Source organism: Lagenorhynchus albirostris, chromosome X (assembly GCF_949774975.1).
Source record: "Lagenorhynchus albirostris chromosome X, mLagAlb1.1, whole genome shotgun sequence".
Lineage (NCBI taxonomy): Eukaryota > Metazoa > Chordata > Mammalia > Artiodactyla > Delphinidae > Lagenorhynchus > Lagenorhynchus albirostris.
The window spans coordinates 105,965,198-106,036,436 of record NC_083116.1 but is presented as its reverse complement, the minus strand read 5'-3'; the positions used below and the strand labels follow the sequence as shown (position 1 = coordinate 106,036,436).

The 71,239-nt window shown below is 45.1% G+C and overlaps 4 protein-coding genes and 2 pseudogenes across 4 annotated transcripts; 5 read left to right on the top strand and 1 right to left on the bottom strand.

The window, feature by feature from the left end:
- The first annotated feature begins 2,005 nt into the window (after nt 1–2,005).
- Nucleotides 2,006–3,046, top strand: LOC132513718 (melanoma-associated antigen B1-like). The gene has a single exon (XM_060138267.1). The coding sequence runs from the start codon at nt 2,006–2,008 to the stop codon at nt 3,044–3,046; it is 1,041 nt and encodes a 346-aa protein (XP_059994250.1).
- Nucleotides 3,047–19,704: 16,658 nt separating this feature from the next.
- Nucleotides 19,705–20,793, top strand: LOC132513760 (melanoma-associated antigen B4-like; annotated as a pseudogene).
- A 17,344-nt stretch (nt 20,794–38,137) lies between these two features.
- LOC132513502 (melanoma-associated antigen B3-like) lies at nt 38,138–39,169 on the top strand. Its single transcript, XM_060137921.1, has one exon. The coding sequence runs from the start codon at nt 38,138–38,140 to the stop codon at nt 39,167–39,169; it is 1,032 nt and encodes a 343-aa protein (XP_059993904.1).
- Nucleotides 39,170–41,910: 2,741 nt separating this feature from the next.
- On the top strand, nt 41,911–46,710 carry LOC132513983 (melanoma-associated antigen B4-like; annotated as a pseudogene).
- A 1,954-nt stretch (nt 46,711–48,664) lies between these two features.
- On the bottom strand, nt 48,665–49,130 carry LOC132513982 (ubiquitin-conjugating enzyme E2 D3-like). The gene is given in 2 exon segments (XM_060138617.1): nt 48,665–48,778; nt 48,780–49,130. Coding segments are annotated over 2 exon segments (465 nt in total).
- Nucleotides 49,131–58,309: 9,179 nt separating this feature from the next.
- Nucleotides 58,310–59,344, top strand: LOC132513690 (melanoma-associated antigen B4-like). The gene has a single exon (XM_060138222.1). It carries the CDS (start codon nt 58,310–58,312, stop codon nt 59,342–59,344), a length of 1,035 nt encoding a protein of 344 aa, XP_059994205.1.
- Nucleotides 59,345–71,239: the final 11,895 nt, after the last annotated feature.

The window sequence follows — 71,239 nt, the reverse complement described above, 5'->3', positions numbered from 1 at the left end:
AAAGAAGTGAACTACATAGAATCTCATCCCTACTCTCAGACCTGGGAGGGAGACTCAGGCATGGTGACCTGATGAATATCACTCACGTTTTCCCGGACCATGGCAGGGAGGTGAGGAACCTCCTTGATGGGAGTATGGGCTCAGGTGAGCAGCCGGAGGATTTCCAGGTAATGCCAGGAACCAAGGAGAGGACCCTGAGAATTGAGGGGACCACCTACACCACAATAGTGAGGCCCACAGAATCTCTTCCTGCCTGTCAGCATTGCAAGTCCACACACAGTTGTAGCTAGAGAGACAAGAAAATTTTCTTTCTAGCGGGTCTCGGGGAGTTGGGGGCCTTAGTGTGAGGGGATAGACGTCAAGTCAAGACACAGAGGATGTCCAAGTCCTGCTGTGCGTCAGGGTGAGGACACTGAGGGATGATGTAGATGCAGACCCACCCAAAGCAGTGGGGGCCCACAAACTCCCACCCCCCTCAGCCCTGGGAAACCCCAGGGAGAGGTAGCCTGATGTGTCACCCCTCACTTCGGGCCCCAGGGACCCAGGCAGATGTGGGCCTTGATCTGAGGCCAGAAGACTCAGGTGGGCTGAGGGAGGAGCGTAGATGCCGTCTGAGTGAGGGCGAAAGAGGCCAACGATGCCGCAACAGTGGGGTCCCGTGGAGTCCAGCCCCTGCTACCAACCCAGGGAGGGCATGGACGGGGGTGACTGGCAGTGGCTCACCCTTTCTTTCATGTTGGGGATGTCAGGAAGGTGAGAATCTTAATGTAATGCAAGCGCACTCAGATCAGCGGAGGGAGGATTTCCGGGATTTGCCAGGACTCACGGAGAAGATGCTGAGGACTGTGGGGGGAAGTCCACCCCGTGCCAGCGGGGACCGCGCAGAGTCCCTCTGCACTGTCGTTCCTAGAGGCGCCCCCGGGCACAGATGTGGGGCACAAGTGCCCATCAGTTCCCCACTCGGAACTCACAGGGAGGTCAGCATCTTGGTGTGATGGGTCAGCAGAGGGAGGGACCGTAGACCCTCCCCTGAGTGAGAAATGGGGACCGTGAGGGAGGACCACACGTTATAGGGCCTCAGCCTGCCTGCTGCAGCTTTCAGCCTCTGGAGACTAGGGGCGCTGTGGCCAGGTAAGGCCATCGTCACTTCCACTGTTCGGTCTCAGGGAGCTGTGGGCCGTACTGTGAGGAAATGTCCTCAAGTCAAGAGAGAAAGGAGCCCCCAGATCCTCCCAGGAGACCCAGTGGGGACTGTGAATGACGACTGAAGGTAGCACACCCCCCTTCCACCGAATCAAAGGCATAATAAAGAGTCCTGCCCAGGCCTCTGCTCAGCCCTTGAAGGCCCGGAGCATGGTTGTCAGGAGGAGGCTCCTCATTTCTTTGTATCATTTCTAAGGGAGACGAGATCCTTCGTCTGAAGGTGCCACACCAGGGGCAGCAGGAGGTGTCCCAGACCCTTGGTGTCGACAAGATGAGGACGCTGAATGGTTGAGGAGCAACGAGTTCAGGACAGAGCAGGCCCCACACAACTGTCAGCGCTGTGCACCCCGACAGTGTCCATGACTCAGTTCCTTCTCGTGGGCCGCAGGGAGCTTTGAGGTGTCACCTTTAGAGCAGCACAGGAAAGAGGTCCCGGCCCTACCAAGAGTCGATGTGACAATCCTGTTTGTGAACGAAAGGGACCCTTGGAACCCAGAGAGGGCCTACCCTACCAGGATCTGTGGTCACCGCCGTCAGCCACAGGCAGGGCTGGCAGGCTGTAGCCTGAGGCTCACTCACTCTCGCTTCTTACACTGGGTTCTCAGGGGACAGGCTGACCAAGAACAAGAGCCTAGTGGTTCCTAGAGCAGTGCCCTCAAGGAAACGTGCAGAGCGGCCTTCTTCAAGTCAGGGTGGGACCTCCCTGCTGAAGGTGCTCACACCCTCTCACCTTCCCTCCTCCAGGTTCCAGCATCACCTGCTCTCCTGCCCACTCCCCCGCTTGCGGTCCCTGCCCATAGTCATGCCTCGGGGGCAGAAGAGTAAGCTCCGTGCCCGCGAGAAGCGCCACCAGACCCGGAGGGAGACCCAGAATCTCGGGGGTGCTCAGGCCACTGCAGCACAGAGAGAAGAGTCGCCCTCGTGCCCCTCTTCTCCTTCTCAGGGTACTCCCCCGAGCTCCCCTGCTGCTGGCCCTCGCCAGGAGCTTCAGGGAGCCCCAGCCACTAGCTCTCGTGCTGCAGGGGTTTCAGGCCCAGGATCTGATGTGCGCGCCAAGGGCCCGGTTCAGGCAAGGAAAAATTCCTCCCGCGCCTCAGCCTCTGGTGAGAGCTTTCAGAGAGATCCTCTGATCAAGAAGGTGGGAAGGTTGACAGAATTCCTGCTGGAGAAGTATACAGTGGAAGAGCCCATTATAAAGGCAGACTTGCTGAAGCTTGTGAACAAAAGGTACAAGGGGAAGTTCCCTGAGATCCTCAGGAGAGCTGCTGAATGCGTTCAGCTGATCTTTGGTCTTGAGTTGAAGGAAGTCAAGCCGGGTGGTGATTCCTATACCCTTGGCAGCAAGCTACATGTCAGCGATGATGGGCGTCAGAGCAGTGGCTGGCGGTTTCGGAAGAATGGGCTTCTGATGCTTCTCCTCGGTGTGATCTTCTTGCATGGCGACCGTGCCTCTGCGGAGGAGATCTGGGAATTCCTGAATGGTTTGGGTGTTTATGTTGGAAGGTGTCACATAATCTTTGGGGAGCCCAGGAAGCTTATCACAGAAGATCTGGTGCAGGAAAAGTATCTGGTGTATCGTCAGGTGCGCGACAGCAATCCCCTGCGCTATGAGTTCCTGTGGGGCCGGAGAGCCCGCGCTGAAACCACCAAGATGAAAGTCCTGGAGTTTGTGGCCAGGGTCGCTGGTACCGTCCCCAGTGCCTTTCCAGTCCATTATGAAGATGCTTTGAGAGATGAGGAAGACAGAGCCCGATCCCAAGCCAGAGCTGCAGCCAGGGCTCTAACTCGTATCAAGGCCAGTGCGCCTTCCAAGGTCATGTCTAGCAGTTCCTCCCACCCTTAGTGAGGTCTGAGGCAGCTTCTTCACTTTGTGTTTGACCAACGGTGCCAACCTTTTCAGTAGTGAGAGGCTAAGCTGGGGCTGGAAAGATCATAATATATATCTTCTTTGTGTTCCTGTTTTACACTAGTATCTTTCAAATGTTTCTTTTAGTAGAATGTTTCTTTAGATTCAGAATCCAAGTTTATAAATGACATGGATCACATATTTGTTGTTGTTTATCAGGTTTAAGCGTAAGAGTTTAGGTACTGTGTAGTACCATGTGAAAACTCCTTGCATCTTTCTGGGGTTCTGGACTGAGATAATATGGCTTTGGAATAGGAATTTTCTTGGAAATGTGAAAGAATGCTGTGGTTTTAAAATGGATGAAAGCAAAGTAAAGTTTAGTCAAATTTTGGTTTGTCTTATTCACCTTTGTCTTTCTCTTTGTAAAATTCAAAGATATACACCTAGATGTCCTTAGCTTATTCAAGAATGCCGACAAAATTAGATAGTAATAAGTTACATTCCTCACTCAGTGCCTCATTGATTCCCATCTGTAATTGAGCATCTGCTCTTTGGAAGGTTCTGTGCTGGTAGTGATGATGCTAAGATAAAAAAGACCCTGCACCTGCCTGTAGATGTTGAGAGTATAAGAACAGCTATTATATAAGGAAGGTGGTGTGATGGAAAAACCCAGTGAGGATGGTGGGGAGAGAGTCCAGATGAGAGCAGTGAAGTATAAATTCTCTTAGCCAGAACACTTTGAGGTTTGGTTATTTTGCAAATCCCTCCTTGGGAGGTAATTTTAAGTTGGCTGCATGGTGGGCTAGATGAGGCTGTGATAATGGTGAGCAGGGGTCCAGTGCTTTTGCCCCGGTGCAGGTGAACACGGTGCCCAAACAAACCAGGTGTTTTATGCAGATTGTCTCCTTTGTGGTGGGATGCTGAGAAGCCCCTGTGTTGGCACTCCGTGCCCTGGGCTGGAGGAGCCCCAGCCCGCTCCATTAATTAGTTATCGGGTTTTTTTAATTGGAGTATAATTGCTTTACAATGTTGTGTTAGTTTCTGCTGTGCAACGAAGTGAATCATCTACACGTATACATATATCCCCTCCCTGCTGGACTTCCCCCCACCCATCTAGGTGGTCACAGAGCACCAAGCTGAGCTCCCTGTGCTGTACAGCAGGTTCCCACTAGCTGTCTATTTGACACATGGTAGTGCACATAGGTCAATCCTAATCTCCCAATTCATGCCACCCCCCCTTCCCCCGTGTCCACATGTCCGTTCTCTATATCTGCGTCTCTGTTCCTGCCCTGCAAAGAGGTTCAACTGTACCAGTTATCTAGATTCCACATATATGCGTTAATATATGAGATTTGTTTGTCTTGAGTGTAATCTGGCAGAACTCCTAAATGGGCCCAGACTTTGGTGGTGATGAAACACATGAAAATCGGGGGGGTTTTGGGAGGCAGGGGAATTATTGGTCCTTGACACAAATTCTATAAGGTTTGATTTGCATCCTGGTGGAACCCCTGCCTCCACAAATGAAACAACAGATTCTCTGCTAGGGAAAATGTACTCAGGGTTACTTGCTAAGGAGCACTTTGGTTAATTCAGCTTTCTTTGTCCTAGAGGCCCGCATAGTCTCTGACATCTCCTGGATAAAATGAAAAATTCCTAGAGATGAGGGTATCTCTAGGACAGAGAAGACCAGTCTCTTCTGGTATGAAAATAAGCATCATAATAACTGCCATGCATGAAAGACCCAGACATCGCCAGCCACTGTGCCAGGTGCTTTACATATATCACATATGTTCCGACAGTTCTATAAGATGAGGCTTATCAAACCCACTTGGCAGACAAAGAACTTGCAGTATTCTCCGGACTGGTAAAGTGACAGAACCGGGAGTACGGCCCGGTCTGAATTCCTCCAGAGCCCATACTGTTCCACTCCTCCCAGCCTGAGGCAGCCCTTCTGTCTCTTAATCCATTTCTCCTCTCACTGCTCCGTGACGTCTCTCAGGCAATAAGAAAGAGGAACTTGTAGCCAAAATATTAAAAGCAGGCCTAAAGAAGGAAGGTGAACATGAGAATCAGACACCATTTGGGGATTGTCTGTGGGCTTCGTTTACCTAGGATCCTCCTGCCCCTCGCCCCAGGCTTCCCTGAGAGCTGATTGCCCCGGTCCCGGCACGGGGGTCCAGTCCCAGCACTTTGTGGCATCACAGCGCCCTGCCCCTGGGTCTCCCCCTGTGTACGGCCCCGGGCGTCCCCGGGAGTCCCGACCAGCAGGACAAATCCTTGTGAGTCCGAGGAGGAACCTGTGGGGGTTGAAAAAAGGGGGAAGGGCAGGAGACGCGAAAGAATGGAGGCAAGACAGAATCCTGATCAAGCCTCAAACTTTTATTGCTGCGGTAGCTGTATTTATACACTGCAGAGAAAGGGAGGCGGGATTCAGAATGAGGGAAGTACTTGGCTAATCATCATTGGTGCTGCGTGCGCGGGCTTTCATTTTAGGCGCGAACTTCTATCTCATAAATCAGGAAGAGAAGCAGGGTGTCGGCCATCTTCTAATGGCGAAAACTTCTTGGCTCCCAACATTTCCTCCCTTTTTATTTCTTTTAAGGAGGTGGGCATTAACCGAGTGAGGGAGTAGTGACCTGAATCCTCCCGTGGACAAGGTATGTGTGTCCACACTCATCGGCTCTTGGTATCTTTTGGGGAAGAGAGGCAGAGCCAAAGATAATCTTAGCTACTAAAAGCCAAAAACAATGTTTAGATACCAACCTCTATCATAATTCAGGTATACTCACAGGGAATAACAGAGATTACCTTGTATATACATATATACACGTTTTCCCTTGTGCATGCTTTGCTGCCACACTCAACTCGGTACCCATACCCTCCATCAAAGAGGGGGGTAGGCATGTCTCTGTTTCATGCCGCTCCAGTGGAGGGGCAGCCAGAATCATCCTTTGGTTCTGCTTCTGTAATGGCGAGGCGATGGTAATGTATGAGGTTAAATTTTGAGGTAAGTGGGGAGTGCTTTCAGCCTGTCCAACAACCAGCAAAGATGACAGGATCAGGGTCACAACGGATAGCTCATGTCGTCTCTGCCGCTCTTTCAATATTAGGAGGGTCTCCATCTTTTTCTGAAAAAGAAAAAGAAATACAATCTCAGGGAAAAGGGCCCTGGATAAAATTTATTACTTTATAGAACTTATAGGTTTAATAAGGCGCTCAGGCAACCAGCGTGCTCCACCTTCTTTGGTATTATATACACATGCGGATCCCCTCCCCCAGATGAGGAGTGGATCGAGTCCATGCCATTTAAAGGTCAAAGGGTCTTTCCACATAACTTGTGCATATTGATTTTTAGTTTCTTGATGCCAAAGGCGATCGGCGGCAGATCTACCATTATTATCTAATTGTAAAAAATTAATTACAAACAGGGCATGACTAAGAATATTTTTTGGGGAATTTTTTGTAGCAGTTAAATCATTATTTTTAAGCTTGGAAATGGTATTTTTAAGGGTTTGATGGGCTCTTTCTACTATGCCTTGACCCTGGGGGTTATATGGAATTCCCGTAAGATGTTTTATTTGAAGCCGGGTGCAAAAATCTTGGAAAGCCTGGGAGGTATACCCAGGCCCATTATCTGTTTTAATTATTTGAGGCTTGCCTAAAACTGTAAAACATTGGAGCACATGTGAGATAATGTTTTTTGTGGCTTCTCCTCCCTGAAGGGAGGCATATATAAAGCCGCTAAAGGTATCAATGGACACATGAATAAATTTTAATTTTCCAAATTTAGCAAGATGGGTAACATCCATCTGCCAGATTTCATTAGGTAATAGACCTCTTGGGTTTACCCCAAGATGTGGAAGAGGTAAAAATGTAACGCACCCTGGACAATTTTTTACAATTTGTCTTGATTGTTCTCGAGTAAGCTTAAACATTAAGCGAAGAGTATGTGCATTAACATGATGTAGCTGATGAAATTGAGTAGCTTGAGAAACAGAATCAGAGGTTACGGTGCACATCAGGCGGGCATTTTTATCAGCTAAATCATTGCCCTGAGAGAGGGGTCCAGGAAGATCTGTATGAGCCCTAAGATGATCAATAAAAAAAGGCGCTTGTCTTCGAAGTATAAGACTTTGAAGTTGTTGAAAAAGGGGAACAGCATTGGAAGAGGGTTTAATATATGGAACAGTTTCTAAAAGGGGGACGGACAAAGCTATATATGAGCTGTCCGTATATAAATTAAAGGGGATATTCTGTAACATCTCAAAAACCTGAAGAATGGCAAAAAGCTCAACAAGTTGTGCTGATAAAAAGGGGGACTGTACCCTATAGGGCTGATTATTTATAACAAATACAGCAACACCGGATGATGATCCATCAGTGAATACTAGGGCAGCATCTCCCAGAGGAACAGCAGAAGTGATTTTGGGAAATATAAACAGATGTTTTCTAGCAAACTGAAGGAGCTTATCAGGTGGATAATGATTATCAATATTACCCTGACAGGAGGATAAGGAAACAAGCCATTTATCATCAGTTTGTAATAACCAACTAAGCTCTTCTTTGGTATAGGGGAGAATCAAATGATCAGGATCTCTGCCAAAAAATTGACGGCTTTTTTCTCTGCCCAAAGTAAGAACCTGTGCTACTAAGGAAGGGTAGGTCTTAAGCACTTTATTAGGAGATACGGACAAATGTATCCACAAGAGGGGATGATCTTGCCATAGGACTCCAGTGGGTGTATGTGCAGTGGCACAAATAATCAAACTAAAGGGACGACCATAATCTAAAAAGGTAATCTGTTGACATCTAATGGCCTTTTCTACTAATTGAAGAGAATTTTTAGCCTCCTTAGTCAGCCTACGGGGTGACAAGGGATCTGATGGCCCTTGTAAAATTTCGAATAAGGGTTTTAACTCTCCCGTAGTAAGTTTAAGATACGGTCGTAGCCAATTAATATCTCCCCAAAATTTTTGAAAATCATTGAGGGTTTGCAAATGTGATACTTGTATGTGTATCTTTTGAGTGGTAATTATTTTTTTGTTTAATTCGAAACCAAGATAATAGTATGGATCTTTTAATTGTACCTTATTTGAAGCAATTTGAAGGCCAGAGGAAGCAAGATTATCTTTTAAATCTTGATAACACTTAAGGAGTTCATCAGTTGATTTTCCAGCCAAAAGAATATCATCCATATAATGAATGATATAGATACCAGGCCAACGAGCCCTAAGAGGGTCTACAGCTTGTGCAACAAATTTTTGACATAAGGTGGGGCTATTGGCCATACCCTGCGGGAGGACCTTCCATTGAAAACGTGGCATTGGGCCTTTAAAATTAATTACTGGGAGACTAAATGCAAAACGCTCTCTATCCTGAGGATGGAGAGGGATAGTAAAAAAGCAATCTTTAAGACCAATAATGATTTTAAAATAGCCAGCTGGAATGGCAATAGGAGAAGGCAAGCCAGGCTGTAAAACTCCCATGGTAAACATTGTTTTATTAATTTCCCTAAGATCTTGGAGAAGTCGCCATGAGCCAGATCTCTTTTTTATCACAAATATAGGGGTATTCCATGGCGAAGTAGTGGCTTCTAAATGTCCAGCGGCCAATTGTTCCTGCACTAACTTTGTGGCAGCTGTAAGTTTTTCTTCTGTTAGAGGCCATTGGTCCACCCAAACGGGATCATTAGTTTTCCATCGTATTTTGTCCGCATGGGGCACAGGAAGGTCAATGGCCGCTAAGAAAAAGGCGAACTGCCTAGGCCCTGGCGATTTATGTTAGATGCCAGGGAAATAGGTCGTGTAATACCCTGATTATTTTTTTCTAAGCCTAAGCCTGGTAGAAACCCTTGGTTTAGCATTTGTTGGGTCACCACCTCATTGGGGCTGGCCATGATTAACTTTAATTGTGACAGGATGTCACGTCCCCAAAGATTCAACGGGATATGTGGCAAAATATAAGGTTGTACCTGTCCAGTATTACCTTCAGTATCTATCCATGTAAGAACTTTAGAACTCCGTTTAGGATTGGTAGAATGTCCTATGCCTTGTAAATGAGTTATAGACACTGTACAAGGCCAAGAGGAGGGCCAATATTTTTCCGAAATAATTGTTGCATCGGCTCCTGTATCGACTAAACCCTCAAATTTCTTTCCATCTAACCACAGGGTTAGGAGTGGCCTTTCAGGAGTAATTTGTTGGACCCAATAAACATCTGAGGAGCCAAAAGCAGCATCTGCTCTAGGACAATTAGTATGGCTCTTATTTAAAGAATTTAGGGGCAACAATACTAACTGTGCTATCCTTTGACCTTTAGGGATTGATATAGGGCCTTGTAAAGCAGATGCCGAAAGGGTAATTTGACCTGAATAATCATTATCAATAACACCAGGTATAATTTGGAGGCCAGCCAAAGCGGAACTACCTCTTCCTAAAATTAAACCAAAAGTATTTGGGGGCAGGGGGCCATAAACTTCTGTGGAAATTGGTTGTACTCCTTGTTCTGGGACTAATATTGAGTCGGTGGAGGCACAGAGGTCCAATCCTGCGCTTCCGGGTGTGGCTCGACAGAGGGAGCCAACATCTGGGTGCAGGGAACTTGTCCAGATTTTTGAGGAACAAACCGAATTGCCCCTTGGTTTGGTTCCAAGGAAGGGGCCAGGGGCTGGCCCCGTGAAAAGTTTCCCTGTTTTTTGGGGAGCAATTGGCCATTTATATCCGTTTTTGAAAAACATTCTGAAGACCAATGTTTGCCTCTTTTACAACGAGGGCAAACGGTGGTGGGAGGAGCCCGGGATTGATATTGGGGTTGTTGTGGGTTAGCCTTTAATGACTGTCCTTGTCTATGTAATGAACAATTCCGGGCAAAATGTCCAGGTTGTTTGCAATTATAGCAAGTTTTTTGTTGTTTATCTAGGACGGATGTATCTTTAATAAAATCTTTTAGAGCAGCTCCAATCGCAAGACCAACAGAATGGGAGGGACCAATTCCGGAGCACAACTTAATGTAATCAGCCAGGCTACCACCACGATGAGCCCGAAGGGCAGCTTGGCAGGCCGGATTGGCATTTTCATAAGCTAAATGTTTAACAAAGGCATTATCAGTTTCACTATCACCCACTACACGCTCGGCGGCGTCCGTGAGGCGGCTAATAAACTCACAATAAGGCTCTTCTGGTCCCTGGCGAATTTTTGCCAAGGAAGTTGTGGGCGAACCCTTAGGCGGAAGACGGCGCCAGGCCTTAAGGCCAGCATGTTGTATTTGAGCCAACAAACCAGGGGGAAAAGCAGCCTGAGACTCATTGGATTCATAGGGGGGACGGCCAAGTAATTTATCTCGGGTCCATGATCGGGAAGTTCTGTTTTCAGCATTTCTTTGGGCAGTTTCTCTACAATTTTCTGCAAATTCAGTGCGCCATAAAACAAAATCTCCCCCAGAAAGGGTGGCCCGAGCCAGGGTAAGCCAATCATTTGGGGTCAGCCAGCGATCGCTTAATCCCTCCAAGATTGCCAATGTATAAGGGGCTGTGGGCCCATAATTATTGACAGCAGATTTTAAATCTTTTATATGTTTTAAATTGAGGCGGCGATATTTATGTTCAAAAGGGCCGCCCCCAGAAGAATTATGAATATCTGGTCCCTCATCAGGTTCAGGAGATTCTTCTCCCTCTTCCTCTTCCCCTTCCTCACTATCTTCAGCTTGAATTTCACCTTGAGTGGGTAAATTCTGACTGCGAGTAACAGGGAAGGCTAACTTAATGGATCCTGGTTTTTGTCGAAGCGGGGGTTTATTGGGACCGTTCGAGACATTAAAAGAAGTAAGCTCCACCTCAAGGGCCTTAAGCTCCTTTAGGAGATCCAAGCGTTCCCGTTTTTGTTGTAAAACATCTCTCAAAGAGGAAATTTCCTGGGTTAAGGCCATCTTAGCCTGTCGAAGGGGATCAATCAGGGGGGCAATGGGAGCAGGGGCGCTAAAGGCAGGCATCTGATGAGGAGTATTATAAGATGGTGGAGGCTTCAAAAGGGGGAATCCCCAGGGATCATCATTGCGATGATAACGAGCAGCCTGCTCATCGAGAGTTTCCTGATCTTGGGGGGAATGCTGGTCATCATTGGGATCACCCTTAATAGCAGTAAGGGAAGGATAAATCTTTGGGATAACTTTATCATCTGTGGGATAATGATGACCGGTTTCTGGAATTTTTGGGAACTCTTCATTTGAACCCATTATCAATGGTAACGGATGGACAAGCTGAATGGAGATGAGAGGCTGCTTTAAGAATTGTTTCCCCGGTCTCTACAACCTTTTGGACATCGGGGTCAAAAAAATGACCCATGAGAATCTCCCTAATTAAATTCCAATACGAAAATGCAGTCACAGGCACTTTAGAAGGCCCAAAGGTTTGATAATAATCATTTAAACAATTTCCTACACGATTCCAGCATTTTTTATCTATTGTCCCTTCCTGTGGGAACCATGGGCAAACATCAGACAAGAACATAAAAAATTCACGCAAATCTTTTTTTCTAGCCTTAATCTTCCGCATCTTGAGGGAATCCTCGATCCCCTGAAGAAAGAGTTCATGGGAACTCAATTCCTGTCCCATATTTATAGCTCCGCTTACCCTATCCTCAGGTCACGACTGCCGAAGGGCGGCCAGTCCTCCGGGGACCTAATCAAGCTGCACTTTCGAGTAAGTCTCGCGGCGGCTCAGTGGGTGCCTGGCCAGGCGTTCGTAAGCGTGCTACCTCCGTCAGGATCCGTTCCTCGAGCCCCACGTTGGGCGCCAATTGTGTACGGCCCCGGGCGTCCCCGGGAGTCCCGACCAGCAGGACAAATCCTTGTGAGTCCGAGGAGGAACCTGTGGGGGTTGAAAAAAGGGGGAAGGGCAGGAGACGCGAAAGAATGGAGGCAAGACAGAATCCTGATCAAGCCTCAAACTTTTATTGCTGCGGTAGCTGTATTTATACACTGCAGAGAAAGGGAGGCGGGATTCAGAATGAGGGAAGTACTTGGCTAATCATCATTGGTGCTGCGTGCGCGGGCTTTCATTTTAGGCGCGAACTTCTATCTCATAAATCAGGAAGAGAAGCAGGGTGTCGGCCATCTTCTAATGGCGAAAACTTCTTGGCTCCCAACATCCCCCAGTGTGCCCTCGTGTCCAGACTGGAAGCTGACCTGCTGGCCAGCTCTTCTCTGCATCTTCCTCTGGAGGCTGCACTCAGCTCCCGGAGGAACGGACAGCCCATATGCCCTGCCCTCCCCTGACTCGGAGCATCCCGACTCCCCGCAGATCCCGTTCGTCACCGTGGACCCCTGGGACAGCAGCTGCCCTTTCCATGTATCTGTTCACTTCAGACAGTGACGTTTACACACCTCCTCATCCCCACTGGGTGCCTCCACCACATTCTCAGTGTTTGCAAACCTGCTGGTGACGAGACTCTGATTTGGTATGGACTCTACAGGGCCTTGGCTTATAACCCCAAGGCTAGGGAGGCCTTGTTTGAAACAACGTGATATTTGCAGTAGGATTTTAATGAAGTGTCTTCTTTGAATCTGGCCACTGAATCCATACACTGATGAGTGAACTTAGTTAAGGGGTCCAAAACCAAAGCCTTCTTCCTAAGTGGTAAAGGAGGAGGGACCAAGGAAATCACTGTGTAGACAAACATCTGCTGAGGCTGAATTCCTAAAAACCCATCTTGGAGTCCTTCTTGGAGGTGGAAAATGGTTCTTTGGCAGACATGCTAGCTTTGAATAACAAGGAAAAGTAATTCACCATCCTCCCAGTAATCCTTGTCTGTATCGGTCCCAGGGGAGATGCTGTTTGTTCAATATGCTTAATGGCACCTGTTTGGGTGTTCAGGTATGTTCAGGTGGTGGGTGGCTATGATTTTGACCATGCAACCAGAAGTTAGGAGAAAATTCCCAGCCTACTGAGGTTACACAGGTTATTGCAATTGGCAATGCAGAAAGGTACTGGTGAAAGCCCTCTCTGCTGAGATGTACAGGGTACTTTTGGAAATTAGATGGAATCCTGTATTTGAAAGCATGTCTTACATAGTATGCACAAGAAAAACTTGGTGAATTTCAAGGTAAATTTGGCCTTCTCAGAAACTCCTCCAACTAACTAAGAGGGTTGTTGTCATAAGCAATTGCAGTAGTTGCTCTTTATTGAGCACATACTATACACCAGTTTATGGGAGACTGCAAACCTCATCCACATCCTGTCTTGCTCTCCTTGGGTTCCTGGGGAGATTATATTCCCAGTCCACTTGTAATTAGGAAGGGTCACCTCCAGACCAAGGCACGAGGGAGTCAGTACGGCACCTCTGTGCTTTCTCTTCCATTCAGCAGCAAACAGAGAGAGCCCGTGTTGAGGTGTGGAGCCACGCGACGTACATAGCCGGGACCTCGGAGTCATCTGTGAGAGGTGAGCCTCTGCCAACCTTCATCAGATTTTATGTGCACAAGAAACAGACTTTTGTTGTGTTAAGTCATTCAGATATCAGGTTTTCTCTGTTGCGTCAGTTAGCAGTTACTTAATCCGAGTGATACACAACTACTATTTCTTCTCTTAGGCTCATTTAAATGTTTTAATGACAGAGCTAATCATAGCATATATATTCTTCTTATAAAAACTTCTTACACACATAAATCACAATCTCCCCCCTTACAACATTGCTCGAAAATTCAGCCCCCTTTTCAAAAGTAACCACAATTAACTGTCTGGTGTGTGTCATTCTAAAGCTGATTTGAGGCTTCTTTGTACATAGATGTGCTACAAAAATATGTTGAATTTTTAACACACAGGGGCCACAGTGTACATATTGTTCTGTGACTTGCTCTTGTAACTTAATGGAAGTGATTGCAAGATCTTTCTGTGACAGCACTTATAAGACCCACCTCACGTTTTAAAACTGTCATCACCATTAGAAAAGGTCCCAGCCAGCCCTCTGGTCCTAAGCTACAGCGTGAAGTAGAGCCCCTCAGCCAACCTGTAGATCTGTGAGAACAAACAGTTGTTGTGTTACGATGCTACGTTTTGTGGCTCTACATTGGGCAGTGGAAGTTTACTAATAAGTACATTAAGGGCTAGCAGTTCATATTTTAATTTTTTATGTTCTTTGTCTTCCACAGGGAGCACATACTATTCCTAAAAATATTTTTAAGGTTAAGAAAAATAAACTTCAAAAGGCATGGGAAATTCTAATTTCAGACGTTAGGGAAGCCTTTAAAATGGGAAAAATAAGCAAATAATTTACAAAAGAAGAGTGAAGTGACGCATGATTATTTCTCCTACAGAATGAAAACAAAAAGATTACCTATAGACTATTCTCTCTCCAGCTGGTGGATTGATAAAGAGAAATTTTATATCAGAGGATAAGTTCCTGATAGTTCATGAGTTTCAACATAGTTCTGGAGCACGTTTGTCTCGCACCATCTAGAAAGGCGATATGTAGTACGTAAGAGCGTGAGATTCCTGAACCAGACACCTGGTCTTTCACTCCCAGCGCTACCATTTACTAGTTGTGTAATCTTGGGTAAATTCCGTAACCTCTTTGTGCCTCTTTGCTTGTCTGTAAAATTGTGATGGTAATAATACCTAACTATAAGATTATTTTGAGAATTAAGTGTAGGGCATTCAGCACGGTGCCCACGAATTCATAAGCGTTATATATGTGTTAACTATTATTTTATTATCAAAGCATTTTGCTGAGTTTTCATTGAAGGATTAATTGACATTTAATACAGGAAGAATATGGGCCCTATAGATAACCTTAACACTTAAAAACTACAGTGTAGAAATACTAACCTCTGAGAGGGAATCTGTCACCTCTGTAGTCCCTAAAGCACTATCGGATGATTTCCATTAATATTAATTAGGTCAATAAAAAGTATTAATGTTTAAATACAAGCCATGGTTATCAGAAAAACTTATTAGCCTTAATACTTCACTCCCCATTTGTATAGGATAAATGAGGTAACTCAAAAGAGAGAGAGTTTATGTTTTATCATTAGTAAATAGCTAAGCAGTGAAGAACTGAGGAACTCAGCTTTGACCACATCTTGGACTAAGTGAGATTTAAGGATTGTTTGGTATCCAAGGATACCTCTTAATGTAATTTCTATAAATCTGAGAAGAAAAGAGATTGTGATGATCTCATTTGAGAGTAATATGTGGAAGAAGGACCAGAATACATTGGAAATGCTGCCTAATCAAAGCATTGTTTTCATGTATATTTTATAGTTTTTAAGTGGTTTTTTTAGCTTAATGTTTTGTAGCTGGAACATTTTATGTCATAATTACTAGTCTCATCAGAGATTTCATTTTTATTTATACAAATATGTGGAATCTATGATTAGATGTGTGCATTTAGGCCAGTTGGACCTCCTTTATTTTACATCAATGTACTTTTGGAATTTGGAATTCTCCTTTTTCAAGTATAATGCATGTATATCTGGCACAGCTTCCTGCTTGACTCTATTGTTGTGCCTTATGTAAAATGACATTTAGTTTGCTTCTCATTGATTAGAATCAATAACATAAGTCATAATTATATCCTGGAATAATATGCATTTCTAGTCTGGCTGCACTGTAGGTGGTGGGATATGGCCTGGGAAGCTAATCATCCTTTATCATTTCTTTCCACTTGGGAGAGGACACCCAGAACGCTAAACAATCAACTTCTTAACTGAATATATAGGATAAAGTTGTTTATAAATTGGGGTCTCTTGTACTAAGGGGAAATATTGAGACCACTCTTTTTGCAAAACATAAATGGAGAACTAAGGCAAAGATAATTCAATCAGAATTTATGTCATCACCTCAAGATTTCAAGCCAAACCACAAGACTAGTACACTGAAATGTGTATATGTGTTGTGATGTCAATGTCCAATTCAAGTTAACTCTACATTTTATTGATCTGATGAGCACATTTGTTTGCTAAAGCCAAAAGACAATGCAGGTTCCCTGTCAGACTGTTATGATTGAGAGACCCCCTAAATTGTTTGGACTTATTGGCTTAATTATTCCACATTTGGGAATCCATGGAAGGGTCTCTGTTCTGGAACACTGATGCATGTGAGACTGTTGTGACTGTTCTCTCCTTTGCAAAATATTCTACTGCCTTGGCTTCTGTATTAGTCAAGATAAGCTAGGTTATGTTAGAGTGTCAAATTAATCCTGAAATCTCAGTGTTTTACCACAACAAAGGTTTATTTCTCAACCACACTACATGTTCAATGGTTATGGGAGAGGGAGGGGCATTTGGGGGTTTTCTCTGGGGCTTACCTATTCACTGAGGCAGGGGAGAGTGGGCAGAGAGTCTCTAAAGGGCTGTTCTTTCATTCAGCCAAACCCATCACTTCTTCTCCCATTTCATTGGCTGAAACCAGTCATAAATCCTCGGTTAGCCTCAAGGGGTCTGAAAAATGGAGTTTTCCATGTGCCTGAGAAGAAGGAATATAGAATTGGGTTTGGCGAGCACAGCACTGTCTGCTACAGTTTTTAAGACACTGCCCTGTCCTGGTTCTTCTACCTCTCAATCTGTTTTTTCTCTGCCTCCTCAATGGACTTCTTTTCCGTCACCCCTTGGGGAACTGGTGCTCCCCAAGTTACCATATCCGGTCCACTATTTTTTTCTCCCCACATCTATCCCCAGGTAACTTCATCCACTCCTCCAGTTCTAACTGTAAACTATCTGCTGCTAACTTCCAGATCTATTATCCCAAGCCCTGACCTACACAAAGCTTTAAACGTAAATCCAACGATGACTGATTCAAGGATATCTCAAACTCAATGTGAAAAAAGATAAACACATGATTTTTTTTCCCAACCTCATTCGTCCTCTTCCTGTATTCTTTGTCCCAGTTAGTGGCAGCATCGAATTTCCAAGTCTAGATTCCTCCCTATCATTCCCACCTCTTAATTTTGTACGCCATCTTAGCTAGGCTGTGCTGTTTAGTCAGTTATCAGTCTAGATGTCCACTGTGAAGTTATTTTTTAGATGCGATTAATAGTTACGTCTGTAGGCTTTGAGTAAAGCAGATTGCCACCCATAGTGTGACTGGGCCTCGTGCAATCAGTTGAGGGCCCCAAGACAAAGACTGAGGTTTCCTGAAGGAATTCAGCCTCAAGACTGCAACACAGGGACTTCCCTGGTGGTCCAGTGGCTAAGACTCCGTGCTCCCAATTCCGGGGGCCCCGGTTCGATCCCTGGTCAGGGAACTAGATCCCACATGCATGCTGCAACTAAGAGTTCCCATGCCGCGACTAAAGATCCCGCATGCCACAACGAGGACCCGGCGCAGCCAAAATAAATATATAAATATTAAAAAAAAAAAAGACTGCAACACAGAAACCCTGCCTGAGTTTCCAGTATGCCTGCCCTGCTATACAGACCTTGGACTCAAGACTGTAACATCTGAGTTTCTAACCTGCTGGCTTGCTCTATGAATTTTAGCGTCCTGACTTCCCCCAGCTAGGGCCTCGGGGAGGTGAGGGCTTGGTTCGGAGGCTGGAGGACTCGGGACCATAGCGGGGGGGTTCCAGGCTCTGATAGACGGCACCGGCAGGATGCAGGGACCGCTGACCCCTGACCATTGGGCGTACCCGCAGAGTCCCGCCCCTGCCGTCAGCCCTCGGAGACCCCACGCCGCGCCGGATGCGGCTCCCCCCCGACTTCCGCTTCGGAAGCGAGGAGCCCGACCGCGAGCCGCGGCGTTTGTTCGTCCGAGCGTGGGTTTTCGGGACTCGTCCGGAGCCACGGTGAGGACCTGAATGTAGCCTGAAGGGACCTTCCCTCCCCCCTCCCCCCATAGCAAAGGTGACCCACCTGCATCCCACCCCTGCGATCTTGTTCTTGGAGGCCCCAGCAGAGCTATCGGGCTGAATTCGGCCTAGGATGTCTCAGGCAGAAGGCCTTGGTCTGTGAGAGTAGCGCTGATTCTACAAATGGAGAAGGTCTAAGTCCTAGATGAGGGCCCTGAGTGCTAGTGAGCAGACCTCAACCCCCAAAGCGGGCCACAGTGAGCAGCGCCCCTGCTCTCAGCTCTAGGAGGCCCTAGCAAGGTAGACAGACGTTGAGTGACCTAAATTCCCCTCTAGTGACGAAGGGAAATGAGGGCTACCTCATGGCTCCCAAACTCAGGAGAGGAGGCTCCGGGCGGAGCTGGCAGGCTGTGGTGCCCCCTCATCTCCTCTGGAGATGGTCTCAGGGAGATGAGAGCCTTGGTCTAATGGAATAAGCCCAATTCCGCAAAGGGACCTAGTCCTCAACAGCATTCATGGTTATGACACCGAGTGGGGATGGGGGCCCCTCCCACAAGAAACGGGGCAGCATAAAGCACCAGCCCTGTTTTCAGGCTTGGGAGAATTGGGTATTTTGACATGAGTTGCATTCACTTATTCCCAGGACATCTCAGGGAGGTGAGAGACCAGGTCAAAGGGGGCAGCCTCGGGTTGGCAAGGGAGGATTTCAGGTTATGCCAGGTGTCATGGTGAGAACCTTGAGGACTGTGGGGATGTCCCACATGAAAGCATTCAGGCCACAAAGAATCCTCACTATTAGCATCCCTGGGAGACCTCAAGCATAGATGTCAGGCAGAAATGCCCATCAGTTCCCACTACAGGCTAACAGGGAAATAAGGGTCTTGGTCTGAGGAGAGTGGTCCCATGTCAGCAGAGGGAGAAATCTTAGACCCTATTAGGAGGCACATTTAGACCTTGAATTGGGATCTTGTGTGGGACCACAAGGACTTCAGCCTGCCTGCAACAGCTTTCATTCTTGGGAGACCACGTTTAGTTAGATACGGTCATCTTCACTTCCTCCTATTGGGACACAGGCTGGTTTCGCTCTTACTATCATATAGGCATCAATTCAGGCAAAAGTTGAGCTTCTCTACCAGGAGCCCAATTGAGGAACCTGAGTTAGGACTCAAAGTGTCCAGCCCAACCCTTGGATTTCAGCCCAAGAAATCTCTGGGAAGGACTGTCAGGTAGAGCGTCTGCTTCACTTCTTTATATCACGTCTAAGAGAGGTGAGGTCCTTAGTCTGAAGGTGCATCCACCAGTCAGCAAATGGAGAGTAGTGGTTCCAAGCCTTTAAAGGAGCCAAGGTGAGGACCTTGAATGATGATCGCAACGAACTCAGGATAGAAAGGACCCTACTGAGCTCGCAGCTCTGGTGTCCCCTGGCAGGGAGGTGGACTGAGGCACCCCTTCACTTCCTTCTGCTGGATCGCAGGGAGGTTTGAGGTGTCAGCTTAAGAGTAGCAGCGGGGAGGGTGCCCAGGCTCTGCAGAGACCTGACATGATAATATTGAAGATGAACCAAGAGGACCCCACTGCCAGCACCTGTTGTCACCTGAGTAAATCCAAGGCAGGGCTGATAGGATGTAGAGTAAAACTCTAAGGCCTCTGTGTTTCCTCTATGGGATTCTGGGAGGACAGGCTGACCGGGAAAACAGGAACCTTGTGGGTTCCCAGAGCAGTGCCCTCAAGGAAACTTGCAGAGGCAGCCTTTGATAAAGCCAAGGTGGAATCTCCCTACTTTAAGGTGCTCACGTCATCTCATTCTCCAGCCTCCAGGTGTCCAAATCACCTGTCATTGGCCCACACTCCTGTCTGCTGTCCCTGACCACAGCCACCATGCCTCGTGGTCAGAAGAGTAAGCGCCGTGCTCGTGAGGAACGCCGCCGTAACAGAGGTGAGACCCAAGGTCTTAATGCTCAGGCCACCACAGCAGGGGTAGGAGAGACCACTTCCTCCCCCGCTTCTGTTTCTCGGGGCACTCCCCCGAGCCCGCTGCTGCTGGCCCTCGCCAGGAGCCTCAGGGAGCCCCAGCCACGAGCTCTCGTGCTGCAGGGGTTTCATGCCCAGGATATGATGTACGTGCCAAGGGCCAAGTTGAGGAAAGTAAAAATTCCTCCCAGGCCTCAACCTCCAGGGATCCTGGAAAGGATCTTGTAACCAGGAAGGCAGGGATGTTGGTGCAGTTCATGCTGTGTAAATATAAGAGAAAGGAGCCCATTAAAAAGGGAGAAAAGCTGAAGATTGTCAACAAAAGGTATAGGGAGCACTTCCCCGAGATCCCCAGGAGAGCCTCCGAGTGCATGGAGCTGGTCTTTGGCCTAGAATTGAAGGAAGTCAAGCCCAACAGTCATTCCTATGCCCTTGTCGGCAAGCTAGATCTCACCGATGATGGGCGTCAGAGCAGTGGCGGGCGGTTTCGGAAGAATGGGCCCCTGATGCCTGTCCTCGGTGTGATCTTCTTGCATGGCGACCGCGCCTCTGAGGAGGAGATCTGGGAATCCCTGAATGTTTTTTTGTTTTTTTTTTTTTTTCCCTGAATGTTTTGGGTGTTTTTGATGGAAGGAGGCACTTCATCTTGGTGGAGCCCAGGAAGCTTATCACAGAAGATTTGGTGCAGGAAAGGTGCCTGAGTACCGCCAGGTGCCCAGCAGCGATCCGCCATGCTCTGAGTTCCTGTGGGGCCTGAGAGCCCGCTCTGAAACCAGCAAGATGAAAGTGCTGGAGGTTCTGGATGCGGAACCAGAACCGTATCTCCATGGATCTGGAGATCCACGATACGGTCCCCACTGCCTTCCCACCCCACAATGAAGAGGCTTTGAGAGATGAGGGAGAGAGAGCCCGAGCCAGGGCTGCAGCCAGGGCTGGCACTACTGCCACTGCCGTGCGCGTTCCAGGGCCACATCCAGCCTCTCCTCACACCCCTAGTGAGGTCTGAAGCCCACCCATTCTTCACTTTGTGGTTGGAAAAGCCTGTTAACCAGTGTTCCTGATATGCTTAAATAACTTGTTGACTTTTTTCCTGCATTTTTAATTGGTGTTCCTTTCAACAGAAAGTTTATTTAGATTCAGAATATAAGTATATGAATGACATGGATCACACACTTATTGCTGTTTGTCAGATTTAGGAGTAAGAATTCTGTTGTTTGAAATACAAATTGGAAATCCTTAAATCACTTTTGTGGTCCAGAACAAGAGTAACATCACTTTAGGATAATATCCTCGGAAACATGAAAGAACACCACGCTAAAATAGGATCAGAAGATAGCTAGGTAGCTAGATGGAGAGATAAGATAGATAAGACAGATAGAGAGCTAAAGTCAAAGTTGATCAATTCTTGGTTTGCCTTACTCCATTTAGTCTTTCTTTTGTAAATTTAAAAGATATATACTGGATTTGCTTATGGTTTTCAAGAATGTTTGAGAATACAAATTATAGCAAATGATTTGTTCATGACTCTTATTTTACACAAACATTAACTGAGCATCTGCTCTTAAGAAGTCTCTGTGCTCGTACTGGGGATGTTTAATCAAAAAAGTCCTAGCCTCTGCCCATGCAATTACAGTTTCTCAGAGAAGCTATTATTGTATGGAAAAGGGTGAGATACTCTCTACTTCAAGAAGAGCAAGTAAAAAAGCAGGGTAAAGAGAGGGTGGAGAGAACATATTCCTTAGTTTTCATTGTTAAAGCAGAATTTTGGCTGATTGGGAGGATTTTTTCCGGCTAGAATGCTGCATATTCTCTGACATATCTTAGATGTAAAAAAAAAAAAAAAATCCCAGCTGGATTGATGGTAACGTCTGAGGTCAAGATAATCATAGTAATAACCGCCATTCCCTAGCGTCTCAATACAAGACAGGCACAGTGACAGCTGCTTTCCATACATTACATATATTCCACCAGTCCTACAAGACAGGTCTTATCAAACTCACTTCACAGTGAAGACCCTGAGGCTCATAGAGTTAGAGTTTGGTCATGTGCCAAAATTCATAAGGCTAGTAAATGACAGGGGTGGGACTAGACTCCTGGTCTAAATTACTGTAGAGCTCGTACTGTTCTACTCCTCCTACCCTGAGACACATCCTGTGTCTTTTATTTCAGTTGTTTTCTCAGTACTTCAAACTTTGTCTTAGGTGATAAAAAGAATGGCCTTGTGCTCAAACTACTGGATTGGAATACGTAGCCAGAGCAGTAAGAATACCAAAATATTTGAGAGGTATAAATAAATAAATAAATGAAAGAGACAATATTCGGTGACAGTATAAGCATCTACATTTGCGATGTTAGATAACCTCAAAAGACTAGGGGCTCTCAAAATCATCCTCACAGTCTCTTCCCTGTAGAAAGTAAATCTATCAGAACAGAAGTGACGTGGGAATCTTCATCTGGCTGATGAGATAGAATAGATCAGTGTACTTTTTTTCCCTGACAGGCTACCACCACCTGTTCTGGGACTCCTGCCTTGTGCTACAGCTTCCCCATCTCACATTACTCCTGGGCCAGGGACCCATTCTCTGTAAGGTTTGCAGAGCGAAAACTGCTCAAGAGTTTGCAGAGATGTGGAATTTCCTAAGCAGGCTTTAATCCAAGAGATAGAAAGCAAGATGAGGGCCCCGTGTAGGAGGACTGAGGAGACCAAAGCCCAGAATATTGGGGGGTGGTCATTGGGACACCAGTCCTGTCTGCTATCAGACACAGAGGGTCTCAGGCAGACCTGTTAGGCTAACCGTACCCTCACTTATTCTTCAGGCTTCTTGGGGCCATAAGAAATTTGTCTAAGGGCAGAGTTCTCAGGTTGGTAGAGGAGAGAGTGTGAGTCTCTCACAGAAATGACAGTGATAAACCTGAATAAAGACCCAGCCAGAACAGTAGGATCCCATAAAGTCCCATCCCCTTTGGCAGCCCCTTGAGGTCCAGAACAGTCCTGGCTGCTTGTGACTAACACTTTCAACTCAGGTCGCGGGAAGGTGGGGACTCTGGGGATCAGCAGAGCCCTCAGCCTTAGATCAGCAGAGAATGGAGCCCCAGGAAGTGTGCAGAGTCATAGTGAAGACCCTGTCTGTGGACATGGGGACCACTCAGTCCACCACTGTCAGGGCTACACTTAGCCCCTCCTCTGCTGTTAGCCCTGGGAGGCATAGGCAAGAGCTGGCAGGGTCAAGTGCCCCCTGACTTCTGCCTGGAGGGTGTCAGGGAGGGGAGGACCTTGGTTTATAGGCTGGCTGTTCAGCAGAGAGTGGAATCCCAGGCGTGACAGTGTCAAAGTAAAAGTCCTGTATGAGGAGTGCGGCAACCAACTACCCCGTTACAGATACATCCTTAGAAAGTCCCGCGTCTGTAATTGGCCTGGGGAGGCAATAGACAGGGCTTTCAGACTAAGTTTATCCCTTATTGCCTGAAGGAAGATGGTTTCAGGGACTTAAAAGTCCTTGGACTGATGGGGGAGGCCTCATTCAGCAGAGGAAGGGTACCCAGTTCCTAACAGGAGTCAACATGATGACAGTGACTGACAATGAAAGGATCTCTCCCAGAAAGAAGGGGACCACATAGAGCACTGTCCCTGTTGTCAGACCTGAGGCTATGTCACTTAGGCATGGTGACATGATGCGTCATACTCACTTCCTCCCAGAGCTCTCATGGAGGTAAGGAACCTCATTAAAAACCAGTGTGCTCAGTGTCTCTCCTTAGGATCTCAGGGAATTGTTCCCTGTACATTTTGTTGACAACCTTCAGCATGTCTACCTCCATAATGGGCTCTTTTATATTTCTGCAGTAGGAATTGCCTGCCGATGCAGGGGACACGGGGTCGTGCCCCTGTCCGGGAAGATCCCACATGCCGCGGAGCGGCTGGGCCCGTGAGCCATGGCCGCTGAGCCTGCGCGTCCCGAGCCTGTGCTCCGTGACGGGAGAGGCCACAACAGTGAGAGGCCCGCATACCCGAAAAAAAAAAAAAAAAAAAGCTCATATTTTGTTTTATTTGGGGTTGTAGTCAGAGCATAGTGCATAGTATACAGTAGGTACCTTATATTTAATCAATAAAGGCCGAGAGAAAGACTATAAATAAGGGAAAGATCGTCAATTTGTGGTTTGCCTAAATCCTTCTCATGTTTCTTCTTGTAAAAGTAGAAGTCATACGCCTGGATTTGCTTAGATTATTCAGGAATGTAGGATAAATTAAATTTTAATGGATTAGGCCACATGCTTACTCCTTTTTAATTTCCCAATCATTAATCGAGAATGAGCTCTTAGGAAGGCATCATACTAGTACTGTGGATGCTTCCCCCCGCCACCCCCCAGAAAAAGCCCCCAAACAACAACCACCACAAAAACAAGATCTAGCCCCTGCCCATTGAATTTTAGAGTCTAGGAGCTGCTATTATATAAAAAGATGGTGGGATGCGCTCTACGACCTAAAGAACAAGTAAAAAGTAGGGTTAAAGAGGGCAGGCAGTTGGAGCTGAAAGCAATCAAGTGTAAATGGCCTGAGGCAAGGCAGTTTGGCGCCGTAGGAAAATGCAAAGCCTTCAGTGAGAAGTAATTTCAAGTGAGGTTGCCTGGTGGGCTAGATGAGACTGTGGGAGTGGTGAGCCCGGCCAGAGCCTCAGATGGAGGGCCTCAGAGAATCCAGAATCCACTGGGCTGGCAGTCTTTACCCTGGGTTGGGGGAGCCAGAGACCTCGCCATTAAAAGCGTACTCAATTATTCTTTCTTGTGTGTAATTTGGCAAATTCTAGGCAAGTTCTAGATTTTTGTTGGTAGTTAAATAAGTGGAAATAATGGTTATTTAGAAGAAAGGGTAGCGGGTAGGGAAGATACTGGTCAAGGACAAAATTCTAAGGACTTTGAGTTGTTTCCAACTAGGAAAGATTCTCCCACAAGCGCATTATGTATTATATCCTCTGGTGTGGATATTACATGATTGTCCTTGCTAGGCAGCATTTTAGTTAATTGCGATTTCTTTGTCTTGCTGTTAGGTTAATGTGCTCAGGCTCACGGGTATAGTGAAACAGCACGTAAAACAATTGATCAGCTTAAACTGGTTTTGCCTCCTTAAATAGGTTGTTGATTAATCAAACCTTGTGTTATTTTACAGAGACAGAACTGCACATCTCCAAGAAGCAACCCATGACCCCAGGATGACCCTGGAACCAAGATCTTCAGTCTGCAGAACTCAGAGAACAGAAATGTTGCCTGGAGAGCCCGTGACAATCCTTCAATTAAGGAAAATCTGGCCTCCAGCAGCATGAGTAGCTTATATGGACTAATTCAAGACTAGCCAATTAGCTTCCAAGTTTGAAATTACCCTGACCCCTTAAATTTCACGCAGACCACTGGATTGAGGTGAGATTTGAGAGCCTTGTCTCCTGTGTTAGTCGGCCTTGCAGTAAAGCTCTTTTCTCAAAAACTGTTGCCATAGTGTTGGCTTCTGTGCACACAGGGCAGTGAGCCCTTGTTCAGTAAGTTTTGGCAACCCAGGTGAGATTTAGGTCTTGTGACCGCCTGCCTGAGGCACTGTAGCCCCTGGCAGAGTGTGGGCCCTCAGCACCAACCTTGCGTAGCCACCTAGACTGAAATTGTCTAGAAGGTCGGCTCTTGGGTTCCTGCTTCCCCGCCATGGCACTCCAGGCTCCTCGGGCTACTTTCACTTTTGAGAAAAGAAACAGCTCCTGGATCAGACGTCTTTTGGGTGAGTAACCTTGTTAAAATGTGCCTGTACCTAAATTGTCTAATAATCTCATCGGAATTGTGGGTTAGAGTCCTGCCTGGGGGAGTTTTTTTTTGCTCGGGATAGAGTCCAGGTTAGAGTCCTAAGGCTAGGATCGTGGGCTAGAGTTCCACCCTAAGAGAGACAGTACAAAAGGTTACAGCTGCTGAGGTACTCAAAGGATTGGGTTAAAGTCCCAGGCCTTTGGATTTGTTTGCCTATGTTTGTTTAGGTCTGACTGTTATATCTGTTAGGATTGGCTAATGGGAGTTGGCTATTGGATGACTGTGGCAAAACTTTATTAAACCTGATTGATATTAATGAGGGTCCTCTGACTCAGGAGATAAAAGACCTTGCTCCTGGACTGGAAACCTTGCTTTACAGGGTGATGGGGTTTTTCACCCATGCCTAAGATGATTGCCCAGAGGTGGTGTTACACGTGTATATTCCTTTTTTGTTTTTTTGTTGCTTTATTGGAGAATAGTTGATTTACAATGTTGTGTTAGTTTCAGGTGTACAGCAAAGTGAGTCAGTTATACATATACATATATTCGTTCATTTTCAGATTCTTTTCTCATACAAATTATCACAGAATATTGAGCAGAGTCCCCTGTGCTATACAGTAGGTCCTCGTTGGTTATCTGTCTTATATATAGCAGTGTGTATGTTAATCCCAAGCTCCTGATTTATCCATTCCCCCCCGCCCCACGTTTCCCCTTTGGTAACCATAAGTTTGTTTTCGATATCTGTAAGTCTGTTTCTGTTTTGTAAGTAAGTTCATTTGTGTCATTTTTAAAAATTAGATTCCACATATGAGTGATATATGATATTTGTCTTTCTGTCTGACTTATTTCACTTAGTGTGATAATCTCTAGGTTCGTCCCCGTTGCTGCAGATGGCATTCTTTCTTTCTTTTTTTATGACTGAGTAATATTCCGTTTTGTATATGTACCACGTAGTTTTTATCCATTCCTCTGTCGATGGACATTTAGGTTGCTTCCATGTCTTGGCTATTGCAAATAGTGCTGCAGTGAACATTGGGGTGCGTGTACCTTTGCAAATTATGGTTTTCTTTGGATATGCGCACAGGAGTGGGATTGCTGGATCACATGGTATTTTTTATTTTATTTTATTGGAGTATAGTTGATTTACAATGTGTTAGTTTTAGGTGTACAGTAAAGTGATTCAGTCACATATATACGTATATTCGTTCATTTTCAGATTCTTTTCTCATACAGATTATCACAGAATATTGAGCAGAGTCCCCTGTGCTATACAGTAGGTCCTCGTTGGTTATCTGTCTTATATATAGTAGTGGGCGTGTTAATCCCAAGCTCCTGATTTATCCATTCCCCCCCACCCCACGTTTCCCCTTTGGTAACCATAAGTTTGTTTTCGATATCTGTAAGTCTTTTTCTGTTTTGTAAATAAGTTCATTTGTGTCATTTTGTTTTTCAACACATTTTTTTAACATCTTTATTGGAGTATAATTGCTTTACAATTGCTTTACAATTATTATTATACAATTATTGTATAATTGTATATAATTATACAATTATTATGGTGTATTAGTTTCTGCTTTATAACAAAGTGAACCAACTATACATATACATATAGCCCCATATCTCTTCCCTCTTGCATGTCCCCTACATTGGCAGGCAGATTCTTAACCACTGCACCACCAGGGAAGTCCCGGAATAAAGTGTTTATCTCAGAAGGCAGTGTGATAGTATTGGCTTCTATGCATGTCAGGCAGTGAGCCCTTGCTGGGTAACACTAGTAAATGACAGGCCTGGGACTAGACTCCTGGTCTGAATTCCTCTAGATCTCACACTGTTATACTCCTCTTGGCCTAAAGCAGAGCTTGTATTCCTTGACACTCAAATATATCTTGGGATAAAGATAAGGACTGTGTGGCTAAAGAACGGGATTGGAATCTATCCAAAGCATTGAAGAATACCTCAGTAAATGCCAGTTAGGAATAAGAAGGAGGAACAGGAATAAGGAGAAGAAACAGATGCTGCTCAGTGACAATAGGATCATCTCTATATGCAGTGTCACATAACCTCAATCAGGGGAAGCACAAAACCATCCTGGACAGCTCCTTTCCTTTAGAAGTATGCGTATATCTCAGACACTGTGGGTTGGGTTCTAGGTCACTGCAATAATGCGAATATTGCAATAAAGTAAATCGCACGAAATTTTGGGTTTCCCAGTGCTTATAAAAGTTGTTAATTCTATTGTATACTTACTAGACAGTGTCTAAAAAAAATGTACACATCTTAATTTAAAAATACAAAACAGTGGGCTTCCCTGGTGGCGCAGTGGTTGAGAGTCCGCCTGCCAGTGCAGGGGACACGGGTTTGTGCCCCGGTCCGGGAAGATCCCACATGCCACGGAGCGGCTGGGCCCGTGAGCCATGGCCGCTGAGCCTGCGTGTACGGAGCCTGTGCTCTGCAATGGGAGAGGCCACAACAGTGAGAGTCCCGCGTACCGCAAAAAACAAACAAACAAAAAAACAAAAACAGTTACAAGAATAACAAAGGTAACTGAGCAGAGAACCATAAGAAAATAATGAAAAAGTTTAAAATATTTCAAGAATTAACAAAATGTGGCACAGGGACCCCACGTGAACACATGGTGTTGGGAAAATGGCACCCATTCACATGTTCAATGCACGGTAACCACAAACTTACAATTCATAATAAAACAGAATATCTGTGAAACATGATTAAGTGAAATACGATAAAAAGAGGTATGCCTATAAATCAATTAAAACAAGTCACAGAAGAGGCTAATTCTGGCTATTGAAAAGGACAGATTAGCATTATTTTTCTCTGGGAGCCCACCCCTGTCCTGGGCCCCCTGCCTTATGTTGCATTTTCCCCATCTCACGTCAAGTCTGGGACATGAAACTACAAGGTTTGCATTAGGTACGCTGCTCAAGAGTTTGCAGGGATGTGGCATTCCCCAGGAACCTTTTAATCCAAGAGATCGACAAAAGGAACACCCCCCCCCCCCGAAATGAGTGAGGACTGGAGAGACAACCACGCCAAAATATAGGTCATTCAGAGACCTGCCCAAACGTGCTCTCAGACCTAGAATGCCCAGGCAGGGCATCCTCTCTTATAAGTCTCATAGTTTTCAGTGAGGTCAAAGTCTTGGTCTAAGAAGAACAGCCTCAGTTCAGTAGAGGGAGAAGCTCAGGTTGGAGGGTCAGGGAGGATCCGGTCCCGGGACTGGCCAGGAGTATGGTGGGGTCCCTGAGTGAGGAAAGAGGTATCACTAGACCCACAAATGAGGGGGCTTTACAGACCCCTGCCCCCATTCTTAACCACGAGAGGCCCCAGGCAGAGCCATAGGGATGAGAAGCCTCCTCATTTCTGTCTGTCTGGTCTTGGCGAGGGAAGGGCTTTGTCTATCAGGATCAGGTCCCAGTTCTGCAAGGGAAGGGGTCTTGGCCATAACCAGACAAACCAGGGTCAAGGTAAGGACCTCAGTGCTAATGAGAGCGTCTCTCTCCCAAGGAGGGAGGCTCACAGGGTGGCGCCCTTCTTGTCAGGCAGAGATGGTCAGAGCAACGCCCTGCCTTCCCCACTAGGGACTCGGGGAGGTGAGGGCTTTGTTTGGAGGCTGAAGGACTCGGGACCACAGAGGGAGGGGTCACGGGCTCTAATAGATGGCCCGGAGAGACCCGCGAGTGGAGGATCATGGGACGGCTGACCTCTGAACCCCGGGATCCCATAAAGCCCTGCGCGTCCCGTCAGCCGTTGGAACCCCGCACGAGGCAGCCGCAGCCGGTAGTGGCTCCCACACTTCCGCTCCGGGGGCGGAGCCGGACGGTTGTTCACCGCGTTTGTTCGGCCAAGGGCGGATTCCCAGGACTGCTCTGCAGTCAAGGTGAGGACCTGAATGCGGACCCAAGGGATCCTTCCCCCCTCCCATAACAAAGGTTACCCCCACAAATCCCGCCTCTGTGATCGAAAGTGGAAGGTTCCTGAAAAACTGGTAGGCTGAGTTCTGCCTGGAAATTCTCAAGGGGGAAAGCCTTAATCTAAGAGAGAATTTCCTGATTCTGTAAATCAAGGAAACCTAGGCCCTAACTGAAGTCAAGGCGGCGGGTGGGGTGGGGGGCGGGGGGAGGGGCGGGGCCTGAGCGCTAATGAGGGAGTAGAGATGGCAACAAAGCTGCACCCATGCACTCAGTTCCCGGAGCCTCCAGGCCGGGGTGGTCATATATAGCAGGCCCAGACTTCCCCCCCACCCCCAGGAGCTCAAGGAGGTGAAACTTGTGGGCACAGTTCAGTAAAGGGAGGAGTCCCAGGCTCTGACAGATTCCAAGATGGGCACCCTGTATGTAGGACCTAGGGAGCACCGGCTCCAGAACACTGGAGTACCACAGACCCCCACCCCTGCTGTCAGCTGTCAGAGACCCTGAGTAGTTGTGGCCGGATGTGAGTCATCCTGACTTCGGCTTCAGAGGTTCCAGGAAGTGAGAACTTTCATCTGAGGGCCATGCCTCCGGCGGCCAAGAGAAAATTTCCAGTACTGGTCTGGAGTCAAGGTGAAGACTTTGAGTGGGGAGTGAGAGGTGCCACTCGGCCCATAACAAACTGCACTAAGTCTCGCTGCTGCTGTAGGCCCTGGGAAGCCCCAACAGAGCCATCAAACTGAGTTCTGCCTGAGATGTCTCGGGGCTGGGAGGGCCTAGGTCTAGGGAGTAGCTCCATCTTGCAGATGGAGGATACCTAGGTCCTAACTGAGGTGAAGGTGAGGGCCCTAAATACTGATGAGGGGGCCTCTCCCCATTTAGGGGTGGCATCACAAAGCAGCACCCCTACACTTGTGGGAGGCTCCAGCCAGGGGTAGTCATATATGTAGGACCCTGACTTCCCCCTCTAGGGACTCAGGGAATTGAGGACTTTGCTCTGAGGCTGGACTACCCAGGTTATTGGTGGGAGGAGTCCTAAGTCCTACACAGAGTTCGGGTCAGAGACCTGAGTGAGGACTAAGGTGAACACCGACTCTAAAATGTAGGGTCTCATAAATTCTGCCCGTGTTCTGAGTAGAAACCAAGAGTATCTGTCAAGCTGAAGCACTCTTCTCATTTGTCTGGAGAGTTCAGAGATGTGAGGGTGTTGGACTAATTGAATAGCCTCAATTCTGCAGAGGGAAGAAACCCAGGGCTTTATAGGAGTCAGGGTGAGGACCCTGAAAGAACAGTGATGATACCACTCACCCACAAACAGAGGAGACAACAGGGAGTGCCCCCCTGCTTGCTTGCAGCAATGGGTAGCCCAGGTATGGAAGTCCTTTATTTCTTTTTTTTTTAATATCTTTATTGGGGTATAATTACTTTACAATGGTGTGTTAGTTTCTGCTTTATAACAAAGTGAATCAGTTATACATATACATATGTTCCCATATCTCTTCCCTCTTGCGTCTCCCTCCCTCCCACCCTCCCTATCCCACCCCTCCAGGCGGTCACAAAGCACTGAGCGGATATCCCTGTGCTATGTGGCTGCTTCCCACCAGCTATCTACCTTACGTTTGGTAGTGTATATATGTCCATGCCTCTCTCTCGCTTTGTCACAGCTCACCCTTCCCCCTCCCCATATCCTCAAGTCCGTGCTCCAGTAGGTCTGTGTCTTTATTCCTGTCTTACCCTAGGTTCTTCATGACATTTTTTTTTCTTAAATTCCATATATATGTGTTAGCATACGATATTTGTCTTTCTCTTTCTGACTTACTTCACTCTGTATGACAGACTCTAGGTCTATCCACCTCATTACAAATAGCTCAATTTCGTTTCTTTTTATGGCTCAGTAATATTCCATTGTATATATGTGCCACATCTTCTTTATCCATTCATCCGATGATGGGCACTTAGGTTGTTTCCATCTCCGGGCTATTGTAAATAGAGCTGCAATGAACATTTTGGTACATGACTCTTTTTGAATTATGGTTTTCTCAGGGTATATGCCCAGTAGTGGGATTGCTGGGTCATATGGTAGTTCTATTTGTAGTTTTTTAAGGAACCTCCATACTGTTCTCCATAGTGGCTGTACCAATTCACATTCCCACCAGCAGTGCAGGAGTGTTCCCTTTTCTCCACACCCTCCCCAGCATTTATTGTTTCTATTTTTTTTTTTAATTTTATTTTTTTTTATTTTTTTACATCTTTATTGGGGTATAATTGCTTTACAATGGTGTGTTAGTTTCTGCTTTATAACAAAGTGAATCAGTCATACATAAACATATGTTCCCATATGTCTTCCCTGTTGCGTCTCCCTCCCTCCCACCCTCCCCATCCCACCCCTCCAGGCTGTCACAAAGCACCGAGCCAATATCCCTGTGCCATGCAGCTGCTTCCCACTAGCTATCTACCTTACTGCGTTTGTTAGTGTGTATATGCCCATGACTCTCTCTCGCCCTGTCACAGCTCACCCTTCCCCCTCCCCATAACCTCAAGTCCGTTCTCTAAGAGTTCTGCGTCTTTATTCCTGCTTTACCCCTAGGTTTTTCATGACATTTTTTTTCTTAAATTCCATATATATGTGTTAGCATACGGTATTTGTCTCTCTCTTTCTGACTTACTTCACTCTGTATGACAGACTCTAGGTCTATCCACCTCATTACAAATAGCTCAATTTCGTTTCTTTTTATGGCTCAGTAATATTCCATTGTATATATGTGCCACATCTTCTTTATCCATTCATCCGATGATGGGCATTTAGGTTGTTTCCATCTCCGGGCTATTGTAAATAGAGCTGCAATGAACATTTTGGTACATGTCTCTTTTTGAATTATGGTTTTCTCAGGGTATATGCCCAGTAGTGGGATTGCTGGGTCATATGGTAGTTCTATTTGTAGCTTTTTAAGGAACCTCCATACTGTTCTCCACAGTGGCTGTATCAATTTACATTCCCACCAACAGTGTAAGAGGGTTCCCTTTTCTCCACACCCTCTCCAGCATTTATTGTTTCTAGATTTTTTGATGATGGCCATTCTGACTGGTGTGAGATGATATCTCATTGTAGTTTTGATTTGCATTTCTCTAATGATTAATGATGTTGAGCATTCTTTCATGTGTTTGTTGGCAGTCTGTATATCTTCTTTGGAGAAATGTCTATTTAGGTCTTCTGCCCATTTTTGGATTGGGTTGTTCGTGTTTTTGATATTGAGCTGCATGAGCTGCTTGTAAATTTTGGAAATTAATCCTTTGTCAGTTGCTTCATTTGCAAATACTTTCTCCCATTCTGAGGGTTGTCTTTTGGTCTTGTTTATGGTTTCCTTTGCTGCGTAAAAGCTTTGAAGTTTCATAAGGTCCCGTTTGTTTATTTTTGTTTTTATTTCCATTTCTCTAGGAGGCAGGTCAAAAAGGATCTTGCTGTGATTTATGTCATAGAGTGTTCTGCCTATGTTTTCCTCTAAGAGTTTGATAGTTTCTGGCCTTACATTTAGGTCTTTAATCCATTTTGAGCTTATTTTTGTGTATGGTGTTAGAGAGTGATCTAATCTCATACTTTTACATGTACCTGTCCAGTTTTCCCAGCACCATTTATTAAAGAGGCTGTCCTTTCTCCACTGTACATCCCTGCCTCCTTTATCAAAGATAAGGTGACCAAATGTGCGTGGGTTTACCTCTGGGCTTTCCATCCTGTTCCATTGATCTATCTTTCTGTTTTTGTGCCAGTACCATACTGTCTTGATTACTGTAGCTTTGTAGTATAGTCTGAAGTCAGGGAGCCTGATTCCTCCAGCTCCGTTTTTCGTTCTCAAGATTGCTTTGGCTGTTTGGGGTCTTTTGTGTTTCCATACAAATTGTGAAATTTTTTGTTCTAGTTCTGTGAAAAATGCCAGTGGTAGTTGGATAGGGATTGCATTGAATCTGTAGATTGCTTTAGGTAGTAGAGTCATTTTCACAATGTTGATTCTTCCAATCCAAGAACATGGTATATCTCTCCATCTATTTGTATCATCTTTAATTTCTCTCATCAGTGTCTTATAATTTTCTGAATACAGGTCTTGTGTCTCCTTAGGTAGGTTTATTCCTAGATATTTTATTCTTTTTGTTGCAATGGTAAATGGGAGTGTTTTCTTGATTTCACTTTCAGATTTTTCATCATTAGTGTATAGGAATGCCAGAGATTTCTGTGCATTAATTTTGTATCCTGCAACTTTACCAAATTCATTGATTAGCTCTAGTAGTTTTCTGGTAGCATCTTTAGGATTCTCTATGTATAGGATCATGTCATCTGCCAACAGTGACAGCTTTAGTTCTTCTTTTCCAATTTGGATTCCTTTTATTTCCTTTTCTTCTCTGTGGCTAAAACTTCCAAAATTATATTAAATAAGAGTGGTGAGAGTGGGCAACCTTGTCTTGTTCCTGATCTTAGTGGAAATGCTTTCAGTTTTTCACCATTGAGGACGATGTTGGCTGTGGGTTTGTCATATATGGCCTTTATTATGTTGAGGAAAGTTCCCTCTATGCCTACTTTCTGCAGGGTTTTTATCATAAATGGGTGTTGAATTTTGTCAAAAAGCTTTCTCTGCATCTATTGAGATGATCATATGGTTTTTCTCCTTCAATTTGTTAATATGGTTTATCACATTGATTGATTTGCGTATATTGCAGAATCCTTGCATTCCTTGAATAAACCCCCCTTGATCATGGTGTGTGATCCTTTTAATGTGCTGTTGGATTCTGTTTGCTAGTATTTTGTTGAGGATTTTTGCATCTAGGTTCATCAGTGATATTGGCCTGTAGTTTTCTTTCTTTGTGACATCCTTGTCTGGTTTTGGTATCAAGGTGATGGTGGCCTCGTAAAATGAATTTGGGAGTGTTCCTCTCTCTGCTATATTTTGAAAGAGTTTGAGAAGGATAGGTGTTAGCTCTTCTCTAAATGTTTGATAGAATTCGCCTGTGAAGCCATCTGGTCCTGGGCTTTTGTTTGTTGGAAGATTTTTAATCATAGTTTCGATTTCACTGCTTGCGATTCGTCTGTTCATATTTTCTGTTTCTTCCTGATTCAGTCTTGGCAGGTTGTGCATTTCTAAGAATTTGTCCATTTCTTCCAGCTTGTCCATTTTATTGGCATAGAGTTGCTTGTAGTAATCTCTGATGATCTTCTGTATTTCTGCAGTGTCAGTTGTTACTTCTCCTTTTTCATTTCTAATTCTGTTGATTTGAGTCTTCTCCCTTTTTTTCTTGATGAGTCCGGCTAATGGTTTATCAATTTTGTTTATCTTCTCAAAGAACCAGCTTTTAGTTTTATTGATCTTTGCTATTGTTTCCTTCATTTCTTTTTCATTTATTTCTGATCTGATTTTTATGATTTCTTTCCTTCTGATAACTTTGTGGTTTCTTTTTCTTCTTTCTGTAATTGCTTTAGGTGCAAGGTTAGGTTGTTTATTTGAGTTGTTTCCTGTTTCTTAAGGTGGGCTTGTATTGCTATAAACTTCCCTCTTAGAACTGCTTTTGCTCCATCCCATAGGTTTTGGGTCGTCGTGTCTCCATTGTCATTTGTTTCTAGGTATTTTTTTATTTCCTCTTTGATTTCTTCAGTGATCACTTTGTTATTAAGTAGTGTATTGTTTACCCTCCATGTGTTTGTATTTTTTACAGATCTTTTCCTGTAATTGATATCTAGTCTCATGGCGTTGTGGTCGGAAAAGATACTTGATACAATTTCAATTTTCTTAAATTTACCAAGGCTTGATTTGTGACCCAAGATATGATCTATCCTGGAGCATGTTCCATGAGCACTTGAGAAAAATGTGTATTCTGTTGTTTTTGGATGGAGTGTCCTATTAATATCAATTAAGTCCATCTTGTTTAATGTATCATTTAAAGCTTGTGTTTCCTTATTTATTTTCATTTTGGATGATCTGTCCATGGGTGAAAGTGGGGTGTTAAAGTCCCCTACTATGAATGTGTTACTGTCAATTTCCCCTTTAAGGCTGTTAGTATTTGCCTTATGTATTGAGGTGCTCTTATGTTGGGTGCATAAATAGTTAGAATTGTTACATCTTCTTCTTAGATCGATCCCTTGATCATTATGTAGTGTCCTTCTTTGTCTCTTCTAATAGTCTTTATTTTAAAGTCTATTTTGTCTGATATGAGAATTGCTACTCCAGCTTTCTTTTGGTTTCCATTTGCATGGAATATCTTTTTCCATCCCCTTACTTTCAGTCTGTATGTGTCTCTAGGTCTGAAGTGGGTCTCTTGTAGACAGCATATATATGGGTCTTGTTTTTGTATCCATTTAGCCAATCTGTGTCTTTTGGTGGGAGCACTTAGTCCATTTACATTTAAGGTAATTATCGATATGTATGTTCTTATTCCCATTTTCTAAATTGTTTTGGGCTCGTTATTGTAGGTCTTTTCCTTCTCTTGTGTTTCTTGCCTAGAGAAGTTCCTTTAGCATTTCTTGTAAAGCTGGTTTGGTGGTGCTGAACTCTCTCAGCTTTTGCTTGTCTGTAAAGGTTTTAATTTCTCCATCTAATCTGAATGAGATCCTTGCTGGGTAGAGTAATCTTGGTTGCAGGTTTTTCTCCTTCATCACTTTCAGTATGTCCTGCCACTCCCTTCTGGCTTACAGAGTTTCTGCTGAGAGATCAGCTGTTAACCTTATGGGGATTCCCTTGTGTGTTATTTGTTGTTTTTCCCTTGCTGCTTTTAATATGCTTTCTTTGTATTTAATTTTTGACAGTTTGATTAATATGTGTCTTGGCGTATTTCTCCTTGGATTTATCCTGTATGGGACTCTCTGTGCTTCCTGGACTTGATTAACTATTTCCTTTCCCATATTAGGGAAGTTTTCAACTATAATCTCTTCAAATATTTACTCCGTCCCTTTCTTTTTCTCTTCTTCTTCTGGAACCCCTATAATTCGAATGTTGGTGCGTTTAATGTTGTCCCAGAGGTCTCTGAGAGTGTCCTCAGTTCTTTTCATTCTTTTTTCTTTATTCTGCTCTGCAGTAGTTATTTCCACTATTTTATCTTCCAGGTCACTTATCCGTTCTTCTGCCTCAGTTATTCTGCTATTGATCCCATCTAGAGTCTTTTTCATTTCATTTATTGTGTTGTTCATCATTGTTTGTTTCATCTTTAGTTCTTCTAGGTCCTTGTTAAATGTTTCTTGCATTTTGTCCATTCTATATCCAAGATTTTGGATCATCTTTACTATCATTATTGTGAATTCTTTTTCAGGTAGACCGCCTATTTCCTCTTCACTTGTTCGGTCTGGTGCATTTTTATCTTGCTCCTTCATCTGCCGTGTGTTTTTCTGTCTTCTCATTTTGCTTATCTTTCTGTGTTTGGGGTCTCCTTTTTGCAGGCTGCAGGTTCGTAGTTCCTGTTGTTTTTGATGTCTGTCCCCAGTGGCTAAGGTTGGTTCAGTGGGTTGTGTAGGCTTCCTGGTGGAGGGGACTAGTGCCTGTGTTCTGGTGGATGAGCCTGGAACTTGTCTTTCTGGTGGGCAGGTCCACGTCTGGTGGTGTGTTTTGGGGTGTCTGTGGACTTATTATGATTTTAGGCAGCCTCTCTGCCAATGGGTGGGCTTGTGTACCTTTTTTGCTAGTTGTTTGGCATAGGGTGTCCAGCACTGTAGCTTGCTGGTCATTGAGTGAAGCTGGGTGCTGGTGTTGAGATGGAGATCTCCAGGAGATTTTTCCCCGTTTGATATTATGTGGAGCCTGGAGGTCTCTTCTTGACCAGTGTCCTGAAGTTGGCTCTCCCACCTCAGAGGCACAGCACTGACTCCTGGCCTCAGCACCAAGAGCCTTTCATTCGCACGGCTCCTCAGTTTGGGATGATTCGCTGTCTATTCAGGTATTCCACAGATGCGGAGTACATCAAGTTGATTGTGGAGATTTAATCCGCTGCTCCTGAGGCTGCTGGGAGAGATTTCCCTTTCTCTTCTTTGTTTGCACAGCTCCCGGGTTTCCCCTTCTTTATTTCTGATGGTATCAGATTGGTGAGAGCCAAGGCAAGGACCCTGAATGAGGACTGAGGACCCCAAGGAGCCCAGGACAGAGTCCCATAGTGCTGTCAGCTGTGGGTGCCCCCTGGTAGTGGTGCTAGGCTGAGGTGCCCCTTCACTTCTTCTTAAGGTATCCCAGGAAGATGAGGATCTGGGTCTGAGTATAAATTTAGAGCAGCACAGAGGAGGGGGCCCAGGCCCTGCCCAAAGTTGATATGATGGTCCTGCATATGAACTGAGGGGACCCCAATGCTCCAGAGTAGAGGGGGCTCCACAAGGACTAGATAATTGCCCACTGCTGCTCTCAGCCCCAATAAGCACCAGGCAGGGCTGGCAGGCTGCAGCCTGAGGCTCACTTTAATTATTTCCACAGGGTTCTTAGAGGACAGGGTGATCAGAACAGGAGTCCTGTGTGTTCGTAGAGCAGGGCCCACGTGGAAACCTGAAGAGCGGCCCTCTTAAAGGCAGGGTGGTACCTCCCTGCTGTAGGCACTCACTCCCTCTCATCCTCTCGCATCTCTGCCAGATCACCCCGCTGTCCTACCTGCGCTCCTGCCTTTTGTCCCTGACCACAGTCACCATGCCTCGGGGGCGGAAGAGTAAGCTCCGCACCCGTGAGAGACGCTGCCAGGCCCAAAGTGGGACCCAGGGTCTGACGGGTGCTCAGGCCACTGCAGCTGAGGAGGAAGCTGCCTCGTCTTCATGTCCTTCTCTTGGGGTTACTACTCGGAGAAAGCCGGGTGCTAAGTCACGTAGCACTCTCAAGAGTCCTCAGAGGGCCCTAGCCACCACCACTAATCCTGCAGGTGTTTCTCCCGCAAGATCAAACAAAGGAGCCAAAGGCCAAATGAAGAAAAAGCACAGTTCCTCTCTGGCCCCCGTCTCCGCCGTGCGGTCTCGAAAAGGCCCTCTAAGGAGGACAGCGAGTGTGTTGGTGCAGTTCCTGGTGCACATGTATAAAATGAAAAAGCCTGTTAGGAAAGCACATATGCTGAAGTTTATCGCTAAGAAGTACCAAAATCGATTCCCTGAGATCCTCAGAAGAGCTTCCTTCAGCATGGAGATGCTATTTGGTGTTGACTTAAAGGAGGTCGACCGTACCAAGCATACTTATACCTTTGTCAGCAAAATGGCTCTTCCCAACGATGGGACCATGAGCCGTGGCAGCGGGTTACCCAAGACCGGTCTCCTGATGTACATTCTGGCTGTGATCCTCATGAAGGGCAACTGCGCCACAGAGGAGAATATCTGGGAATTCCTGAATAAGATGAGAGTCTATGCTGGGAAGAGGCACTTCATATTTGGGGAGCCCAAGAAGCTCATCACCCAAGATTGGGTGAAGCTGAAGTATTTGGAATACCGGCAAGTGGCCAACAGTGATCCAGCGCGCTACGAGTTCCTGTGGGGCCCGAGAGCCCATGCCGAAACCAGCAAGATGAAAGTCCTGGAGTTCCTGGCCAAGGTCAATCACACCGTCCCCAGTGCCTTCCAGTCTTGGTATGAAGAGGCTTTGAAAGATGAGGAAGAGAGAGCCCAAGCCAGTGGATGTTCCAGTGTTCTGTCCAGCTCCTCCCACACAGAATCTGAGGCAAATTCTGCACTTTGTGGCTGAAGAGAGCATTCAATATTTCAAGTAGTGTAGGGCTGGGTGTGACAGAGGGAACACTGTATAATACCTTCGTGTTCCTGTTCTGTATGGGGAATTTGGAAATACGTCTTTGTTTTTTGCTGTTTTTCAAACGTTACTCCTAAATGAAATTTTATTTAGCGTTAGAATGTAAGTTTATGAATTACATCAGTCATACTTACTGTTGTTTATCAGGTTTAAGAATAAGAGTTTTGCTGTTTTGTAAAACATATTGGGAAAACTTCCGTCTTATTTAGTAATTTGGTGGAAGATAACATGGCATTGCAATATGCAATTCCTTGAAAATGTGAAAAAGTTAAGTATAGTATAGTATACTGTATGTAGTATAGTATAGAAAAAGTAAGATGGTCAATATTTGGTTTACTAATTCCTTTTACTCTGTTTTATAAAATTAGAAATAACAGTATGTGCTTGGCTCATTCAAAAATGTAGAATTAAATCATAATAAATTAGACCTCATGCTCACAGGCTCGTTTATTCCCCAAACATGAATTGAGCATCTGCTCTTAGAAGGCTCCTTGCTAGTACTGTGAGAGCTGAGAAGAAGGAGACCTAGCCTCTGACCATAAAATTACAGAGCCGAGAAGCAGCTATCATATAAAGAAAATGGTGATGTATACTCTAAGACCAAAAGGTCAAATGAAAAGACAGGATAAGAAAGGAGAAGGGGTGGTTTCACATGATAGCAGTCGAATGTAAATTCCCTGGTGCAAGGCAGTGGTGGGCCTTGGGAAAAATGTAAGTCCTTCAGTGGGAGGTAATTATAAGGTAGGTGCGTGGTGGGCTAGATGAGACTGATAATTTTGAGCAGGGGCCAGATCCTCAGATGGTGGGCCGTACAGTTGAAAGACAAAGCCTGGAATGGGAAACTGCCCTTAGCAGTTACAGGCACACTTCATTTTGTTGTGCTTTGCTTTATTGTATTTCACAGATAGTGCTTTTTCTTTTCTTTTTTTAACAAATTGAAGGTTTGTGTCAACCTTGCTTCCAGCTCGTCTTTCAGTGCCATTTTTCCAACAACGTATTCTCACGTCGTGTCTCTGTGTCACATTTTGGTAATTCTCACAATATTTCACACCTTCCACCAGCAAAAAGATGGACTCGCTGAAGGTTCAGATGATGGTTAGCATTTTTTAGCAGAAAGGTATTTTTTAATTAAGGTATGTACATTGTTCCTTGACATAATGCTATTGCACGCTTAATAGACTGCAGTATAGTGTAAACATAAATTTTGTAAGAGCACTGGGAAACCAAAAAATCCTTGTGACTCACTTTATTGTGCTATTCACTTTATTTTGGGGATCTGGAACCAAACCTGCAATATCTTCGAGGTCTCCTTTTACTTTGGGGTTGTGGGTAAATCAGAGAGAAATCACCTGAGGCAGGAATAGAATGTGTCCTGTGCTCTTGTCCCAGTGCAGGTGAACACTATGCAAATTAGATGTTTTATTCACGCTGTCATGTCTCCAGGGAGTTTCTGAGAAATAAGGGTGGTACTCCCCTGAGGGGTGGGGGTGCCCAGAAGCCACTGGACTGGCACTCTTTGCCCTAGTTGGGGGAGCCAGAGCCCACTCCACGAAAAAAAGTCATTCAAATTAAGTTATCTTGATTGTAATTTGGCAAACTCTAGGCAAGGAATAGATATTCGTGGGTGGTTAAATGAATGAAAGTGGGAGTGGTTTATAAAGAAGGGCAACTGAGAGGGAGGTAAGTTTTAGGTCCGTGAAACATTTTAGAGCTTCGTGTTGCATCTACTGAGGAAGTCTACCTCATGTTGACCTTGAATGACATACTCTAACAGGGAAATACTAGTTTTCCTTGTTAAGCAGGATTTTGCCTGATAGGGGTTTCTTTGCCCTAGAGCCCTGCTTATTCTCTGGCATCTCCTGGATTGAAAGTTAAATCTCAGTGTAGTGGGTTGAAACTCCAGGGGACAAATTAATCTTAGTAAGAACTGGCATCCTTGAAAGTCTCAGTACCGGCCAGGCAATGGGCCAGGCACTTCACAGGCATTATATAAATTCTATCAGTCCCCAAGACAGAGCTTCTCAAACCCATTTCACAGATGAAAAGACCGAGGCTCACAGAGTTTGGTAATGTGTTCAATTTCACACAGCTGTTAAGTGACAGTGTTGGAACTAGACTCCTGGCCTAACTAAGTCTGACGCCCACACTTTTCCATTCCTCCCAGCCCGAGGCCAACTTTGTGTTCCTTAATTCACCTTACTTCTCACTCACTACAAAATATATCTCAGGTGATAAAAAGGAGGACTCTGTGCCCAAAACACTGGATGGGAATACATAAGCACAGCAATAAGCGTCTCAAAATAGTTGAAAAGGGTGAAGAAAGCAGAGGAAGATATTTAGTGACAGTATGATCATCTACATATCCAAAGTCAGATAACCTCAAAAGATCTGGGGCTCAGAAAATCATGCTGGACAGCCCTTCGCATTTGGAAGTTAAATCTATTCAAAGAGAAGTTACATAAAAGGCTAAGTCTTGCTGGTAAAGAGAAGGGAAAAACCAATGTATTTTTTTTCTTTGACAGCACATCCATCCTGCCTTGCGTTACAACTTCCCTACTTCACATCACTCCTGGGACGGAGACCCAGTCTCTGAAGGGTTTGCGATAGGGAAACCGGTCAAGAGTTTTCAGGGATGGGCCCTTTCCCAGGAAGCCTTTAATCAAGAAACAGGAGCCACGATGAAGGGCCCCTTACGGGTGGCCTGGGGAGAGCAACATGCCAGGCAAAGTTGTCAGCCTGAGCATGCCCTCACTTACTCTTCAGGGTTCTCAGGGACTTGTGAGTCCTACCTAGGAGGATGAGCTCAGGTCAGTAGAGGGAGGAGTCCCAGTCTCTGCCACATGTGGTGGTGAGGACCCTGAATGAGGAATGAAGGAAGCACACCCGCCACCCCCGAACAGTGTGTCCCATGGACTCCTGACCCTGCCGTCAGCCCTCAGAGTCCCCAGACAGCCTTGGCAAGATGTGGCTGAACCTGATTTCCACGTAAGAGGTTGAGAAAGTGAAGACTTTGGCCTGAGGTTGGCCAACTCAGGTCAGTAGAGATAGGATTTCCAAGGTGCGCCAGGAGGAGGGTGAGCACCCTGAAGAGTTCAGGGCCCACCAAACCCATATCAGCGGAGACCTCACAGAATCCTCCCTGTTGCCGTGACAGATCCTGGTGTAAATGTCAGGAAGAGACGGCCTCATATCCTTCTCGGGGATCACAGAAAAGTGCGGAACTTGGTTTGAGGGGGAGGTCCCAGGGCAGCAGAGGGGGGAATCTTAGGCCTTCACGTGAGTCAGATTTAGGGTACTGAGTTAGAACCCTGAGTGGGATCACCATCATATGGTCTCAACCTGCCTGATACAGTTGTCACTCATGGCATGGCAGGTGTGGCCAAGTAAGGCCACCCTCACCTCCTCCTATTGGATCTCAGGGAAATAAGAGCCTTTCTCTGAAGAAATGTCCTCAGGTCGAGAAAGAGGGGAGCCTCAGGCCCTGCCAGGAGTCAAATCAAGGAAACTGAGTGAGGACTGAGAGGCCCACCCACTCTTGCATAGAGGGGAAAACTGGCCCTGCACCTGCACTCAAGACTTAAATCCCCAGGGAAGGGTGTGAGGCTGAGCAACAACCACCACCCCCCATCAGTTTTTTTTAGTTCACTTTATTTTTTTTAAAGCAGTTTTAGGTTCACAACAAAATGGAGCAGAAAGTACAAGGAGTTCCCATGTACCCTCTTCCCCGACACAGCTCACACCTCCCCCACTATCAACATCCCCCATCAGAGTGGGCCGTTTGCTACGATCTATGAAGCTACATTGACACATCATTAGCACACAAAGTCCAGAGTTACATTAGGCTTCATTCTTGGTGTTGTACACTTTGTGGGTTCCGACGAACGTATGATGACTTGTATCTACCATTATAGTGTCATACAGAGTAATTTCACTACCCTAAAAATTCTCTGTGCTCTATTCATCCCTCCCTGCCCCCAACCCCTGGCAACCACTGGTCTTTTTGCTTTTTCTATAGTTTTGCCTTTTTCCAGGATGTCATGTAGTTGGAATCATGTAGCATGTAGCCTTTTAAGATTAGTTTCTTTCACTTAGTAATACACATCTAAGGTTCCTCCATGTCTTTTCATGGTTTGATATTTATTTCTAGCACTGAACAGTATTCCATTATTTATCCATTTACCTGCTGAAGGACACCTTTGTTGCTTTTAAGTTTTGGCAATTATGAGTAAAGCTGCTATAAACATCGGTGTGCAGGTTTTTGTGTGGATGTAAGTTTCCAACTCATTTTGGTAAATACCAAGGAGCATGATTACTAGATTGTATGGTAAGAGTATGTTTAGTTGGTTTTTTTAAAAAAAGAAAACAATTTATTGAGGTAGGATGGGCATACAAAAACCGTACATATTTAATGTATACAAATTGATGAGTTCGGAGATAAGCATCCACTTGTGAAACTATCAGTCACCACAGTTTATGCCATAAACATATCTATGACCTCCAAATGTTTCCTCCCACCCTTTTTATTTTGTGTGTGTGATAAGAACACTTACCATAAGATTTAACCTGTTAGAAAGTGTACAATATAGTATTCTTAACTGTAAACTCTATGCTGTATAGTAGATCCCTAGGATTTACCTTGCATAACTGAAACTTTGTAACTTTTGATTAAAACCTTCTCATTTTCCCCATCTCCATAGCCCCTGGCAACCACCACTCTACTCTCTGCTTCTCTGACTTTGACTATTTTAGATTCCTCATATAAATGACATCATGTAGTATTTGTCCTTCTGTGTCTGGCTTATTTCACTGGAACATAATGTTCTCTAGATTTATTCACGCTGTCATAGCTGGAGAAGTTTTAGCTTCTTTTTAAAGCTGAATGATATTCCATTGTATGTATACTTTACACTTTATCCATTCATCCATCGGTGGACATTTAGGTTGCTTCCATAGCTTGGCTATTATGAATAATGCTGCAATGAACATGGGAATGCAGATATCTCTTCAAGGTTCTGATTTCAATTCCTTTGGATAGTAGTGGGATTGCCGACAATATCATATGTTATTTTTGATTTTTTTTTTTTTTTTTTGCGGTACGCGGGCCTCTCACTGCTGCGGCCTCTCCTGCTGCGGAGCACAGGCTCCGGACGCGCAGGCTCAGCGGCCATGGCTCACGGGCCCAGCCGCTCCGCGGCACATGGGATCCTCCCGGACCCGGGCACGAAGCCACGTCCCCCGCATCGGCAGGCGGACTCTCAACCACTGCACCACCAGGGAAGCCCTATTTTTGATTTTTTGAGGAGCCTCCATACTGTTTCCCATAGTGGCTGGACCAATTTACATTCCCACCAACAGTATAGAATATGTTTAGTTTACTGAGAAGCTTGCAAACTGGCTTCCAAAGTGGCTATACCATTTGCATCACCACCAACAATGAAAGCGTTCTTGTTGAATTCCATCCTCACCAGCATTTGGTGCTGTCAGTCCTCTGGATTTTGGCACGTAGTGGTTTCTGGTTGTAATTTTAATTTGCAGTTCCCTAATGGTACATGATGGTGAGCATCTTTTCATATGCTTGTTTGCCATCTGTATATCTTCCTTAGTGAGGTATCTGTTCATATCTTTTGTCCATTTTTTTAATCGGGTTGTTAGTTTCCTTCTTATTGAATTTTAAGAGTTCTTTGTATATTTTGGATAAAAGCCTTCATCAGATCTGTCTTTTGCAAATATTTCCTCTGAGACTGTAGCTCATCTTCTTGTTCTCTTGATGGTGTATTTTTGCAGATTAGAAGTTTAAGGGAATGAAATCTAGCTTATCAATTATTTCTTTCATGGATCCCCATCCCATTTTTTATGAGTTCTGGAAGGAGGTGAGATCCTTGGTCTGAAGGTCCAGCCCCCAGTCAGCAAAAGGAAGAGTCCATGACCCTGTGCGATATCCAAGTGAGGACTCTAAATGATGACTTAGGATCTAACAAGCTCAGGACAGAGAGGTACCCACAGAGCTTTAACTACTGGGTTCCCCCTGATAAGAGTGGTGGGCTGAGGTGCCCCTCTCACTTCCTTCTTGTGGGTCCCGGAGAACTTTGGGGTGTCACCTTTAGAGTAACAGAGAGGGGAGTTTCCAGGCCTTGCCAAGAGCTGTCATGATAATCCTGAAGCTAAACATAGAAGACCCCCTACACTGAAAAACACAAGTGGCCCCACTATCAACCATGCTGTCACCCTAGTCACTAAAACACAGGGCAGGCAGGCTGCAGCCTAAGGCTCACCGTTTCTCCACTGGGTTCTCAGGGACAGGTTGACCAGGAGAACAAGAGCCCTGCAGAGTCCTAGGGCAGTGCCCTCAAGGAAACCTGCAGAGATGGACTTGGTTAAAGCTTATGTGGAATCTCCCTGCTGAGGGTCCTCACATCATCTCATTCCCCCTCCTCCAAGTGCGGGCATCACCCACACTCCCGCCTGCTGTTCCTGATCACACTCATCATTCCCTAGGGTCACAAGAGTAAACTCAGTGCTCGTGAGAAATGCCAGCATGCCCGGGGTGAGACCCAGGATCTCCAGGGTGCTCAAACCACTGAGCAGGGAAGAGTCCCCCTTCTCTTCCTCTCCTGTTTTGGGAATGTTTCCTTGGACTCCCCAGTGGCTGGCATTCCTAGGAGCCTCAGAGATCCACATCCACCATCGTTACTTCTCAGCTATTTCATGCACAATGTCTGAAAAAGATGTCAAGAGCCAAGATGAGAAAGTGCACGTCGCTCTAAAGCCTCAGCCTCCACTGAGAGCTTACGGAAGGACCTTCTAACCATGAAGGCAGGGATGTTGATGCAATTCCTACTGCAGAAATATAAAAGAGCCCATCATGAAGGTAGACATTCTGAAGGTTGTCAACAAAATGTACAGGGAACAATTCCCTGAGATCCTAAGGAGAGCCACTGAGCACATGGAACTGGTCTGCGGCCTTGACTTGAAGGAAGTCAAGCCGAGTGGTGATTCCTATGCCCTTGTCAGCAAGCTAGATCTCACCGATGATGGGCGTCAGAGCAGTGGCGGGCGGTTTCGGAAGAATGGGCCCCTGATGCCTCTCCTCGGTGTGATCTTCTTGCATGGCGACCACGCCTCTGAGGAGGAGATCTGGGAATTCCTGAATATTTGGGGTGTTTTTGATGGAAAGAGGCACTTCATCTTGGTGGAGCCCAGGAAGCTTATCACAGAAGATTTGGTGCAGGAAAATACCTGGTGTATCATCAGATGCGCGACAGCGATCAAGAGCCCAAACTGAAACCAGCAAGATGAAAGTCCTGGAGCTTTTGGCCAAGGTTGATGATAGGGTCCCCAGTGCCTTCCCATCCTGGTATGAAGAGGCTTTGAGAGATGAGGGAGGGAGAGCCCGAGCCAGGGCTGCAGCCAGGGCTGGCACTACTGCCATGGCCAGTGCACATTCCAGGGCCACATCCAGTCGCTCCTGTCACCCCTAGTGAGGTAGAGGCCGATTCTTCACTTTGTGGTTGGTAAAGCCTGTTAACCCGTGTTCCTGATATGCATAAATTCCTGTGGCTTATTTTTTTGGTAATTTTCAAGTGATCTTCTTTTCAAAAGAAAGTTTATTTAGATTCAGAACAAGCTTATGAATGACATGGGCACACACTTATTGCTCTTTATCAGATTTAGAAGTAAGAATTTTGTTTTTTGAAATACAAATTGAAAATTTTTAAATCATCGATGTGATCCAGAGCAAGACTGCATGGAATTGGAATAGGGATATCCTTGGTAATGTGAAAGAACTCCACAGTAAAATAGGATAAGAAGATAGAGAAAACAAATTAAAATTGTTCACCTATGGGTTTGGCGTACTCCATTCAGTCTTTCTTTTCCAAAATTTAGAAGATATACACCTTTTAAAGTTAGGAAAAGATATATACCTTTTGAATTTAGGATGTGCTTAAATTATTCAAGAAAATATGATTTTATGGGACTGTAAATTGATGCAGCCACTATGGAAAACAGTATAGAGGTTCATGAAAAAATTGAAAATAGAACTACCGTGCGATCCAGCAATTCCACTCCTGGAAATTTATCTGAAGGAAAAGAAAACAACAACTTTTTTGAAAAGATATCTGCACCCCCCCCCAATATTCATTTATTTACCATAACCAAGACATGAAAACAACGTAAGTGTTCATTGATGGATGAATGGATAAAGAAAATGTGATACACACACACTCACACACACAGTCATACTCTCACTCTCCCTCGGATATTATTCAGCCATTTAAAAAAAAAAAAAAGGAAATCCTGCCATTTGCAATAACACAGAGAGACACACAAAGACAAATACTATATTATCTCACTTATATGTGGAAATTAAAAAAAAAAAAACACCCAGAGAACAGATTGGTGGTTGCCACAGGTGTGGGGTGGAGGATGGATGAAATGGGTGTAAATGGCCAAACGGTACAAACCATTTACAAAATAAAGAAGTCCTGGGGATGTAATGTACAGCATGGCGACTATAGTTAATAATACTGTATTGTATATTTGAAAGTTGTTAAGAGAGTAGATCTTTTTTAATTGAGGTATAGTTGATGTACAATATTTTATAAGTTTCATGTACACAACAGAGTGATTCACAATTATTAAAGTTATATTCCATTTATAGTTATTATAAAATATTGGCTATATACCGTTTGTTGTGCAATATATCCTTGTAGCTTTTTAATTTTTATTTAATTTTTATTTTTTTGCAGTCTGCCGGCCTCTCACTGTTGTGGCCTCCCCTGTTGCGGAGCACAGGCTCCAGACGCACAGGCTCAGCGGCCATGGCTCACGGGCCTAGCCGCTCCGCGGCATGTGGGATCTTCCCGGACCGGGGCACGAACACGTGTCCCCTGCATCGGCAGGCGGACACTGGACCACTGCGCCACCAGGGAAGCCCACTTATTTATTTTATACATAGTATTTTGTATCTCTTAATCCCCATCCTTCCCCTGCCCCTCCCCCTTCCCTCTTCCCACTGGTAACCACTAGCTTGTTCTCTATATCTGTGAGTCTGTCATATTTCCCTAGTTTGCTTTATTTTTGAAATTCTCCATATAAGTGGTATCATACAGTGTTTTTCTTCCTCTATCTCACTTATTTCACTTAGCATAATACCCTCCAACTCCATCCATGTTGTTGCAAAATGGCAAAAGTTCATTCTTTCTTTACGGCTGACTAGTATTCCATTGTGTGTGTGTGTGTGTGTGTGTGTGTGTGTGTGTGTGTGTGTGCGCGCGCGCGCGCGTGTGTGTGTATAAAGAAGATGTGGTATATACATCTTGGCAATTGTCAGTAATGTTGCTATGAACATTGGGGTGCGTGCATCTTTTCGAATTAGTGTGTTTTTTTCCTTTTTTAACAGTAATTTAAAGTTTATTCTGGCTCTAATGCAGGTTATTCTGACTTTAAGGTAGCATACCTGGCATACTTCTGAGTCCGTTCCTGAGAAATTCTTTTGTACTTCTCTCTCTCTGTTTTATAGATCCATGCAGTCTATGGCACTAGGGGGGTCATCTGGGTTTGGATCATATAGCAGTGAACAAATGGATGAAAGAACGTTAGAAACGATTAAAGGAGGAGACCACTGTGATCTTAGAATATTGAGACAAATGCTGCCATTAGTGTTAATGTCTGAATGATAAATTCTTGTTGCAAATGCAACCTTAGGTAGTTTGAAGGGGTAGTCTGTAGGAAAATGAATTGTCAAAAGGAATACACCACCTTGATATGGGTTTTCATTAGCTTCCATAATTGTGGCTTGCCAGTGAAACATATTATCCCCAGCTGGACCTGCAGAGCAGTATGCTGGAGGGTCACGGGCCAAATCACTAAGTTCCTTATTAATCCCTTTCAGCACCATAGTCTGTGCTTTTCCTCTGGCCCCTCACAGTCCTGGTGTGTGCTCAAAGATCCGGTCAAAACTCTTGATTATCCGGGCGGCTGGGAAGGACTGTCTCTTCATCCTATCCTGGCTCTGCCAGACACAGGCACCTTCTTACTAAACAGAGAGGTTGGACCGGGAGGGTGGGGTCAGAGGCATGTAGACGAAGCTGGGGGGAAGGGTAGATGAGCGGTGGAAACCCTTAGACTCAGAGAACCATCGAGAACCTGAAGGAGACCATCCAACTTAGTGAGGGGGTGGGGTTGTTGTTTTTTGTTTGTTCGTTTGTTTCTTTTGGATACATACCCAGGAGTGGAATTGCTGGGTCATATGGTAGCTCTATTTTTAGTTTCTGGAGGAACCCCCATACTGTTTTCCACAGTGGCTACACCTATTTACATTCCCACCAACAGTGTACAGATCTCCACGTGCTTGCCAGCATTTGTTATTTCTGTTCTTTTTGATGATGGCCATTCTGATAGGTGTGAGGTAATACCTCATGGTAGTTTTAATTTGCATTTATCTGATGATTAATGATGTTGACCATCTTTTCATTTGCCTGTTGGCCATCTGTATGTCTTCTTTGGAAAAATGTCTGTTTAGGTCTTCTGCCCATTTTTTCGATTGGGTTATTTGGTTTTTTTTTTTTAACTGTTGAGTTATATGAGCTGTTTATATATTTTGGATGTTAACCCCTTATTGAGCATATCATTTTGAATTATTTTCTCCCATTCCACAGGTTGTCTTTTCATTTTGTCAATGGTTTCCTTTGCTGTGCAAAAGCTTTTAACTTTAATTATATTCCATTTGTTTGTTTCTGCTTTTATTTCCTTTGCTTTAGGAGACAGATCCAAAAAAATATTGCTATGATTTATGTCAAAGAGTGTTCCACCCATGTTATCTTCTAGGAGCATTATGGTTTCCACTCGTATATTTAGGTCTTTAATTGGTTTTGAGTATATTTTTGTATGTGGTGTTAGAGAATGTTCTAATCTCATTCTTTGACGTGTAGCTGGACAGCTACACGTCAAAGAATGAGATTAGAACATAAACAGAATTTGGCGATACAACAAAAGGAAATATGCATTTACATTTGAGCCAGTAACTCCAATTTTTCAGAAATTAACCCCGAAGGCACACCCACAACAATGTGAAAATACTGCAATGTCCGTGAATATATTAATTGATAAAAACATGGTATATTCACAGAGTGGAGCACTATACTATGTAGCTATAAAAAAGAATGAGCATGATCTTTGTAAACTAATATGGGGTGCTTCCAGGATAGTTATGGATATAGATACATAAAAGAATGTGTGAGTTTGGGGCTAATGTCAGTGATACCAAGCCCAGTGCCTTCCCATCCTGGTATGAAGAGGCTTTGAGAGATGAGGAAGAGAGAGCCTGAGCCAGAGCTGCAGCCAGGGCTCATACTGCTACGCTGGCCAGTGGGTGTTCCAGGGCATGTCCCAAAGCTCCTCCGGTCCCTAGTGAAGGCTGAGCGGATACTTCACTTTGTATTTAAAGAAAGCAGTCAGTCTCCCAACTAGTGGAGGGCCAAGGTGGGGCTCATGGGAACACAACATATAATATATTTGTGTTCCTAGACAATATGCACAAATTGGAGATTTTTCTTTTTTCTATTTTTAAATGTTGTTCCTTTCAATTAAAGATGTGTTTAGCTTCAGAGTCTAAGTTTATTAATGACATGACTCACACATTTAGTGCAGCTTATCAGGTTGAGAAATAAGAATTTTGGTATTATGTAACACAAACTGGAAATCCTCGAATCATTTCTTGTCATTCGGAACATTGGAATATGGACTTTTTGTGAAAAAGGAAATTATTCCACAGTAAAGTCTGTGTGATCATGAGATACAGAAAAAAAAACTGAAGAGGTATTCACTTCTTGGTTTGTTTTATTCCTTTTAGTCTTTCTTTGTAAAATTGAAGTATATATACCTGGATTCGGTTAGCTTATTTAAGAATGTGGGAGAAGTGAAATCACAGTATTTTGCCTTCTTACACACGTGCTCTTTTTTTTTAATTTATTAATTTTTAGCTGCGTTGGGTCTTGGTTGCTGCAAGGGCTTTCTTTAGTTGCGGCGAGTGGGTCTACTCTTCATTGTGGTGCGTGGGCTCCTCACTGCGGTGGCTTGTCGTTGCAGAGCACGGGCTCTAGGCACGTGGGCTTCAGTAGTTGTGGCACGTGAGCTTCAGCAGTTGTGGCTCACGAGCTCTAGAGCACAGGCTCAGTAGCTGTGGCGCACGGGCTTAGTTGCTCCGCGGTATGTGGGATCTTCCCGGACCAGGGCTCGAACCCGTGTCCCCTGCATTGGCAGGCGGATTCTTAACCACTGTGCCACCAGGGAAGCCCTGATCTTTAATTGTTCAAATATCAATTTAGCGTCTGCTCTTCAGAAGGCTTTTGGATGGTACTGGGGATGCTAAGAAACATAGACCCAACCCCTGCCTGTAGAATTCTAGAGTCTAAGAGCAGCATTCATAGAAAGCAGCTGGTGAACGAAGATCTAAAGGCCCAATAAAAATCAGGGGTAAGAAGTGGGGGTTGAGGGGTTCCTCATGAGGAGTCTAGTGTAAATGTCCTGATGCAAGGCACTTTGAGACTTTAGGACAATATAAAAGTCCTGCAGTGGGAGATAATTTTAAGTTAGGCCGTATGGTGAGCCAGCCAGTGAGGCTGTGGAAACACTGAACAGGGGCCAGACCCTCAGATGGTGGGTCTCAGAGTTGAGAGACTTAAGCCTGGAATGGAAAACTGCCCTTAACGGTTACTTTGAAACCATGAGTAAACCAGAGAGAAATCTCCACCCGGGGCAGGGATGGAACGTGCCCCGTGCTCCTGTCCCAGTGCAGGTGAACACAGTGCACAACCTAGGTGTTTTATGCACATCATCTCCAAGGAGTGTCTTTGAAATAAAGGTGACAGTAGTCTGAAACTGGAAACTCAGAAGCCAGTGGGCTGATACTCTTTGCTGGGGGACAAGGAGTCAGAGCCCATTCTATTAAAAGGGCATTTCGCATTCAGTTTTGTTTTTTTTTTTGGTTGTAATTCCGCAAAGTCTACGAGAGGTGTAGATTTTCGGTGACGGTAAAATTAATGACGATAGGGGTTGTTTAGTTTAGATGAAAGGGCAGCTTGGAAGGAAGAAAGAGTTAGTCTTGGAAGCAAATTCTAGAATATTTGAATTTCATTCAGTTGGAAGGAAAATATAATTTTCATATTTGATTTATTGGGGAAATTAAAGATTCTTTGTAAACAGCATTTTGGACTGATTTGGTGTTCCATGTCCTAGAATGCCACATATTCTCTGATATCTCCTGGATTTAAAAATTCCTTCAGGGTGGGTGGTATCGTCTGCAGCCAAAATAATCATAATCATGGTAAAAACAGACATTGTGTAAAGTCTCAATGTGGTCCAGGCGCTGTGCCAGGTGTTTTACATACATTACCTGCATGCCACTAGCCCTGCAAAATAGGGCTTAACAAAGCCACTTCACCTGAGGCTCACAGAGCTTGGTGATGGACCTGAGTTCACACAGCTAATAGGTCACATGGCTGGGACTGGACCTCTGGTCTGAATTTGTCCAGAGCTCGCGCCATTCCACTCCTCCCAGCCTGAGGCTGATCATGAGTCAGTTAATTCACTGTCTTCTACCACTTCAAAATGTATCTTGAGTGATGAAAAGAAGGACTCTGTGACCAAAACACTGGATTGGAATACATACCCACAGCAGTACAAATACGGAAATAAACAAGAGATAAGAATAAAGGAGAGAAAGAGATAATGCTCGGTAACAATATGATCATCTGCATGTGCAAAATCAGATACCCTCAAATGATCAGGGGCTTACAAGATTATCTGGCTCTATCCTTCTATGTAGAAAGTAAATATTTTAGAACTACCCTAAGTCTGGCTGGTGAAGAGAAGGAATATATCAGCTGTTTTTCTCTGACAGCGTAACATCTGTCCTGAGGTCCTTAATTTGTGCTGCATTTTCCTAATCTTACATCACTTTCGGGACAGAGACCCATTTTCTCCCAAGATTTGCAATAGGGTAACTGGTCAAATGTTTCTAGGAATATGCGTTTCCCAGGAAGCCTTTAATCAAGAGACAGAAGCTGATATAAGAACCCCCATGAATGAGGACCGAGGAGACGATCACCCCTGAATATAGGAGTTATCCAAAGACTAAGGAGAGTGACCTCAGTTCCGTAGAAGGAGGAGTGCCAGGCTTTGTTAGATGTAGTGAGCACGTTGAGTGAGGAATCATGGAAGGACCCAGCCAGAACAGTGAGGTCCAATAGAGTTGCATCCCTGCTGCCTGTTCTTGGAGGCCCCAATGGACTATGGTCATATGAGGATCACCCTGACTTTCAACTTGGAATTCTTAGGAGAGTAGGATCTTGATGTAAGACAAGCAGCTTCAGGAAAGCAGAGAGTGGAGTTACAGGATTGATCGTGTGTCAAGGTGAGGACCTGAATGTGGACTAAGGGTAGCACGCACAGCATAAAAGGAGGCCCCGGAAAAATCTCTGATGCTGTCATCCCCGGGAAGCTCTGGCCATAGATGTCAGGTTGATTTCAGCCTGGAAAGTCTCAGTGAGGTGAGGGTCTCTGTCTAATGGGGTTGGCCTCAGTTTTGCAGAGAGAGAGATAGAGACCTGAGCCCTAACAAGAATTCATGTGACGATGCTGAGTGTTATGAGGGGACCCCCAAAAGCAGAGGGGGCCAAATAGAATTCTGTACAGTTCTTAGCCCTGGGAGACCCAGAAGAGCTACTGCTGAGTCATCCCCTCATTCCACCCGAGTGATCTCAGGGAGGGAAGGGCCTCATCTAGCAGGATCAGACTCCAGTTCTGCAGAGGGGGACGTCTTGGCCATAACCAGAGTCAAGGTGAGGACCCTCAGTGCTAATGAGGGGGTCTCTCCCCCAAGGAGGGAGGCTCACAGGGTGGCGCCCGTCTTGTCAGGCAGAGATGGTCGGAGCAGCGCCCTGACTTCCCCCCACTAGGGCCTCGGGGAGGTGAGGGCTTGGTTCGGAGGCTGGAGGACACGGGACCATAGAGGGCGGGGACCCGGGCTCTGATAGATGGCACCAGCAGGACGCAGGGACCGCTGACCCCTGAACAGTGGGCGTTCCCGCAGAGTCCCGCCCCTGCCGTCAGCCCTCGGAGACCCCACGCAGCGCCGGATGCGGCTCCCCCGGATTTCCGCTTCGGAAGCGAGGAGCCCGACCGGGAGCCGCGGCGTTTGTTCGTCGGAGCGTGGGTTTTCGGGACTCGTCCGGAGCCACGGTGAGGACCTGAATGTAGCCTGAAGGGACCTTCCCTCCCCTCTCCCCACTTAACAAAGGTAACCCCCCTGCCTCCCGCCCCTGCCTGCCATCAGCAGCGTGGGACCCTGATCTGACGTATATGCCAGAGGAGTTGCCGTCTGGAGGGCCTCAGAGAGTGGAGGGCCTTTGTCTAGAGGGGGCGGCTTCTTAGGCAAAGGGTGTAGTCTTGTCCCCAGCAAGTGGAAAGTGGGACCTTCAGAGCTGACGAGGGTCCCTCCTTCCGAAAGGCGTGACTGCACGGGGCCCCCTCCCGCCTTCACTCGCGCGATGCCCTAGAGTAATTCAGGCTGAGAGAACCCCTCATTTCTGCCTGGGGTGGGAAGTGGGGTTGGGGGCTAGGGGACGTTCGGGTAGAGAAAGGCCTTTATGGAAAGGGGGCAGGACTTCCCTGGCGGTCCAGTGGTTAAGACTCCTCGCTTCCACTGCAGGGGGCGCACGTTCGATCCCTGGTGGGGGAACTAAGATCCCACGTGCCACATGGTGCGGCCAAAAAGAAAGGGCGGGGGCGTGGACCAAGAGGGTGTTCTGTGCGCTAAGTGAAATAAGTCAGACAGAGAAAAACAAATACTGTATGATTTCACTTACGCGTGGAAGCTGAAACACAAAACAAATGAACAAACAACAGAACAGAAACAGTTATAGATACAGAGAGCAAACGTGGTTGGGGGGAGGAGAGAAATTAGGTGAGGACAGTTAAGAGATACAAACTACCAGTTCCGAAGTAAATGCGTAATGGGTGTGAAATGTGAAACAAGAGGTAGTTGGATGGATGGATGGATGGATGGATGGATGGATGGATAGATAGATAAGGCAACCCCATTAAGCTTAGGGAGGAGACTTGGCCCTAAAAGAAGCAGAGGTAGGACCATCAGTGTTAGTAAGCAGACCTCTCGTGAAAACAGGGAACTGCACAAATCAGCAGCCCTGCTCTCAGACCTGGGAGTCCCCAGATAAGGTAGCCGGGATGTGGAGCCCCCGACTTCTCTTCTAGCTACTCAAGGAGGTGAGTGCTTCGGCCTGAGGCATGTAGATTCGGGTCAGTGGAGGGAGGAATCCCAAACCCTACCCGGACTGGACGCCAGAGTCCTGAATGAGGACTGAGGGAGCCACCAACTCCAGAACAGTGGGGTCGGAGAGTCCCACCCTTGCTGTTACCAGGCGTAGCCGAGCCCCAGATCAGCTTTGGCAGAATGAGGCTCACTCTGACTGTAAGCTCAGGTCCCAGGAAGATGAGGACCTTTTCTGACGGTCATGGACTCACGTCAGCAGAGGGCAAAGTCCCAGGCAGGGTGCAGAGTCAAGGTGAAGATCCTGAGTGAGGAAATGGAGACTGCTCCATACACAGTGGAGAGAGCTGCATCTCATGCCGCCCCTGCCGTTAGCCCCAGGAGGCCCAGGGCAGAGCTGGCAGGCTCAGGTGCCCCCTAACTCCTGCCTGTGGGGTCTGAGGGAGATGAGGGCCTTGGTTTAAGGGCTGGCTGCCCGGTTCAGCAGAAGAAGAGGAGTCCCAGGCCATGATCGATGTCAAGGCACAAATTCTATGTGAGGAATGAGACAACCGACTCCCCCAGAACAGAGGGCACCCCACAAACTGCCACGTCTGCCTTCACCCTGGAGAGCCAGGTTTAGAGCTCTCAGGCTGAATTGCCCTCTCAGTTTCTCCAAGGGTGGTCTCAGGGACGTCAGGGTTTGGGTCTAATGGGAGAGGCCTCATTCAACATAGGGAAGAAGCCTGGTTCCTAACGAGAGTCAAGGTGGTAACACCGAGTGAACATGAGGGAGCCCCACCCAGAAAGAAGTGAACCCCATAGAATCTCATCCCTACTCTCAGACCTGGGAGGGAGACTCAGGCATGGTGACCTGATGAATATCACTCACGTTTTCCCGGACCATGGCAGGGAGGTGAGGAACCTCCTTGATGGGAGTATGGGCTCAGGTGAGCAGCCGGAGGATTTCCAGGTAATGCCAGGAACCAAGGAGAGGACCCTGAGAATTGAGGGGACCACCTACACCACAATAGTGAGGCCCACAGAATCTCTTCCTGCCTGTCAGCATTGCAAGTCCACACACAGTTGTAGCTAGAGAGACAAGAAAATTTTCTTTCTAGCGGGTCTCGGGGAGTTGGGGGCCTTAGTGTGAGGGGATAGACGTCAAGTCAAGACACAGAGGATGTCCAAGTCCTGCTGTGCGTCAGGGTGAGGACACTGAGGGATGATGTAGATGCAGACCCACCCAAAGCAGTGGGGGCCCACAAACTCCCACCCCCCTCAGCCCTGGGAAACCCCAGGGAGAGGTAGCCTGATGTGTCACCCCTCACTTCGGGCCCCAGGGACCCAGGCAGATGTGGGCCTTGATCTGAGGCCAGAAGACTCAGGTGGGCTGAGGGAGGAGCGTAGATGCCGTCTGAGTGAGGGCGAAAGAGGCCAACGATGCCGCAACAGTGGGGTCCCGCGGAGTCCAGCCCCTGCTACCAACCCAGGGAGGGCATGGACGGGGGTGACTGGCAGTGGCTCACCCTTTCTTTCATGTTGGGGATGTCAGGAAGGTGAGAATCTTAATGTAATGCAAGCGCACTCAGATCAGCGGAGGGAGGATTTCCGGGATTTGCCAGGACTCACGGAGAAGATGCTGAGGACTGTGGGGGGAAGTCCACCCCGTGCCAGCGGGGACCGCGCAGAGTCCCTCTGCACTGTCGTTCCTAGAGGCGCCCCCGGGCACAGATGTGGGGCACAAGTGCCCATCAGTTCCCCACTCGGAACTCACAGGGAGGTCAGCATCTTGGTGTGATGGGTCAGCAGAGGGAGGGACCGTAGACCCTCCCCTGAGTGAGAAATGGGGACCGTGAGGGAGGACCACACGTTATAGGGCCTCAGCCTGCCTGCTGCAGCTTTCAGCCTCTGGAGACTAGGGGCGCTGTGGCCAGGTAAGGCCATCGTCACTTCCACTGTTCGGTCTCAGGGAGCTGTGGGCCGTACTGTGAGGAAATGTCCTCAAGTCAAGAGAGAAAGGAGCCCCCAGATCCTCCCAGGAGACCCAGTGGGGACTGTGAATGACGACTGAAGGTAGCACACCCCCCTTCCACCGAATCAAAGGCATAATAAAGAGTCCTGCCCAGGCCTCTGCTCAGCCCTTGAAGGCCCGGAGCATGGTTGTCAGGCGGAGGCTCCTCATTTCTTTGTATCATTTCTAAGGGAGACGAGATCCTTCGTCTGAAGGTGCCACACCAGGGGCAGCAGGAGGTGTCCCAGACCCTTGGTGTCGACAAGATGAGGACGCTGAATGGTTGAGGAGCAACGAGTTCAGGACAGAGCAGGCCCCACACAACTGTCAGCGCTGTGCACCCCGACAGTGTCCATGACTCAGTTCCTTCTCGTGGGCCGCAGGGAGCTTTGAGGTGTCACCTTTAGAGCAGCACAGGAAAGAGGTCCCGGCCCTACCAAGAGTCGATGTGACAATCCTGTTGTGAACGAAAGGGACCCTTGGAACCCAGAGAGGGCCTACCCTACCAGGATCTGTGGTCACCGCCGTCAGCCACAGGCAGGGCTGGCAGGCTGTAGCCTGAGGCTCACTCACTCTCGCTTCTTACACTGGGTTCTCAGGGGACAGGCTGACCAAGAACAAGAGCCTAGTGGTTCCTAGAGCAGTGCCCTCAAGGAAACGTGCAGAGCAGCCTTCTTCAAGTCAGGGTGGGACCTCCCTGCTGAAGGTGCTCACACCCTCTCACCTTCCCTCCTCCAGGTTCCAGCATCACCTGCTCTCCTGCCCACTCCCCCGCTTGCGGTCCCTGCCCATAGTCATGCCTCGGGGGCAGAAGAGTAAGCTCCGTGCCCGCGAGAAGCGCCACCAGGCCCGGAGGGAGACCCAGAATCTCGGGGGTGCTCAGGCCACTGCAGCACAGAGAGAAGAGTCGCCCTTGTGCCCCTCTTCTCCTTCTCAGGGTACTCCCCCGAGCTCCCCTGCTGCTGGCCCTCGCCAGGAGCTTCAGGGAGCCCCAGCCACTAGCTCTCGTGCTGCAGGGGTTTCAGGCCCAGGATCTGATGTGCATGCCAAGGGCCCGGTTCAAGCAAGGAAAAGTTCCTCCCGCGCCTCAGCCTCTGGTGAGAGCTTTCAGAGAGATCCTCTGATCAAGAAGGTGGGAATGTTGATAGAATTCCTGCTGGAGAAGTATACAGTGGAAGAGCCCGTTATAAAGGCAGACTTGCTGAAGCTTGTGAACAAAAGGTACAAGAGGAAGTTCCCTGAGATCCTCAGGAGAGCTGCTGAGTGCGTTCAGCAGGTCTTTGGTCTTGAGTTGAAGGAAGTCAAGCCGGGTGGTGATTCCTATACCCTTGTCAGCAAGCTACATGTCAGCGATGATGGGCGTCAGAGCAGTGGCGGGCGGTTTCGGAAGAATGGGCTTCTGATGCTTGTCCTCGGTGTGATTTTCTTGAATGGCGACTGCGCCTCTGAGGAGGAGATCTGGGAATTCCTGAATGGTTTGGGTGTTTATGTTGGAAGGTGTCACATAATCTTTGGGGAGCCCAGGAAGCTTATCACAGAAGATCTGGTGCAGGAAAAGTACCTGGTGTATCGTCAGGTGTGCGACAGCGATCTCCCGTGCTATGAGCTCCTGTGGGGCCGGAGAGCCCACGCTGAAACCAGCAAGATGAAAGTCCTGGAATTTATGGCCAAGGTGGCTGGTACCGTCCCCAGTGCCTTACCAGATCTCTATGAGGAGGCTCTGAAAGATGAGGAAGAGAGAGCCCGAGCCCGAGCCGCAGCCAGGGCTGGTACTCGAGTCAAGGCCAGTGCGCCTTCCAAGGTCATGTCTAGCAGTTCCTCCCACCCTTAGTGAGGTCTGAGGCAGCTTCTTCACTTTGTGTTTGACCAACGGTGCCAACCTTTTCAGTAGTGAGAGGCTAAGCTGGGGCTGGAAAGATCATAATATATATCTTCTTTGTGTTCCTGTTTTACACTAGTATCTTTCAAATGTTTCTTTTAGTAGAATGTTTCTTTAGATTCAGAATCCAAGTTTATAAATGACATGGATCACATATTTGTTGTTGTTTATCAGGTTTAAGCGTAAGAGTTTAGGTACTGTGTAGTACCATGTGAAAACTCCTTGCATCTTTCTGGGGTTCTGGACTGAGATAATATGGCTTTGGAATAGGAATTTTCTTGGAAATGTGAAAGAATGCTGTGGTTTTAAAATGGATGAAAGCAAAGTAAAGTTTAGTCAAATTTTGGTTTGTCTTATTCACCTTTGTCTTTCTCTTTGTAAAATTCAAAGATATACACCTAGATGTCCTTAGCTTATTCAAGAATGCCGACAAAATTAGATAGTAATAAGTTACATTCCTCACTCAGTGCCTCATTGATTCCCATCTGTAATTGAGCATCTGCTCTTTGGAAGGTTCTGTGCTGGTAGTGATGATGCTAAGATAAAAAAGACCCTGCACTTGCCTGTAGATGTTGAGAGTATAAGAGCAGCTATTATATAAGGAAGGTGGTGAGATGGAAAAACCCAGTGAGGATGGTGGGGAGAGAGTCCAGATGAGAGCAGTGAAGTATAAATTCTCTTAGCCAGAACACTTTGAGGTTTGGTTATTTTGCAAATCCCTCCTTGGGAGGTAATTTTAAGTTGGCTGCATGGTGGGCTAGATGAGGCTGTGATAATGGTGAGCAGGGGTCCAGTGCTTTTGCCCCGGTGCAGGTGAACACGGTGCCCAAACAAACCAGGTGTTTTATGCAGATTGTCTCCTTTGTGGTGGGATGCTGAGAGGCCCCTGTGTTGGCACTCTGTGCCCTGGGCTGGAGGAGCCCCAGCCCGCTCCATTAATTAGTTATCGGGTTTTTTTAATTGGAGTATAATTGCTTTACAATGTTGTGTTTCTGCTGTGCAACGAAGTGAATCATCTACACGTATACATATATCCCCTCCCTGCTGGACTTCCCCCCACCCATCTAGGTGGTCACAGAGCACCAAGCTGAGCTCCCTGTGCTGTACAGCAGGTTCCCACTAGCTGTCTATTTGACACATGGTAGTGCACATAGGTCAATCCTAATCTCCCAATTCATGCCACCCCCCCTTCCCCCGTGTCCACATGTCCGTTCTCTATGTCTGCGTCTCTGTTCCTGCCCTGCAAAGAGGTTCAACTGTACCAGTTATCTAGATTCCACATATATGCGTTAATATATGAGATTTGTTTGTCTTGAGTGTAATCTGGCAGAACTCCTAAATGGGCCCAGACTTTGGTGGTGATGAAACACATGAAAATCGGGGGGGTTTTGGGAGGCAGGGGAATTATTGGTCCTTGACACAAATTCTATAAGGTTTGATTTGCATCCTGGTGGAACCCCTGCCTCCACAAATGAAACAACAGATTCTCTGCTAGGGAAAATGTACTCAGGGTTACTTGCTAAGGAGCACTTTGGTTAATTCAGCTTTCTTTGTCCTAGAGGCCCGCATAGTCTCTGACATCTCCTGGATAAAATGAAAAATTCCTAGAGATGAGGGTATCTCTAGGACAGAGAAGACCAGTCTCTTCTGGTATGAAAATAAGCATCATAATAACTGCCATGCATGAAAGACCCAGACATCGCCAGCCACTGTGCCAGGTGCTTTACATATATCACATATGTTCCGACAGTTCTATAAGATGAGGCTTATCAAACCCACTTGGCAGACAAAGAACTTGCAGTATTCTCCGGACTGGTAAAGTGACAGAACCGGGAGTACGGCCCGGTCTGAATTCCTCCAGAGCCCATACTGTTCCACTCCTCCCAGCCTGAGGCAGCCCTTCTGTCTCTTAATCCATTTCTCCTCTCACTGCTCCGTGACGTCTCTCAGGCAATAAGAAAGAGGAACTTGTAGCCAAAATATTAAAAGCAGGCCTAAAGAAGGAAGGTGAACATGAGAATCAGACACCATTTGGGGATTGTCTGTGGGCTTCGTTTACCTAGGATCCTCCTGCCCCTCGCCCCAGGCTTCCCTGAGAGCTGATTGCCCCGGTCCCGGCACGGGGGTCCAGTCCCAGCACTTTGTGGCATCACAGCGCCCTGCCCCTGGGTCTCCCCCAGTGTGCCCTCGTGTCCAGACTGGAAGCTGACCTGCTGGCCAGCTCTTCTCTGCATCTTCCTCTGGAGGCTGCACTCAGCTCCCGGAGGAACGGACAGCCCATATGCCCTGCCCTCCCCTGACTCGGAGCATCCCGACTCCCCGCAGATCCCGTTCGTCACCGTGGACCCCTGGGACAGCAGCTGCCCTTTCCATGTATCTGTTCACTTCAGACAGTGACGTTTACACACCTCCTCATCCCCACTGGGTGCCTCCACCACATTCTCAGTGTTTGCAAACCTGCTGGTGACGAGACTCTGATTTGGTATGGACTCTACAGGGCCTTGGCTTATAACCCCAAGGCTAGGGAGGCCTTGTTTGAAACAACGTGATATTTGCAGTAGGATTTTAATGAAGTGTCTTCTTTGAATCTGGCCACTGAATCCATACACTGATGAGTGAACTTAGTTAAGGGGTCCAAAACCAAAGCCTTCTTCCTAAGTGGTAAAGGAGGAGGGACCAAGGAAATCACTGTGTAGACAAACATCTGCTGAGGCTGAATTCCTAAAAACCCATCTTGGAGTCCTTCTTGGAGGTGGAAAATGGTTCTTTGGCAGACATGCTAGCTTTGAATAACAAGGAAAAGTAATTCACCATCCTCCCAGTAATCCTTGTCTGTATCGGTCCCAGGGGAGATGCTGTTTGTTCAATATGCTTAATGGCACCTGTTTGGGTGTTCAGGTATGTTCAGGTGGTGGGTGGCTATGATTTTGACCATGCAACCAGAAGTTAGGAGAAAATTCCCAGCCTACTGAGGTTACACAGGTTATTGCAATTGGCAATGCAGAAAGGTACTGGTGAAAGCCCTCTCTGCTGAGATGTACAGGGTACTTTTGGAAATTAGATGGAATCCTGTATTTGAAAGCATGTCTTACATAGTATGCACAAGAAAAACTTGGTGAATTTCAAGGTAAATTTGGCCTTCTCAGAAACTCCTCCAACTAACTAAGAGGGTTGTTGTCATAAGCAATTGCAGTAGTTGCTCTTTATTGAGCACATACTATACACCAGTTTATGGGAGACTGCAAACCTCATCCACATCCTGTCTTGCTCTCCTTGGGTTCCTGGGGAGATTATATTCCCAGTCCACTTGTAATTAGGAAGGGTCACCTCCAGACCAAGGCACGAGGGAGTCAGTACGGCACCTCTGTGCTTTCTCTTCCATTCAGCAGCAAACAGAGAGAGCCCGTGTTGAGGTGTGGAGCCACGCGACGTACATAGCCGGGACCTCGGAGTCATCTGTGAGAGGTGAGCCTCTGCCAACCTTCATCAGATTTTATGTGCACAAGAAACAGACTTTTGTTGTGTTAAGTCATTCAGATATCAGGTTTTCTCTGTTGCGTCAGTTAGCAGTTACTTAATCCGAGTGATACACAACTACTATTTCTTCTCTTAGGCTCATTTAAATGTTTTAATGACAGAGCTAATCATAGCATATATATTCTTCTTATAAAAACTTCTTACACACATAAATCACAATCTCCCCCCTTACAACATTGCTCGAAAATTCAGCCCCCTTTTCAAAAGTAACCACAATTAACTGTCTGGTGTGTGTCATTCTAAAGCTGATTTGAGGCTTCTTTGTACATAGATGTGCTACAAAAATATGTTGAATTTTTAACACACAGGGGCCACAGTGTACATATTGTTCTGTGACTTGCTCTTGTAACTTAATGGAAGTGATTGCAAGATCTTTCTGTGACAGCACTTATAAGACCCACCTCACGTTTTAAAACTGTCATCACCATTAGAAAAGGTCCCAGCCAGCCCTCTGGTCCTAAGCTACAGCGTGAAGTAGAGCCCCTCAGCCAACCTGTAGATCTGTGAGAACAAACAGTTGTTGTGTTACGATGCTACGTTTTGTGGCTCTACATTGGGCAGTGGAAGTTTACTAATAAGTACATTAAGGGCTAGCAGTTCATATTTTAATTTTTTATGTTCTTTGTCTTCCACAGGGAGCACATACTATTCCTAAAAATATTTTTAAGGTTAAGAAAAATAAACTTCAAAAGGCATGGGAAATTCTAATTTCAGACGTTAGGGAAGCCTTTAAAATGGGAAAAATAAGCAAATAATTTACAAAAGAAGAGTGAAGTGACGCATGATTATTTCTCCTACAGAATGAAAACAAAAAGATTACCTATAGACTATTCTCTCTCCAGCTGGTGGATTGATAAAGAGAAATTTTATATCAGAGGATAAGTTCCTGATAGTTCATGAGTTTCAACATAGTTCTGGAGCACGTTTGTCTCGCACCATCTAGAAAGGCGATATGTAGTACGTAAGAGCGTGAGATTCCTGAACCAGACACCTGGTCTTTCACTCCCAGCGCTACCATTTACTAGTTGTGTAATCTTGGGTAAATTCCGTAACCTCTTTGTGCCTCTTTGCTTGTCTGTAAAATTGTGATGGTAATAATACCTAACTATAAGATTATTTTGAGAATTAAGTGTAGGGCATTCAGCACGGTGCCCACGAATTCATAAGCGTTATATATGTGTTAACTATTATTTTATTATCAAAGCATTTTGCTGAGTTTTCATTGAAGGATTAATTGACATTTAATACAGGAAGAATATGGGCCCTATAGATAACCTTAACACTTAAAAACTACAGTGTAGAAATACTAACCTCTGAGAGGGAATCTGTCACCTCTGTAGTCCCTAAAGCACTATCGGATGATTTCCATTAATATTAATTAGGTCAATAAAAAGTATTAATGTTTAAATACAAGCCATGGTTATCAGAAAAACTTATTAGCCTTAATACTTCACTCCCCATTTGTATAGGATAAATGAGGTAACTCAAAAGAGAGAGAGTTTATGTTTTATCATTAGTAAATAGCTAAGCAGTGAAGAACTGAGGAACTCAGCTTTGACCACATCTTGGACTAAGTGAGATTTAAGGATTGTTTGGTATCCAAGGATACCTCTTAATGTAATTTCTATAAATCTGAGAAGAAAAGAGATTGTGATGATCTCATTTGAGAGTAATATGTGGAAGAAGGACCAGAATACATTGGAAATGCTGCCTAATCAAAGCATTGTTTTCATGTATATTTTATAGTTTTTAAGTGGTTTTTTTAGCTTAATGTTTTGTAGCTGGAACATTTTATGTCATAATTACTAGTCTCATCAGAGATTTCATTTTTATTTATACAAATATGTGGAATCTATGATTAGATGTGTGCATTTAGGCCAGTTGGACCTCCTTTATTTTACATCAATGTACTTTTGGAATTTGGAATTCTCCTTTTTCAAGTATAATGCATGTATATCTGGCACAGCTTCCTGCTTGACTCTATTGTTGTGCCTTATGTAAAATGACATTTAGTTTGCTTCTCATTGATTAGAATCAATAACATAAGTCATAATTATATCCTGGAATAATATGCATTTCTAGTCTGGCTGCACTGTAGGTGGTGGGATATGGCCTGGGAAGCTAATCATCCTTTATCATTTCTTTCCACTTGGGAGAGGACACCCAGAACGCTAAACAATCAACTTCTTAACTGAATATATAGGATAAAGTTGTTTATAAATTGGGGTCTCTTGTACTAAGGGGAAATATTGAGACCACTCTTTTTGCAAAACATAAATGGAGAACTAAGGCAAAGATAATTCAATCAGAATTTATGTCATCACCTCAAGATTTCAAGCCAAACCACAAGACTAGTACACTGAAATGTGTATATGTGTTGTGATGTCAATGTCCAATTCAAGTTAACTCTACATTTTATTGATCTGATGAGCACATTTGTTTGCTAAAGCCAAAAGACAATGCAGGTTCCCTGTCAGACTGTTATGATTGAGAGACCCCCTAAATTGTTTGGACTTATTGGCTTAATTATTCCACATTTGGGAATCCATGGAAGGGTCTCTGTTCTGGAACACTGATGCATGTGAGACTGTTGTGACTGTTCTCTCCTTTGCAAAATATTCTACTGCCTTGGCTTCTGTATTAGTCAAGATAAGCTAGGTTATGTTAGAGTGTCAAATTAATCCTGAAATCTCAGTGTTTTACCACAACAAAGGTTTATTTCTCAACCACACTACATGTTCAATGGTTATGGGGGAGGGAGGGGCATTTGGGGGTTTTCTCTGGGGCTTACCTATTCACTGAGGCAGGGGAGAGTGCGCAGAGAGTCTCTAAAGGGCTGTTCTTTCATTCAGCCAAACCCATCACTTCTTCTCCCATTTCATTGGCTGAAACCAGTCATAAATCCTCGGTTAGCCTCAAGGGGTCTGAAAAATGGAGTTTTCCATGTGCCTGAGAAGAAGGAATATAGAATTGGGTTTGGCGAGCACAGCACTGTCTGCTACAGTTTTTAAGACACTGCCCTGTCCTGGTTCTTCTACCTCTCAATCTGTTTTTTCTCTGCCTCCTCAATGGACTTCTTTTCCGTCACCCCTTGGGGAACTGGTGCTCCCCAAGTTACCATATCCGGTCCACTATTTTTTTCTCCCCACATCTATCCCCAGGTAACTTCATCCACTCCTCCAGTTCTAACTGTAAACTATCTGCTGCTAACTTCCAGATCTATTATCCCAAGCCCTGACCTACACAAAGCTTTAAACGTAAATCCAACGATGACTGATTCAAGGATATCTCAAACTCAATGTGAAAAAAGATAAACACATGATTTTTTTTCCCAACCTCATTCGTCCTCTTCCTGTATTCTTTGTCCCAGTTAGTGGCAGCATCGAATTTCCAAGTCTAGATTCCTCCCTATCATTCCCACCTCTTAATTTTGTACGCCATCTTAGCTAGGCTGTGCTGTTTAGTCAGTTATCAGTCTAGATGTCCACTGTGAAGTTATTTTTTAGATGCGATTAATAGTTACGTCTGTAGGCTTTGAGTAAAGCAGATTGCCACCCATAGTGTGACTGGGCCTCGTGCAATCAGTTGAGGGCCCCAAGAACAAGGACTGAGGTTTCCTGAAGGAATTCAGCCTCAAGAGTGCAACACAGGGACTTCCCTGGTGGTCCAGTGGCTAAGACTCCGTGCTCCCAATTCCGGGGGCCCCGGTTCGATCCCTGGTCAGGGAACTAGATCCCACATGCATGCTGCAACTAAGAGTTCCCATGCCACGACTAAAGATCCCACATGCCACAACGTGGACCCGGCGCAGCCAAAATAAATATATAAATATTAAAAAAAAAAAAAGACTGCAACACAGAAACCCTGCCTGAGTTTCCAGTATGCCTGCCCTGCTATACAGACCTTGGACTCAAGACTGTAACATCTGAGTTTCTAAGCTACTGGCTTGCTCTATGAATTTCAGACTTGCCATATATATATATGTATATATGATCTCTTATTGGTCTGTTTCTTTGAAGAACCCTAACTAATATACCACCATACATAAATGGAAGAGTCCCGCCAAATATCCTTCCTAAACACTTCTTCATCCTCTCTGTCCCTATTTACCAATGCTCTTATTCAGAGCTCTGCGGTTTCCATCCTAGTTAATTGAACTTACAACTCTGATATTGACGAGCATCAATATCTTGAAATTACTTATTTCTTTTCCTGATAGTTATAGTTCTTTGTCCCCTTACTTATTGTTAAACTTTGTTTCTCACAATTCTAGCAGTTCCTTCCTGTGTGCCACTTCTAGGTGATCAGCAAATCTGATTTTTTAGATATCCAGATTTTTTTAGAAGCATATCAAATTAAAATCAAGAGTTTACTTGAGAATCACCTGAATGGTTGTCCTGTGAGTCGAGTGCATTTGTTTTTATACAGGGACACTGGCTGCTCAAAGACCTTGCCTAATTACCTGATCTACTGTAATAGTCCAACTAGAACCTTGAGACAAATAGAATGCTATTACATTTACTCTTGACCATGCCACGAAATTTTTTAAGTTTATTTTTAACCAGGTGGCCAAGTTACATTAAAATCAGTGGTCTACACTGATCTATCAATTCCTTCACTTTTACTTCTCAACACATCTGTCCATCTTTCTTACTTCTCCACTGAAACTCCTTTCACTACCACCACTAGGGATCTCCTGGGTGATAAATTCATTGGGTACTTTAAAATATAATGTTTATTTTTTCAGCTTTATTAAGGTATAATTGACACATAAGAATTGTATATATTTAAGGTGTACGATGTTTTGTTATATGTAAAATGTCAAAACACTGTGAAATAATCATTACAATCAATCTAATTAACACACTCACCACCTCACATAGCTACTATTTTCTATTTTTAATAAAAATGATATATGTCCACTACAGTACATATGAAATTTTTAAAAAGTTTAATACAGAAATTGAACTATCACCTATAATTCCATCACCTAAAGATAGCAATTAACTACTAACAGTTCAGTTGAATCATTATTAATAATTTGATGCATTTTTTTTCAGAAATACATATATTTATGACAATAATATATATTATAGAATTGCAATAAAGTGCCTGCCATAAAACAGATAGGTATCTTTCTTTTTAAAATAATACTTTGCAAATATATTACTATGTATTATTCTTCTAATATAAGTGATTACTCTGTACATTGATTTGTGCATTTAAAATTTTTATTTATTTATTTATTTGGCTGTGCCCGGTGTTGGTTGTGGCATGCGGGATCTTCATTGCGGCATGCAGGATCTTTAGTTGCAGCATATGGGTTCTTAGTTGTGGCATGTGGAATCTAGTTCCCTGACCAGGGATTGAACCCAGGCCCCCTGCATTGGGAGTGCAGAGTCTTAGCCAAGGGACCACCAGAGAAGTCCCTGATTTGTGCATTTTATATATAACTTCATGAGTGCAACCATTTCTCTAACTTAAAATTTTTATACAAATTAGAGTCTGTTTTATTGATATGTCTATTGTGACACCAATATAATACTGTTTTAATATTAAACACTTAAAATACATTTCAAAATGCAGCAGCTATTTGCTATATTTATTCTTTCAGTTGGCTTTTAAAATTTCTTTGCCAAATTCGAACTAAAAATTCACTTGGATTTAGAGTAGGTTTAAGTTAATCCTACATGTTTTAAAAATGACTTCTTTATGCTATTTAGTCTTTTTAACTCCAAGCACATTTTGATCTTTATCCTACTTTAGATCATTTGACATGGTTGGCTACCCTTTTGTGCTTGAAATACTCTTCCAGGTTGCTTTTGGAATTCTACTCACCATCAGTTTTACTCTCATCTTTCTGATCTTTCTTCTTATTCTTCTTGTGGTCTTCCATTTTGGGGTCTCATCCTTAAGTATTAATGTCTTTGTCTCTCCTCTGCTTTCATCGTATAAACACTCCTGGAAGACCTCATTCTTTCCCATGGCTTCAACCACTGTCTGGATGCTGATATCTCTCAATTCAAAATTTCCAGACTTTCTAGACCTCACATCTTATGAGACCAGTCCTGTAGTACAGGGATCTTGGTTGCTTAAATGCCTCACATAATTATCTCTTCAACTGTGATGTTCTGGCAGAATCCTATAAGACACATCCACTTAGATGTCTGTCAGGTACTTAAAATGAAATCTGTCACAAATCTAGACTCATAATTTTATCTTCACCAACCTGCTCCTCCTCTTTCCTTTCCCCTAGGAGAATCCCACCACGATACTATCAGTTACCCATTCCAGAAAGCTGGGAATCACCATTAATCCCCTACATCTCCCTCAGACATTTTAGTCTTTTACTGAGATCTAGCATATCTATATATGTCTTAGTAATCTATCACCAAAATAATGCTGTGTAATAAACCACCCCAAAATGTATTGGCATCCAACAATAAACATATTCTCAAAATCACAGGTGTGTGGGGTTTGTGGACAACTCTGCTTCAGGCTGCGGTCTGTAGATTTGGTTTAGGTCTACCCCACATGTGTTCATTCTGAGGCCCAGGATGAAGTAACAGCAACTTCCCAGGGTTTAGTTTTTCTCATGGCAGATCACTGGAGCCCAAGAGGAGCAAGCCAAATACAGCAAGTACATGCCAAGGCTCTGCTCACATAATATCCACTAACATTATATTGGCCAAAGCAAGTCACATGTCAAGCTTAATGTCAGTGGCATCAAAGTACATGCCGCCCAACATGAAGCCATAGGATAGGTGTATATATGTAATTATTTCAGGGAAGTGAAGAACTGAGACCAATTATTCAACCTATCACAGCCTGATAATATTACTCAAATTTACCCCATCCTCCACATTCCACTGCTACTGCCTTAATTTGTATCTCTTAATTTCTCCCCCACGTTAGTGAATAACCTCAACTATTGTCTGTGATTCCATCCCTGCCCCCATTGAACGCATCTTTCACACACACATTAGAGTCATCTTTATACAACACAAGTTAGATTGTGACTCTTATGCTTAACATCACTAACTGTGAATCAGGACAATGTATATGTTCCTTTGCATGTCATATAAGACCACTCTTGTCCTGGCCCTAGCCTCCTTTCCACAACTATGAACCCACCAGCACCATCTAGTCGTAATGAAGTACTTGCCATTCACTAAACAAATTCGAGAAAGAATTCTGCACTTGGAAGATCATACTGCCAGTGCCTCAAAATGTCTGACATATAGTTGATGCCAAAAATAAATGTTTGGTATAATAATAATTGTAAAAGACCTTAGTCCTGGCAACATCATTTTCTCACTCACTAGACTTTGCTAGCCTAATTAATTAATTAAGTTAAGTAACAAACTCTTTGACCAGCTTTGCCGCTGAGCTCTTTCTGAAACCCTGACAAAATATCATTTTTTCTTATGTGGCCTTTCCTGTCTGTATGTCATAGCTCTTCTCGTGTAGTTTTTATCTTATTTCTAATATTTTGCATCATTTATACTCAGGTTATGATCCTGAAAATTTCATCCCAGGTGACCTGTTAAATTAGAACAAACTCAAAGGGAATGAAAATGGATGTTTCTATCATCACATAATAATGAATATACATACCTTTGGGAAGAAAAAAGGTTTAAAAACCCCAAAACAACTTTGGGAGCCAACTGTACATTAGGAAATTTATGGAGATGGAAGTGAAACAGTACAATGTATATCTGTGGCTTAGCATGATAGAGTGGAAAGAACATCAGTTTTGGAGAGAGTCTGGCAACTGCATACCAGCTTTGACACTTTCATTCATTTAATAAATAGTTTGGAGTACCTACTACATGCCAGTCGATATACTAGTGGATACCAAGGTGAACAAAACATACTCTTATAGTACAATGGGAAAGTTGAGTATGCTAGAAATTATTATTTGCCAGTATTCGTTTTCTCTACTTTGTGCAAATAGGAAAATTTCACTTTCCTTCTCCCTTTAAAGTTGGATTTTGCCCTGTGACTTGCTTTGTTTAGATGAAATATGGATATATGTCACTTACATGAAGAGGCAATTAGTTGCCAGTACTCAACTCTCAAGCCATAACTTCCCCCAGTGTAGCAATCATGGAAATATTAATACATATTCAGAAAGCAACACCATAAGTTATTGGAACTACTGTCAGCATGAATCCATCAGTAACGCCCATGAGCAGGACCTTCCTGCTGCTCTGCTTTGAATACACAGTGTGAGAAAAAAATTCTGTTTAAAGCCTCTAATATTTGGGGAATGTTTGTTACAACACTGTAACTTATACTAACCTGACA

Coding starts and splice junctions, on each gene's coding strand:
- LOC132513718 (XM_060138267.1), top strand. CDS start 2,006: ATGCCTCGGGGGCAGAAGAGTAAGCTCCGTGCCCGCGAGAAGCGCCAC.
- LOC132513502 (XM_060137921.1), top strand. CDS start 38,138: ATGCCTCGGGGGCGGAAGAGTAAGCTCCGCACCCGTGAGAGACGCTGC.
- LOC132513690 (XM_060138222.1), top strand. CDS start 58,310: ATGCCTCGGGGGCAGAAGAGTAAGCTCCGTGCCCGCGAGAAGCGCCAC.